At 40.0% G+C, this 72,089-nt stretch overlaps 1 protein-coding gene and 1 non-coding gene across 2 annotated transcripts; both read right to left on the bottom strand.

Moving 5' to 3' along the window:
• Positions 1–21,301: 21,301 nt before the first annotated feature.
• Positions 21,302–52,421, bottom strand: LOC130978933 (uncharacterized). The gene is made up of 2 exons (XM_057902281.1): positions 52,140–52,421; positions 21,302–21,820 (listed from the first exon to the last, which is right to left on the bottom strand). The coding sequence occupies exons 1-2, from the start codon at positions 52,419–52,421 to the stop codon at positions 21,302–21,304; spliced, it is 801 nt and encodes a 266-aa protein (XP_057758264.1).
• Positions 32,175–32,278, bottom strand: LOC130948653 (small nucleolar RNA R71). Its single transcript, XR_009073141.1, has one exon. It is a non-coding gene; the product is annotated as a small nucleolar RNA R71 (small nucleolar RNA).
• Positions 52,422–72,089: the final 19,668 nt, after the last annotated feature.

Below are 72,089 nucleotides of genomic sequence, written 5' to 3' on the forward strand. Positions count from 1 at the left end.
ACTACATGCAAAATGTTTCTACCTACTTGGTTAAAAGTAAACAAATTTTTCAAGACAAACATAAATCAGATTCCACTAATTCAAATCATACAATAAAAGACAAGTAAACTTGTAAGAAGACAGCTCATGAAAGCAGGGAACATAGAATCAAGTATTGAACCCTCACTGTTAGTGTATATGCACTCTAATCTCTCAAGTGTCTAGGGTTAATTCACTCTACTATTCTCTAGTCATGCTTTCTAAACTTTGTTCTTCATCTAACCAATCAACAAATATTTAGTATACCCATGAAAACATCATGAGGTCTTTTCAGGGTTGTAATGGGGTTGAGGTAAAGGTAAGGATACATGTATGGCCAAGTGAGCTAAAAATATGAATCTTTGGCTAACCTAAGCTTTCACCTAACATACACACACACACTCTATGTAATTCTAAAATCATACCTAGCTACCCATAATTCCCACTTTTGTATCACATACTCATGTACCAAATTTTTTATATTTCTTTACTTTTATCACATGTGCATTGATCTTTTATTAACTTAACTTTGTATTGGGTAATTTTGTCCCCTTATTTGTTTATTTATTTATTAAATATTTTTGGATTTTTAATAGAAAAATAAACATAACTTATCAATGCACATGGATTTTTAATTTTTCTGGTTTTACATGAGTAGGTTTCCAAATTTCCAATATTAAAATGAATTAGAAACATGATACATTCCCTTATTAACCCATGTTTCCACAGTTTTCCCACACTTATTTGATGCACAATCTCTATCTTAAGCTAGCCAAAGATTTAATTTGGGGTAATTAATTTGTTTTTCTGCTTAAGGCTAGTGATGTGGTAAAATATTAAACAAATGGGGATAAGAAGGCTCAAGGTGGCTAACAAGGGTGACTTAAAAGGGTAGTTATTTGGGATAAGTGAGCAAAAACAAGTAATGGCCTCAATCATATGCAAGCATGTAAATATACTAAACATTGGACATATAGAACGGAACAAAGTACAGATTACAATCATAGAGAAGAAAAACACACAAGAATAAAATATTATGGTTAAATAATGTAACCATGTAATTAAGCTCAAGTCTCACAGGTCGTGTGTTCTTTGGCTCAAAAACCATGTTCCAAATACAACTTCAAACAAATTTAACAGAAAAGTTTCGATTTAAATTAGTGAAATTCTTTTTTTCGAAAATAGGGTCTTAAAAAGAAACGCGTTACTTTAACCAAGCAGTGGTAAAATATGTACAAAATCAAGAAAATATGCAATCAAACATGTAAATGCAACAATGAACTAATAAAGAAAATAAGACATTAGTGTTGGGAAGAAAATCAGGGCTGACAGCTTTGCAGTTCCTTTAATTTCTTGTATTCCTTCCACTTTTGCATGCTTTCTTTCCATCCTCCAAGCCATTCCTGCCCTGTAATCTTTGAAATCACTTAACACACATATCACGGCATCGAATGGTAATAAGAGAGGATTAAAGTTAGCAAATATAGGGCCAAAGAAATATGTTTTCAATCATAGCACAAAATCAGAAAGGAAAATGTACAACATGCGATTAGTATGAATAAGTGTGCAAAGACTTGATAAAAACCACTCAATTGAGCACAAGATAAATCATAAAATAATGGTTTATCAATGACTGTGACGAGCTTCAAACTCGTGACTGTTGGGCGCAGTGACAGTGTGCAAAAGGATCAATGGATCTTATTCTGACACGATCGAGAACCGACAGCTGATTAGCCATGTGGGAAACCGTAGCGGATATGTTTTCACTGAGAGGACAGATGGTAGCCATTGACAACGATGATCCACTAACATACAGCTTGCCATGGAAGGGAGTACGCATGATTGGATGAGGATAATAGGAAAGCAGAAGCTCAGAGGGAACAAAGCATCTCCATACGCTTATCTGAAATTCCCACCAATGAATTGATGACCATAGCTTGCTTCAAGTCGACAATCTCCGTGGGATCGACCCTTACTCACGTAAGGTATTACTTGGACGACCTAGTGCACTTGCTGGTCAGCTGCGCAGAGTTGTGAGAAAAGTGTGAATCACAATTTCGTGTACCAAGTTTTTGGCGCCGTTGCCAAAGATTGTTCGAGTTTGGACAACTGACGGTTTATCTTGTTGCTTAGATTAGGTAATTTTTTTCTTGTTCTATTTTCAAAAATTAAAAAAAAATTTAATAAAAATCATAAAATAATTTTTTTTGTGTTTCTTGTTTGAGTCTAGAGTCAAATTTTAAGTTTGGTGTCAATTGCATGTTTTTATTTTTTTAGCATTTTTCGAAAACTCATGCATATGTTCTTCTTGATCTTCAAGTTGTTCTTGATGATTGTCTTTGCTTGATCTTGTGATTTCCTTGTTTTGTGTATTTTATTGTTTTTCATATGCATTTTTAGTTTGTTAGTATCTAAGCTTTAAAAATTTCTAAGTTTGGTGTCTTACATGTGTTTCTTTTCTTAAAATTTTTTCAAAAATGTGTTCTTGTTGTTCATCATGATCTTCAAAGTTTTCTTGGTGTTCATCTTGACATTCAAAGTGTTCTTGCATGCATCATTGGTTTTGATTCAAAATTTTTATGTTTTGAGTCATTTTTGTGTTTTTCTCTCTCCTCATTAAAAATTAAAAAAAATTATATCTTTTCCTTATTTCACTCATAAATTTTGAAATTTTGGGTTGACTTAGTAAAAAATTTTAAAAAATTTAGTTGTTTCTTATTAGTCAAGTCAAAATTTCAATTTAAAAATTCTATCTTTTCAAATCTTTTTCAAAAAAAAAAAAAATCTTTTTCATTTTTCTTCTTAATATTTTCGAAAAAATTTTAAAAATTGATTTTCAAAATCTTTTTCTTATTTTTATTTCATATTTTCAAAAACCTTGCTAACAATTAAGGATTTGATTCAAAAAAATTTCAAGTTTGTTACTTTCTTGTTAAGAAAAGTTCAATCTTTAAATTTTAGAATCATATCTTGTAATTTCTTGTTAGTCAAGTCATCAATTTTAAAATCAAATCTTTTTCAAATCATATCTTTTTCAAATTTTAATTTCAAAATCTTTTTCTAACTTCTTATCTTTTCAAAACTTACTATTTCTTATCTTTTTCAAAACCACCTAACTACTTTTTCACTTCTCATTTTCGAAAATCACCTTCCTCTTTTCAAAAATCTTTTAATTAACTAATTATTTGAAACTCTAATTTTATTTTATTCCTTTTCTTAATTTTCGAATACTAACCAATAATTAAAATAAAAACAAAAATATTTTTCTTTTCTTTTAATTAATTTTTGAATTTCTTCTCTCTCTCATCTCTTTCTATTTATTTATTTAATTACTAACACTTCTCTCCTTCTTAAAATTCGAACCCTCACTCCCTCTCTGTGTTCGAATTCTCTTTATTTTCTCTCTACCTCATTCTTCTTTTCTTCTCTTCTTCTACTCACATAAATGAATCTCTATACTGTGACATAGAGAATTTCTCTTCTTTTCTGTTATCTTCTTTTTCACATGAGCAGAAACAAGGATAAGAATATTCTTATTGAAGCCGATCTTGAATCTAAAAGGACTCTGAAGAGGAAGCTAAGAGAAGCTAAAGCACAATTCTCTGGAGAGGACTTGATAGAAATTTTTGAAAAAGAAGAAGACATGGCAGCCGAAAATAATAACAACAATGCAAGGAAGATGCTTGGTGACTATGCTGCACTAACTTCCAACTTCTATGGAAGAAGCATCTCAATTCCTGCAATTGGAGAAAACAACTTTGAGCTTAAGCCTCAATTAGTTTCTCTAATACAGAAGAACTGAAAGTTTCATGGACTTCCATCAGAAGATCCTCATCAGTTCTTATCTGAATTCTTACAGATCTATGATACTGTTAAGACCAATGGGGTTGATCCCGAGGTCTACAGACTTATACTTTTCCCCTTTGCTATGAGAGACATAGCTAGGACATGGTTGGACTCACAACCTAGAGAAAGCCTGAACTCTTAGGACAAGCTGGTCAATGCTTTCTTGACCGAATTCTTTCCACCTCAAAAGATGAGTAAGCTCAAAGTGGATGTCCAAACCTTCAGACAGAAGGAAGGTGATTCCCTCTATGAAGCTTGGGAAAGATACAAGCAATTAACCCAAAGGTGTCCTTCTGACATGTTTTCAGAATGGAGCATCATATGTATATTCTATGATGGTCTGTCTGAGTTATCTAAGATGTCATTGGACTACTCTACTGGTGGATCTCTTCATCTGAAAATGCCTGCAGAAGCTCAGAAACTCATTGAAATGGTTGCAAATAACCAGTTCATGTACACTTCTGAGAGAAATCCTGTGAATAATGGGATGACTCAGAAGAAAGGAGTTCTTGAGATTGATACTCTGAATGCCATATTGGCTCAAAACAAAATATTGACTCAGCAAGTCAATATGATTTTTCAGAGTCTGACTGGATTGCAAGTTAAAGACGCCTCCTTTGAAGGAGAAGCTTATGACCCTGAGAATCCTGCAATGGAAGAGGTGAATTACATGGGAGAATCCTATGAAAACACCTATAACCCTTCATGGAGGAATAACCCAAATTTCTTATGGAAGGATCAACAGAAGCCTCAACAAGGCTTCAATAACAATAATGGTGGGAAAAACAGGTTTGGCAATAGCAAACCTTTTCTATAATCTTCTTAGCAACAGACAGAGAATTATGAGCAGAGCCTCTCTGACTTAGCAAATATAGTCTCTGATCTATCTAAGACCACCCTCAGTTTCATGACTGAGGCACGATCATCCATAAGAAATTTGGAGGCACAAGTGGGTCAGCTGAGTAAAAGAGTTACTGAAACTCCTCCTAGCACTCTCCCAAGCAATACAGAGGAGAATCCAAAAAGAGAGTGCAAAGCCATCTACACGTCCAACATGGCCGAACATGTAGAGGAGGGAAAGGCAGTGATTCACAGTTAGGAAGACCTCATGGGACGTCCACTGGCCAACAAGGAGTTCCCTATTGAGGAACTAAAGGAGTCTAAGGCTCATCTAGAGACCATAGAGATTCCACTGAACCTCTTATTACCATTCATGAGCTTTGATGAGTATTCTTTCTCTGAAGAAGATGAAGTTATTACTGAAGAGCAAGTTGCTCAATATCTAGGAGCAATCATGAAGCTGAATGCCAAATTATTTGGTAATGAGACTTGGGAGGATGAACCTCCATTGCTCATCAATGAACTAAGTGCATTGGTTCAGCTAAAATTACCTCAAAAGAAAGAGGATCCCGGAAGGTTCTTGATACCTTGCACTATAGGTTCTTGATACCTTTGAAAAGGCTCTGTGTGACCTAGGATCAAGTATCAACCTCATGCAACTCTCTGTAATGGAGAAACTAGGGATCTTTGAGGTACAAGCTACAAAAATCTCATCAGAGATGGCAGACAAATCAGAGAAAAAGGCTTATGGACTTGTAGAGGATGTCTTGGTAAAGGTTGAAGGCCTTTACATCCCTGCTGACTTAATAATCCTAGACACTAGGAAGGATGAGGATGAATCCATCATCCTTGAAAGACCCTTCCTAGCCACATCAAAGGCTGTAATTGATATGGACAGAGGAGAGCTAGTCCTTCAGGTGAATGAAGACTACCTTGTGTTTAAGGCACAAGGATCTTCTTCTGTAAACATGGGGAAGAAGCATGAAAAGCTTCATTCCATGCAAAGTCAAGCAAAGCCTCCATATTCAAACTCTAAGTTTGGTGTTTGGAGGCCTCAGTCATGCTCTGAACATCTGTGAAGCTCTAAAAGAGCTCACTATCAAGCTATTGACATTAAAGAAACGCTTATTGGGAGGCAATCCAATTTTATTTTATTTATCTATGTTATTTTATGTTTTCTTTAGGATCATGATCATGTGAAGTCATAAAAACAACTGCAAAAAAATTAAAGAAAAATAAAAAAATATCATCAAAAATGGCACACCCTGGAGGACGAGCTTACTGGCATTTAAACGCCAGTAAGGATCAATGGATCTTATTCCGACACGATCGAGAACTGACAGCTGATTAGCCATACGGGAAATCGTAGCGGATATGTTTTCACTAAGAGGACAGATGGTAGCCATTGACAATGGTGATCCACCAACATACAGCTTGCCATGGAAGGGAGTACGCATGATTGGATGAGGACAATAGGAAAGCAGAAGCTTAGAGGGAACAATGCATCTCCATACGCTTATCTGAAATTCCCACCAATGAATTGATGACCATAGCTTGCTTCAAGCCGACAATCTCCGTGGGATCGACCCTTACTCACGTAAGGTATTACTTGGACGACCCAGTGCACTTGCTGGTCAGCTGCGCGGAGTTGTGAGAAACGTGTGAATCACGATTTTGTGTACCATTTATCTTATCTTTTGTAGGTGAGATCATATCTTCTAGCCAACCGCCTTCTAGTAGGTGGTGGTTCTCTCACTTTGGGCCTCCTTGGGCCCTTGTGGTGATTGTTCGAACTCTTTGTGGAGAGTTTGTTGTAATGGGCCAACCTTTAAAGAGGTCGGTCCCTTGTCTTCGTGCAACCCGGACCCTATAGGTCAGTCTAGGGTACGAACAGTGCCCCTGCTTGAGCTTCAACCTTCCCACGAGGTTGTGCTTCCAAGCTTCGACCTCTTTGGGAAGTTGTATTCAAGCATCAGTACGGTTGCGCCTGGTCAGCTCCTTTTTGTGCGAGTTTCGCGTCTTTAAATGTTATTTCAATAATGCGAAGCATTTTTGCCTTCGCTCCTTAATTGCGGCATTATTTTTGAGAACGTTAGTTCCTTGGGAGCATGCGAGCGTTTTTAAAGCCTTTTTAATTTGGGCTTTCATTTCTTTTGTCGTTTCGTTTCCCTCTTTAAACTTTGTTTGAAATCAAAGAAGGGGTTTTAATTCTCTTCAGTTTCCTTTGTTTTCATCTGCTTCATTTTGTCTCTCTGCGAAAAGCTTCTTCTTCTGGCTCTTTCGATTTTGCCCCAAGCTTTCTTTTTTTCTGAAGTTTCGAGGCGTTTGGTGTTCGTGTCTCTGCTGTGTGTTGCCGCTACTGTTTCTTCTTGCTACAGGTTGGTATTTTTTTACGCATTTCTCATTTTTCTTATTTGTTGATAGTTGCGATCCTTCCATGTGTTAGCTTCTGGTGATGTTGCATGCTTTTGTTTCTTGAAAAGTTTTTATCTTTTGTTTTGTTGTACCTTTGAAAAAATGCTGGCGCCTGGGTTTCTGGTTTTCTCTTTGCGCTTTTCTTTTTGTTGAAAGGGTTAGGGTTTTGATTCCTTGCATTTCTTCCTTTCTGTATTCGTATTGCCTCCAAAGGGTGCTCCTGGGTTTTGATGGTGATCCTTTTGCTTCTTGTGAACCTTGGGGCGCCCTTTGTTATCGTGTTGCTATTTGCTTGTTCGCTCTTTGATTCTGTTTGGGTTGCTTGGTAGTGATGCCTCTTTTATTTTTTTACTGTAGGTGTAGTTTCTATGTCTTCTCATAGAAATATTATTGAAATGTCCACAAAGGTCCCTCCCGGTATGGCTGACTGATTAGATTCTGTAGTGTTAGGATGCGTTTCTGTAGCAGACCCAGAATACTGTGAGAAGTTTAGGAGGTTTCATAGGGTACGTGGGAATAGAGAGGATGAGAAGAACTATGAGCTGGTGTCCTCCGACCCTGAAGAGAGGGTCAATTTCCCTCCTTTAAGTTGGGTGGAGCGTCCTTTCTTTTATGCGTATGACTGTTTCTTTACCAAGTTAGGTATTACCCTTCCCTTTACTGACTTTGATTCCGACCTCCTTTGGAACTGCAACCTTGCCTCTTCTCAACTTCATCCTAACTCTTGGGTTTTATCAAGATTTTTCAGGAGTTGGGTGTCTGACAAACCCCAATTTGACGGTTTGTTTTGTATTGAATTTAGAACACCTTGATAGCCTTTTGTCACATTTAGCCTAGGAATTAGCATGAATTTGCTATCTCTCCCGTATTTGTGCTTAAGTGTAAAAACATGCTTTTTAAGCCTTATTTTGATGAATCCTATTTCCTCTTTGATTCCATAAGATGCCTTGATATGTTTGTTAGTAATCTCAGGATGAAATAGGCTAGGCATGGATCAAAGGAAGCAAGGAAGGAAGCATACAAGTGGAGAGAAGCATAAAAAGTCAAAGAAGCAAGTCAGCCATGCACGCGCACGCGCACAAGGCGCTCGCGCGCACATTGCGAAACAGGCCAAGGACGCGCACGCATACCATGCGCGCATGCGCCGATGATGGCACATGACCTCACTAATGCAACACGTGCCTGGCGATTTGAGGGGGTTTCTGAACCCATTTTTGGCGCCAAATTGCTAAGAGAAAGGAATAAAAGGATGAAGGATTAAGGGAAAAGAATAATTGGGGGGGAGATCACTTTAGATACTTTTAATCATTAGCTTAGTTTTAGGAGTTAGAAGTAGTTTTAGAGAGAAAAGCTCTCACTTCTCTCTAGGATTAGGAATTAGGGTTAGATTAGGATCTCATAGTTCTAGGTTTAATTCAAGTCTCCTTCTACTTCTACCTTCAAGTGGTGATTGCTACACTTTGGTTCTTCTTTCTATCCCTATCCTCTTGTTGTAATTTCTCTTATCTTGTTTGTAGGTTTTATAATTGAGATATTTTTGCTCCCTTGTTTTCTTCCAATAATGCAATTTGAGGTAATTCATGATAATTGTGATTTCCTTGATTGTTGTTATTAATTCTTTGTATTCAATTGTTGTTAGAATTCTTTCTTGTTGTGATTTACTATACTTTCCTTTTGCGCCTTCCAAGTGTTTGATGAAATGCTTGGAAGAATGTTAGACTAGAATGTTATGTTCTTGGCTTGAGAAGGCAACTTAGGATTTCTTGAGTCACTAGTGTCCAATTGATTGCTAGTTGATAGCCATTAACTCTAGCCTTCATTAATCCAGTTAGTGGAAAGCTAGGACTTATGGACTAGGATTGATATAACTCACTTGACTTTCCTTTGTTAATTGATTTAAGGATGACTAAGTGGGATTAACCCTTGCAACTACCATACTTGTGGCTAGTGATAATGATGAAGATTCTTGACAACCAAATCTTGCCAAGACCATTTTGTTAATAAAGTTTTCTTACCATTTACTATTCATGTTTCTCATCTAAAACCCCAAAATAACTCACAACCAATAACAAGACACTTTATTGTAAATCCTAGGGAGAACGACCCGATGTTTAAATACTTCGGTTTATAGATTTTAGGGGTTTGTACTTGTGACAAACAAATTTTTGTATGAAAGGATTAGCGATTGGTTTAGAGACTATACTTGCAACGAGAATTCATTTGTGAAATTCTAAACCGTCAAAAATCCAATCGTCAAAATGGCGCCGTTGCCGGGGATTTGCAATGGTGTTATGTTATTGGTTATTGTACATATGTGAATATTGTGAATAGGTTTATCTTTTGTTTGTTTCTTAATTTTTGTTAGTTTTATTTTGTTCTCTCAATATGAATTCTCACTTTGGCTTTGAGTTTGGTTCTAATTATGTTGTAGGAAATGTGCACCTCAATGATGACACTCATTATGGATGGAACCATCAAAGATGGGAGGAGCCTCAAGGAATTGATCACTCCTATTGGCAACAACCTCCGGATACTTATAGGTATAATTTCCATCCTAATGCATGCCAATTTAATGGCTATTATGATTCTTTTTGTGACACTCAACAATCACCATCATATGCCTATGAATATCATCCTCAACATGAACCTCAACCATTCTCACAAGCCTTTCATTACCAAACACCGCCCTATGATCCATATCCATCATATGACCAAACCTCCATACCATACTCTTATGACCATTATGAGCAAGAACCTTTAGAACCACCACAACCCTATCAAGATTACTACCAAGAACCACCTCAATGCACTCCACCTCCACAATTTCACCAAGAAGAGCCACCTTCCTATTATGAACTCTCTATCCAAAATAATGAACCTTCCTACCCACCCCAAGCCCCAATAGACGACTCTCTCACTTTGTTACTTCAAGGACAAGAGGCCATGAAGCGGGATACACTTGAGTTTGTGACCAACTTGACCAAGATAGTGTCCACCTTAGCCTACCAATGCTTGAACACTCAAGGTACTTCCGTGACCCCATGTGCAAAGTCAAAAGAAGAGCAAAGCATGAAGGAGAAATTGGAAAATCCGGTGAAGAAGGAGGAGTCAAATTTTGTATTGGAACAATTGGAGGAGCCTATGATCATTGAAGAAAGGGAAGAAGTGGTTGAAGATTTAGGAGATGTTGAAAGTCCATGGGAATGTAGCATCATGAAGAACTCTTCCAAGAAGCTTGATATTGATGTTGAGGAGGGTGCGCAACCTCCAAGGCATATCATCGTTGGAGACTTGGAAGAGGCTTATCAAGAGATGGATTCAATCATGGATGAATTTCTCTCTATAGTGGAATCCTCTCCCATTGGACATGAAGTTGAGACTATAAAAGAGTGTGCCCAACCCCCCAAAGATAACAAAAACGGCATGGTGTACATCAAAATTGAAGAATATGAAGAGGTTGATCAAGAGATGAACTCATTCATCAATGAATTTCTATCCAAAATTGAATTGCCTCTCACTAGACAAGATGAAGTTCTTGAAGATAACACCAAGCCACGTAACAAAGAGGATGAGGTTGAAATTGAAGAAAATTTTGAAAAGGTGGAAACAATCAAAGAGGAGCACAAGGAAGTAGGCCTTGCATTGTCTAAGTGTGGGGAAGCCTCCCTTCCCAAGTCACCATCCAACACAACATTCAAGTGGGTAAAATTCTTATCCCTAAGCTTTACTTTCTCGCTTGAATATGGTTTGATTGAAAATGATGGTCAACTTAGAACTCTTTGTGGAATTAAAAGTAAGAATGAGTTGTGTAGTGGTTGGAAAGTAGGTGTTAAGCTTATCAAGGTCAAGGCCTCAAGGTATAAGGGTGATGTTGGGACAAGGATCACTTTGTATGGATCTAGAAGGAAGCATTGGTGGAGTAAAGAGAATTCTGTGTGTCCGCCACATTTATGCCATCCACCCATCCGACAAAATCATGAAACTCAACTAACGGATGGAGGCGAAAATAAGATATGGGATCCCGGTTCGCCATGTGAAGACCAACTAGAGGAACTCATATCTTGGTTAGAACTCTGCTCAAGCTTAATAAAAATGGTTGGAAATTCTGTCAACCAATTGAGAAGCAAAGATCCTTGGAGATTCAAGGATGAGTACAAGCATAAGCCACCATGACAAGGAGCTTCTCAAAAATATGTCCAACTTAAGGACTTAAACTAAAAGTGCTAGGTGGGAGACACCCCACCATGGTAAACTCTTTCCACTCTTCTAAATTTACTTAATAAGTGATTTGAGTTACCATTTTAGGTAGATGTTTCATACAAATTTGTTTGTACAACTTAATTGTTAGCTTAGTCACATGCATGTTATGTTTAGTAGTAGATGAATAATACCAAAAGAATTGTATTTTTGTGAATTGTATGATGGTTGAGTGAATAAGAGTTGTGAACACTAAGGGGAGCACCCAGCAATTTGTTTTCTGAAAAAAAAAATAAAAAAAAAATAAAAAGAGGAGGGGGTTGGACGCGCGTGCACCATATACGCGCACGCGTCCCTGTATGGACGCACCATGAGCCACTCAGCCGAGAATTGGGCCTCCCTTGGGCAAACACTATGCCTTGAGCCCAACACAATACACGCGGACACGCACAACGTGCGTGCGCGCCGTCTTTAAGCACATGGACGTTCACGCGGATGCGCACTTGCCGCGTCCGTGTCGATGTGCTGTTGCAAATTTTTGAGCCAAACCCCAGAGAGTTGAGCCGGCTCTGGGCTACCCTTAGGCCCCTAGCCCAACTCGATCTGCGCGGACGCGCACCTGCCGCGTGCGCGCCTGTATGTCAACAATAGACAAGACGCGAACGCACGCATTGCGCTAGCGCGCCATTTCATAATTCGTCAATGCACGCGGACGCGCACTTACCGCGCGCGCGTCCTTGCGTCCTGCCACCAATCTAGGCCACGAACCCGAGAGTTGGGCGTGCCTCAAGCCCATTCTAAGCCTCAGGCCCAATCTCATGTACGCGTGCGCGCACTGTACGCGCACGCGCCCTTACCTGTTCTGCCATCCTACGCTAGAGCGCACTGCACGCTCACACGTGGATCTCCATTCCTATCGATGTACGCGGACGCGTACATGCCGCGTGCGCACAGATCTGGTGGCGCGACTCCCAGGCCATTCTCCAGAGAGTTAGGCCTGAGTTGGGCCAACTCTAAGCCCCTAGCCCAACTCCATGCACGCGTGCGCGCAGTGTATGCGCACGCGCCCCTTCCCATTTTGCTCGTCCACGCTTAAGCGCGCTGTACGCGCACGCGTAGGTCCCAATTTTCCTCAAGGGACGCGGACGCGCAAGGTGCGCGTGCGCGCCGATTCAAAAATAGGGATAACCCTAATGCGCGACGCACACTGCGCAGTCGCGCATCTTCCCCCAACCTCCATTTCCGTTTCTTCTTCTTCTTCCCCCCCATAACCACCACCTCTGCTCCGCCGACCACCACCGCCGCGGCCGCCATTGTTCACCTCGTCTTCTCTCTCTCCTTCCTTCACTCACCTCGTCTTCTCTCTCTCCTCCACTCACTCTCTCTCCGCCTCCGTCTCTCACCTACACAGCGCCGGCAGCCACCACCACCGCCATTCCACCATCGCTGCCAGCAGTACCCTCGGCGACCCTTTCCCTCTCTTTTAGTCTCACACATCCTCCTCCCTTCCGTCTCTCAGCCTCATTCTTCCGATCACCACCGCCGCCACTCATCTTTCCGGCCATCGTCCACGGCGGCGCCGCTCCGGGCCCTATTGCCCCCCCCATTCTCCCTTCCATTATTAATTCCCCTGCTCCCAGGTTCCTGCTCCATTTTTGTCATTTTTCTATTTTTTCCTTTTTACTGTTCGTTTATGGTTAATTACTGTAAATTGCATGTTAGCTAGTTAGACTTAGAACATTGCATGTTAGGTTAGATAGAAATAATTGCGGTTAGGTAGCTAGGGCTGGATAGAGGATTCTAGGCCTGATAAGTGCTCCGTTAGTGCATATTTTGCTATCTGCTTATTCGGACGTTGTATGCTGATTTTGGACTGTTTTTGTGCATTTCCTGTTGCCTGAATGCTATACCACTGCCACTTTGCCTGATTGATGTTGTTTTCCATCCTAATTGTGCTAATTTGTTATCCGGGAACGTCCAATTTTAAGCCAGAATGCTGCCCGATTTTCAAGGAAATTAGTTTCATTTTAGTCTTTAATTCAATTTTGGGCAAATTTCCGTTTCTTTTTGACTTCCCGGATTTGCATTATTCACTGTGAACATGAACCACAACTCTCCTTTTCATTGCGCATAAATATCATCATATCACTAATCTACTTTTCTAACTTACTAATTTCTTTAACCATCTAACTTCCACTCACCTTTAACCATCTTTAACAATTCTTTCATTTATATGATGATATTATTGCCTTTTGAATATGAGTTGTTGACCTTAATAAAGTTTGCATTTTTCTGGTTTACTTGTTCACTTTTGCTTATTCATTGCAACATCATGATTGTTCTTTGTTCATTGTATCCTGAACATGCCTTCTTTGTTACATGCTAAATGTTTTATATATTCTATCATATTTTTCAGGATGTCAGACAAAGGCAAAGCCATAGCCACTGCCTCTAAGAAGAGAAAACACTCTACCCCCTCCATTCCTTCCATCTACAAACATTATGCTAAGAATCCGTTAAGTGAGGAAGAAAAAGAAAATCAGCAGTTGCCTTCTACCAATCCAGAAAAATTCCCCAATCTCTACTGTGAGCTTCGGTTTTCTAGATATCGGACAATTAAGCTGAACATTGAGAAGAAGTTGCTCCTACCCAATGATGTGAGACGGTCCATTACCGATCGGATCCTTGAGTTAGGCATTGACTTTGTTGACCGGGATTTGGGTGATATAAATATATCTTGGGTGAAGGAATTCTACTGCAACTTCTTCCGTCCGATCTTGGATTCAGTTCAGGTGCGGGGTAGAGAGATTATGGTCACCGAGACTGCCATTGAGGAGGCATTACATTGCCGACACATTCCGGATGACCTGTGTGCCCATCAGCAGGCTGAGATAGCCATCCACACCATGACTTTTGACTATGAGGCGCTTAGGCGTGTGATTGGGATACCGGACGCTACATGGGTTATGGATGCGGGCAACACCAAGCCTAAGGGGATGTTGTTTACTCATTTGACTAGGGAGGCCAGGACTTGGCAGATGATCTTCGCCCACTACGTCCTGCCTACCACCCACTTCTCTGAGATCCCCATGGAGATGCTCCTGCTGATTGGTTGCGTCATGGAGGGGAAGGATGTCTCCTTCCCTAGACTTATTCGACAGTGCATGTGGCGGGCGCATATTCGTGGCCTACTTCCATTTCCTACCTTGGTCACGAGTATGGCGGCCCTAGTTGAGGTCCCATGGCTGGACGATGATGTGCGACCACCACCCCCTGATGCTGATGACAGGGAGGTTACCATTCCTTGGGGTGGTTGGGTGCACGAGAGGCCACCTGCTAGACGCCGCTCTAGGGCTAGAGCTGTCGTAGGGACACCCTCACTATTAGCCCCTACAGCTGCCCCATCATCCTCTACAGCCGCAGCTCCTTCATCATCTACAGATCCACCAGCAGCACCTGCGCCTACCTATCTTCTGGTCCAGCGTCTATTCCGATTCCTCGAGCGCGAGAGACGCCATGTCAGACGCCGATTAGATCGGATGGACCAGGCTCTTATTTCTTTGGGTGCTGAGCTACCTCCGCTTCCCGACTCTTTGGCCTCTGATGAGCAGGATCATCCGGAGGAGGATGCGGAGGCACCGGTTCAGCAGGATGCCCTTGGCACTACAGAGCAGCCACAGACTCAGGAGGCGCCGGTTCCACAGCCACAGTCAGAGCCAGCACCTATCGTTGTACCTCCCACTGATCCTCCGGTTTAGCATCGAGGACGATGCTTGATTTTAAGTGTGGGGAGGGCACCGGTAGCATTATTTGGGAACCGGTGAACTTTTCAGCCTAGTTATCTTACTTTGCACATTTTGTATATATTTTGATGCATTTCTAAGTTGTTTTGGATACTTTTATTGCATATTTCGGATTTTAGGTATTTTGATGTTTGGATATTTTTAGATGTTTTCGATGGTAGATTCCGTACTTTTAGTTGGATCTTTCTTTATACATTTTTGTTTATCTTTATTTTTAGTTGTGGTTGTGATTAGAAATCATACTTTGAATTGCAAATACTTAGGCACCCTTTTTGCATAAGAAATTGGTTTTAAGTGAAAAAGGAAAGGGTGAACTAAGAAAATTTTTGAACTTTTCAATCACAACAATGCTTAGTCAAACATTGAGATTTTTCAAGAAGCTTAAATATAGGGCATTAACCCAATTGATTGAAAGAGAATTTTTGAAAACTTGCTTGAATTTCATACCTTGTGAAGCATGTATTGAACTAAGAACACAAGCTTGTGAGACTTGAGCCTATTGATGTGGTTACATTTTATAACCACTTATTTTCCATTCTTGTGTGAAATTGTTCTCTTTCTATGATTGTGATCCTTGATTTGCTTGATTCTATATATCCATTTATTTCTTGTATTTATGCATTTATATGATTGAGGCCATTATTTCATTAGCCACTTACCCAAATAGCCAACCTTTTACTCTCCATTGTTAGCCAATTTTGAGCCTATGCTTAACCAACTCATTCTCAATTTAGCTCATTACAAGCCCAAGGCGGAAAACCAATGAAAAGTCCTTGTTTGGATTCTTGATTAGCCTAGGCTAGTGAGAGTGTTTACTATTCAAGTTGGTGAGGTTTGGGAACATTGGATGGGATAAAAGGGGTAGTACACTTTCATGTTTAGGAATTGGGTACATATTCGTGTATTGATTAAATGTAGAGATCTTATGCATTGATGTTCTTGTATATAGTTTGAAAGAAGAAAAAGAAAAAAATATATAAGAAAAAAAAATGAATGAAAAAGAAAAAAAGAAAAAAAGAAGAAAAAAAAATATAAAAAGAAAAAAAAATATATAAGAAAGAGGGGACAAAATGCCCCAAAGTGAAGTCAATAAAAAGGAATCAATGCATAGGTGTTATGAATCAAATAAGAATGCATGAGTATGTAAGAAAAAGTGAAGAATGGGTAGTTAGGATAGCTTGCATTTGTATAGGTCATTATGTAGGTTAGGTGGGAAAGTCTATGCTAATCAAAGATTCAAATCCTAGCCCACTTAACCATAAATGATCCTACCTTGACCCTAACCCCATTACAACCTAAATGAAAGCCCTCATGATGAATGTATGCATGCATTGAATAAGTGTTGGGTTGTTAGAAGAAAATCAAATTTTGGAAAACATGATTAGAAGAGAATTGAGTGAGTTAACCCTTAAACACTTGAGTGAATAGAGCGGATATACATCCGGTGAGGGTTCAAAAGTTCAATTACATGTATTCACCCACATTATCTATATTCTTGCAAGTTTGGAATCTTTTTGACAATTCAATACAATTGTGGTTTGAATCTAATTCTTATTGCCTAGCTCTTGAGCCTACACATGCTCTCTTGGGAATTGATTTGTTTGAACTAAGCATTTCCAATTGCTTTAGGTAGTTGCATTTAGATAGGATTCATGTAGTTTAGTTGCATCCAAATAAATGTCATAACCCTTAGTTCCTTCTTATTTTAGCATGAGGACATGCTAAGGCTTAAGTGTGGGGAGGTTGACAAACCCCAATTTGACGGTTTGTTTTGTATTGAATTTAGAACACCTTGATAGCCTTTTGTCACATTTAGCCTAGGAATTAGCATGAATTTGCTATCTCTCCCGTATTTGTGCTTAAGTGTAAAAACATGCTTTTTAAGCCTTATTTTGATGAATCCTATTTCCTCTTTGATTCCATAAGATGCCTTGATATGTTTGTTAGTAATCTCAGGATGAAATAGGCTAGGCATGGATCAAAGGAAGCAAGGAAGGAAGCATACAAGTGGAGAGAAGCATAAAAAGTCAAAGAAGCAAGTCAGCCATGCACGCGCACGCGCACAAGGCGCTCGCGCGCACATTGCGAAACAGGCCAAGGACGCGCACGCGTACCATGCGCGCACGCGCCGATGATGGCACATGACCTCACTAATGCAACACGTGCCTGGCGATTTGAGGGGGTTTCTGAACCCATTTTTGGCGCCAAATTGCTAAGAGAAAGGAATAAAAGGATGAAGGATTAAGGGAAAAGAATAATTGGGGGGGGGGGAGATCACTTTAGATACTTTTAATCATTAGCTTAGTTTTAGGAGTTAGAAGTAGTTTTAGAGAGAGAAGCTCTCACTTCTCTCTAGGATTAGGAATTAGGGTTAGATTAGGATCTCATAGTTCTAGGTTTAATTCAAGTCTCCTTCTACTTCTACCTTCAAGTGGTGATTGCTACACTTTGGTTCTTCTTTCTATCCCTATCCTCTTGTTGTAATTTCTCTTATCTTGTTTATAGGTTTTATAATTGAGATATTTTTGCTCCCTTGTTTTCTTCCAATAATGCAATTTGAGGTAATTCATGATAATTGTGATTTCCTTGATTGTTGTTATTAATTCTTTGTATTCAATTGTTGTTAGAATTCTTTCTTGTTGTGATTTACTATACTTTCCTTTTGCGCCTTCCAAGTGTTTGATGAAATGCTTGGAAGAATGTTAGACTAGAATTTTATGTTCTTGGCTTGAGAAGGCAACTTAGGATTTCTTGAGTCACTAGTGTCCAATTGATTGCTAGTTGATAGCCATTAACTCTAGCCTTCATTAATCCAATTAGTGGAAAGCTAGGACTTATGGACTAGGATTGATATAACTCACTTGACTTTCCTTTGTTAATTGATTTAAGGATGACTAAGTGGGATTAACCCTTGCAACTACCATACTTGTGGCTAGTGATAATGATGAAGATCCTAGACAACCAAATCTTGCCAAGACCATTTTGTTAATAAAGTTTTCTTACCATTCACTATTCATGCTTCTCATCTAAAACCCCAAAATAACTCACAACCAATAACAAGACACTTTATTGTAAATCCTAGGGAGAACGACCCGAGGTTTAAATACTTCGGTTTATAGATTTTAGGGGTTTGTACTTGTGACAAACAAATTTTTGTATGAAAGGATTAGCGATTGGTTTAGAGACTATACTTGCAACGAGAATTCATTTGTGAAATTCTAAGCCGTCAAAAATCCAATCGTCAGTGTTCGACCTTCCCTTAGTTTTTTTCTTTATCTAATTGTGATGACCAAACCAGAGGTGGCCAGGAAGAAGGCTTCTTGGATCTCTTTCCGGGCTACTCGGGGAAAGAAAGTCTTTTCTATATTTGATGACTCTTTCCATGATTTTAAAAATTTTTACTTCAAAGTTCGGGCTGTGGACGACGTTCACCCTTTTTTCCTTAATGAAATAAAGAACCCATGTTTCCCCTTTGGTGGCAGGAGGAACCTGTAGTGCTTAAGTATTCGTGGGAGGTTCTAGATGAGGTAGAGAGGGCCTTTGTGGGTATTTTGGAGGAACACTAGGGTGAACGTCCTCATTTGGACACAAAGAAGTTTTTAGGAGATCCCGCTCTCCTTCACTCCGAGCTAAGTAGCGTCTGACCTTTTACAAATAATTTACTGTTGTTTGTTTATCATTTCATTCCTTATATAATTGCTCTTGTGATCTTATCTTTTTAGAAATGGTTGCCAGTTCTGATTCAATGAGAGTCCTTCGTAAGACCAAGAAAACGGTGGCTGCTCAGAACATCCAAAGGAAGACATCACGGGAGGGTTCTTCCCAGGTCTTGCCGAAGAAACCAAATTCTGGTCCTGAGGGTCCGAGGAAGATAATCCCAACCCATCAAGTTCGGGTGGCTTCCAGTGATCCACCTTTGGTAATTTCTGGTGCTTCCTCCTCCTCTTCTTCTACTAGGCCTCCACCAAAGAGGCCGAAGACTGCTAGCGCTTACAATCTTAATGACAAGGACTTTGATGGTGTGGCTTTTGCTACGAAGCACATTGTTTCGTACGAGTTCATTCCTACTGATGACATGTCTATCCTCTACCACCTTGATTTTATATCCAGCAATAGTATTCGGGTGGCCAATCTTAGTGCTGCTTTGTCTCAGGATTTCAAGAAGTCTCCTATCCATGCTATTAGTGCTTTTCTTGAGAAGGCCAAGGCTGATTATGATAGGGTGGAGGGGTTGAGGCTTGAGCTGGAGGCGAAGAATGTCGAGCTAGAGCTTGCTGCGGAAAAGGAGAAGGCCCGGGCTACTGCCACGGAGGCTACTCCTAATTTGGCTGAGGATATGGCAAAGAAGGCTAAGGAGAGCTACACGTAGACTTATGGTGAGCTTCTGGAGTTCAAGAAGAAACTCCAGTCTGCTTATGACGATTATGCTGAGCTTCAGAGCCATGTGGTGAGTGGTATGACTGCTCTGTATGAGAACTTGAAAGCCCACCGAGTTCTTGCTCCTATGCCAACCTCACCTTGTTTAGCATGAATAATGTTGTGGAGGATGACAAGATTGTATCTGCCCCTAATGATGATAAGGTTCCTGTGCTAGATCCTTCAGCCAAAGCTTCTTCTGCTGAGTCGACCCGACCTGAGGCTGATCCCGACATGGAGATTTTGAATGGCCCTGATGGTGTCGTCGGAGCTGTCCCGATCTCAGTCGTTCCTCCTACTCCTCAGGATGTGGCGACAGGAGCAAAGCTATACCCCTTATGACTCTCTCTTTTGTTCCTCTTTTTATTGTGTATTGATATGGTCCGGTTTGTAGACCTTTTGAACTCTTGGTTTTTGTAACTATTTGCATAACTCTTCTGACGCTTTATAATTGCTTCTTAGTAACTTTTGGTTTTTAATCAAAACACTTTTACTCTTGGGTTGCCGTTGGACAACGTTTGAGTCTTTAATGTTTTAATTTCTTAGAGCATTTGTGTTTGACTGTTCTGGTGGTGTGCTGGCCGACCTTGGCGAAATGCTTTCCTCTTTAGGTTGTTTTCTCAACCTTTTATTTCCTTTTTGTTTGGGGATGGCATCCCTTTGTGGGTTTCATGCTTTAGGATTAGGTGTTTGGTGCTTTCTGTGGTAGCATCCTTTGAGGTAGTGTTTGTTGTGTGAACTTCTACCTTTGCTTTTTGAACTATGCCTTTTCCTAGTTGCATTGACAACTTTTGTTTTTCCTTTGGTGATGTCTTCCTTGTAGCTTGTTGGTTGGTGTTGTAGGCTTTGATGATCTCGTGGTAGTGTTCTTTCATAACTTCTACCTTCTTTTAGCTTTGATTGAGCTTAATGTTACTCCGTTTTTGGACGTTTTAGTCCTTTGCAGCTTCGACCTTTGTAGGCTTTTAGTCAATTCCAATAACTTTTTGGGTAGTATTCTTGTTCAGAACCTTTCTTTTAGTTGAATTGGACGACTTTGGAGCCTTTTCCGATTTCGTGATTGCTTTTGATTTTTAAGTATCGTCCTTTTTGGATCGCTTACCTTTTAGCTTAGCAACTTAGGTCCCTTTTTAGTGATCCTTTAGCTGGTCCGACTTCTCTGTCGGGCCTTTTCAAGTTATTTTTAGTAACGCTGTTTTTTATCATACCTCGTCAGGTCGCTTTATACGGGTTACTTTTATAACTTCTCGCATTAATTTGAGTTTTATTGCTTTACCTTGCCAACCTTTGTGGTCGGGTAATGAATTTTGCGTTTTGTCGAGCCTAAATTAATGCGTCTTGGTAGGAAACTTTTTAAGGAATCTGTAATTTTTATTAGAAATAAAGTATAATGAGAAAATGAAAATAAGAGTATGTACATATGAGGGCTTACACTGGTAGTCGGGCAGCCTTTAGGTCTTGGCCTGGCGCCTCATTAAAAAACCCTTTAGTGGGAAAAAGAGTGCGCCTTGGCCCGAGACCTTTTTCTAGCTGTAGTACCTTCTTAGGTTACAGGCGTGCCACAACCTCGGGAGCTCCCACCCTTGGAGGTTTGCCACCCTATAGTAACCTTTTCCTAGTACTTCTGTGATCCATTAAGGGCCTTTCCAATTCGCTGCCAGCTTTCCTTCTCCTGACCGTCCTGCTCTGATGTCATTTTGGATTAGGATGAGGTCATTGGTAGCGAAGCTTCGTTGGATTACCTTCCGATTATACCTTGAGGCCATTCAACGCTTTAGGGCTTCCTCTCTGATCCAAGCTCTTTCTTCGACCTCTGGAAGCAGGTCCAGTTCTTCCTTGAGTGCTTGGGAGTTGGCATCCTCATTGTAGAAGATCACCCTAGAGGATTTTTCATTTACTTCTACGGGGATCATTGCCTCCATTCCGTAAGCAATTCGGAAGGGTGACTCCCCTGTAGTGGAGTATGGTGTTGTTCGGTACGCCCATAGGACCTGGGGGAGCTCTTCAGCCCAAGCTCCTTTTGTATCCTGCAGACGGCGTTTCAACCCGACCAATATGACCTTATTAGCGGCTTTCGCCTGTCCGTTGGCTTGTGGATGTTCCACTGAGGTGATTTGGTGCTTGATTTTTAGGTCAGCCACCATATTTCTGAAGCCCGTGTCGGTGAACTGAGTTCCGTCGTCCATGATGATGGAGTATGGAACCCCAAACCTTGTGACAATGTTCCTGTATAGGAACTTTTGACTTCTCTGGGCAGTGGCGACGGCCAGTGGCTCTGCCTCAATCTACTTTATTAAGTAATCTATTCTTACGATGAGGAATTTGACTTGTCCTTCTCCCTGGGGGAATAGTTTGAGGAGGTCAGGCCCCCACTTTGCGAATGGCCAAGGTGAGGTGATGTGGATGAGTTCTTCCTACGGGGCGGCGTGAAAATTGGCGTGCTTCTGGTATGGAGGGCATTGACGATTGGATTTTTGACGGTTTAGAATTTCTCAAATAAAATCTCGTCGAAGTATAGTTTCTAAACCAAGCAATAATCCTTTCATACAAAAAGTTGTTTGTCACTAAAACAAACCCCTAAATTTATAAACCGAAGTATTGGACCTTGGGTCGTTCTCCCTAGGAATTACAATAAAGTGTCTTGTTATTGGTTTGAGTTGTTTTGGGGTTTTGGATAAGAGACATGAAAGTAAATGACAATGAAAATAAACTAACAACTATAAAAGGCTCTTGGCAAGGTATGAGAACTAGAAGTTCTATCCTAGTTATCCTTCTCAATTGTGATGAGAATTGTTCATTGCTACCACTTAGTTAACCTTTACTAAATAAAGGAAAGTCAAGTGGATGAATTGACTTGAGCCACAAGTTCTAGCCAACTCCCAAGGAAAGACTAGCTTTAGTGCACTCCAAACCAATTAGCAATCTCTCCAATTATCAATCAACAAAGGAATTAGACAACTCAAGTGTCACTAATTACTCTACCTAGGCCAAGAGGAACAAAATCTACACTAAAACTAAAAGAGACATTTCAACAAACACATAAAGTGCAATAGAAGTAAACAACATAAATTGCAAGAATTAAAGGGAGATCTAACTACAAAGACAAGAGATCAACAATGAAAAAGCAAAGAAGAACAATTATTATGAATTGCCTCTTATTGAATTGAAAGAATGTAGAAGGAACAATACTAGATCTACAACAAAATGTAAGAACAACATAAAGGAAATTACAACAAAAGAGTAGAAGAAGAATGAATCTAACAATAAAGAATTGAAAGGTAGAAGTAGAAGAAAGCAAAGATTAAAACCTAGATCTAAGAACTAATCATAATCCTAATCCTAATTCTAGAGAGAAGTGAGAGCTTCTCTCTCTAGAAAATAACTTCTAGAACTAAAACTAAAACTAATTGGTAACTAACTTGTAGAGTATGAGAGTATGTTGATTCCCCTTCAATCCTTGGCTTAAATAGCATCAGAAATGAGTTGGATTGGGCCCACAAGGCTTCTAAAATCGCTGGCCACATGTTGCATTAAGTGGGTCATGTGCCACCATCGGCGCGTCCGCGTACCGTGCGCGTGCGTGCCCCTATGCGCGGTGCAACTATGGCAAATCTTATATCGTTTCGAAGCCCCGGATGTTAGCTTTCCAACCCAACTAGAACCGCATCATTTGGACCTCTGTAGCTCAAGTTATGGTCGTTTAAGTGCGAAGAGGTCGGCTTGACAGCTTTCCGGTTCTTTCATTTCTTCATGAGTTCTCCAACTTTTCATGCTTCTTTCTTCATTCCCTTGATCCAATCTTTGCCTTCTAATTCTGAAATCACTTAGCAAACATATCAAGGCATCTAATGGAATCAAGGAGAATTAAATTTAGCTATTTTAAGACCTAAAAAGCATGTTTTCACTCTTAAGCACAATTAAAGGAGAATATACAAAACCATGCTATTTCATTGAATAAATGTGGGTAAAAGGTGATAAAATCCCCTAAATTCAATACAAGATAAACCGTCGAATTGGGGTTTGTCAACCTCCCCACACTTAAACCAGCATGTCCTCATGCTTAAGCCAAGAGAAAGCAAAGGGATCAACATTTATTCAATGAAAACTAACTAAATGCAATCTACCTATATGCAACTATCTATATGAATGCAATTGCTTGGTCAAAATAAATTAATTCCCAAGAAGCATATATAAGCACAAGGGCAAAAGGTATTAACAACCATGCCAAACCACAATTGAATTGAGCTATTAAATATTTTTACAAACTTGCATGAAAGGAGATGATCATTGGTGGAAACATGTAATTGAGCATCAAACCCTCACCGGATGTATTTGCACTCTATTCGCTCAAGTGTTTAGGGTTGATTCACTCAATTCTCTCCTAATCATGCTTTCTAAGATTTGTTTTTCTTCTAACAATCGACATATATTTCATGCATGCATACAAGTATCATGAGGTCTTTTCTTTAGGTTGTAATGGGGCTAGGGTCAAGGTAGGATGCATATTTGGTTAAGTGAGTTTGAAATTTGAATCTTTGATAAGCTTAAACTTCCCACCTAACCTATGACATCCTATACAATTAAATTCCAACCTAACTACCCATTTTTCACTCTTTCACATACTCATGTATTCCTTTTTAATTTCACAACACCTATGCATTGATTTTATTGGACTATACTTTGATTTGGGGCATTTTGTCCCCTTTTTATTCCTTTCTTTTTTTTCTTCTTTTTCTTTCTTTTTCTATATATTTTTTTTCTTTTCCATATTATTTTTTTTCTTTTTCTTTTGTTTTTCTCATTTTTTTATATACAAGAGCATCAATGCATAAGGTCTATACATTTGATCAATACATGAGCATGTACCCAATTCCCAATATTCTCAATAAAAATACAAAACTACCCTTTTATTCACCCAATGTCCCAAGGTTCCCACACTTGAATGATACTCACACACTCTAGCCTAAGCTAATCAAAGATCCAAATAAGGACATTTATTGTTTTTCGCTTTAAGGCTTGTAATGTGCTAAAATTAAGAACAAGTGGGTTAATCGTAGGCTCAAATTGGCTAACAAAGGAATATAAAAGGTTGGCTATTTGGATAGGTGAATTGAATGAAATGATGGCCTCAATCATATAAATGCATGAATACACAAAATAATGGACATAAAGAATCAAACAAATCAAATATTACAATCATAGAAAGAGAATAATGCACACAAGAAGGAAAAATAAGTGGTTATAAGATGTAACCACACCATTAGGCTCAAATCTCACAAGCTTGTGTTCTTAGCTCAAAACATGATCCACAATATATATATGTGATTCAAGCAAGTTTAATGAAAAATTTTCACTCAAATCAATTAAGGTGCCCTATAGATAGAAATCTTGAAAATTTTCATTATTTTGACTAAGCTTATTGTGTATACATATACAAAAATTAAGAGAATGCAAGTAAAAATCCTAAAATCCTAGAATGAAATGCAAAAGTGTTGGGATTAGAAACTTGTCACCCAAAATCGTCGAACGGTCGGACGACCTCCCCACACTTAAAAGTTTGCACCGTCCTCGGTGCACTCAAAGATGAGCAAGGGGGTACGACGACTCTCCGGATTGCTACGTGTTCTTAGTCTTGCTTCCGTTATTGCTTGTGGTGCATTCACCATGAAAAACAAAAATATAACAGCATAAGGTAGGGTAATACAAAAGCAAGGAAGCATAATTGTTGGAATGAGGTAAATCACTAGAATTGAGTGAGTGAATTAGTGTGACATTAATGACAAATAAGTGTGTGAATTCTAAATTGCGCGGTTTAGAACACACATTAGCATAAAAGTTATGTCACAAAAGAAGCATGCACTTTACTCATTCTAGTATGCTTGAGATGCTTTAAGTGAACTTGTAAGGTAAAACAAGCATTAAAGAAGCATGAAAGCATTCAAGCCAAACACATATGGATGCCTCTAATCATAAAATACAATGCATTAAGGTAAATGCACAACATCATCCATCAAGAGGTTGCCTAATCACAAAATAAGGCTCAAATCACATGGTGGCCAAATCATGTAATTCAAGAAGAGTTACAAGCTCGAAGGCAATTCTCATCACTTGGTATTTTTCAAAAGATAAGCATGAAAAACTCAAGACCAAGTAGCAAAATATAACCTCAATCATAGGATCCAACAAAGATTATCTAAAAACATTAATGCTAAATTAGCATTTAGGCAATAAGGGGGAAGCAATGCATAGTAAACAAAGTCAATAATCCAACACTTGTAATGAAAAGAGAGAAAATAAAATGAAAACTAAACTAAAGCTAACTAATCAACTAACTAACTAACTAATTAACTAACTAACTAAAATAAATGGTTATCAATGGTGTTTGGAAGTTTTGGATGAGGAGTAGAAGAAGGGAAGAAGAGATGAGAAGGAAAGAAATGGAAATAGGAGAAGAAAAGAAATGTGGTGAAGGAAGGAAATCCGCGCGTACGCGCGCATGCCGCATGCGCGCATGCCGCACGCGCGCAGATGGTTTATTTCGAGAGTGGCGCGTACGCGTCATGTGCGCATACGCGTGAATTGGTTTGTGCCTCAGGCCCAATTTCCGCATGGTGCAGGCCTAACTCTCGGGTCAAGGTATGGACGGTGGAACTTCTCAATCCACGCGTACGCGTGTATGGCGCGCACGCGTGGATGGTCCAAAATGCTTGATGCACGCGTACGCACGCAGTGCGCGTACGCGTGGATGGTGCTCTGTTTTTCAAAAATTTTTTCTATGTTTTTGCACCAATCTAAGCATTCTAAACCTCCAAACGGCTACCAAAATACCATAAAACCTTATTTGACATACTAAACTACCAATTAGACCCATTAAAATAATCAAAACAAGAGTTTAAACTAATTCTACCAATATGTACAAAAAGAGAAAAATGAAAAGAAGTTACCATGGTGGGGTGTCTCCCACCTAGCACTTTTATTTATTGTCCTTAAGTTGGACTTATGGGGAGCTTCTCTCAAGGTGGCTTGTGCTTGTACTCATCTTGGAACTTCCACCAATGCTTGGACTTCCAATAAGCTCCATCATTCAAGATTAATATCTCCAAGCTTTGATGGAGTTCTTCACAAACCATGGGCTCCCAATGTTGATCCTTATGTGTTCCCGGATCCCATATTTTGTCTTCACACCCATCTCCAAGTTGATTATCATTAATCCATGTGGGTGGTGAGCAAGGTGAATTCTCAACAAAGTGACCAAACATCCTTCTAGGCCCATGTATTCTAGTTATACACCAACCTTTACAATTAAGCTTTGAGCATGCAACCATAATGAACCTAGAATGATATTTCAAACCACTAACCATTTCCTTTTTACTCTTAAAGCCACAAATATGTCTTAGTTGACCATCCGTCTCAAGCAAACCATATTCAAGGGGAATAATAAAGCTTGAGCATAAGGAATTTACCCACTTGAATGAGAGAGTGGATGGTGGTGGCTTGGGGAGAGGTATTTCCAATGTGCTAGTAAACTCCACTCCCTTGTTTGCTTCTTTGTCAATCTCCACCTCTTCATAAACTTCTTCATTCCCAATCCTTTGTTCATCAACTTCCTCTAACTCTTCTCCATCACTCAAGTCATAAATGGGAGGTTGAGAGAAATCTACCTCCATATCACTTTCAAATTCATTGGGAGAAGGTTCTTTAAATTCAAAGGATTCTTCACCAAGAAGATTGGATGCATGATCTTCATCACCAAGGAAACTCAATTCTTGCTTCATTCCTTCCAAGTCTTCATTCAAAAATTGTTTTGGAGATTGTGCACTTTCCTCCTCAACATCAAATTCAATCTTCTTGGAGGGGTTTTCTTCAATTCTAAGTTCCCAAGGGGGTTCCACATCTCCTAAGTCTTCAACCACTTCTTCCTCTTCTTCAATGGCCATAGGTTCCTCCAATTGTTCTAACACAAAGTAGCATTCCTCATTCTCCACCGGAGTTTCCAATCTCTCCTTCATGCTATGCTTTTCAATTGATTCTCCACATGTAACCATGGGAGTGCCTTGAGTACTCAAATATTGGGAGACTAAATTGCTTACTACCTTGGTCAAAGTAGCCATAAATTCTAGTGTCTCCCTTTGCATTTCTCCTTGCCCTTGAAGTATAAGGCTAAGAATTTCATCCATTGAAGATTGGAGTGGATAAGAGGGTTCATTGTCTTGGAGGAAGGGTTCATTATAGGAAGGTGGTTCTTCTTGGTAAGGTGGTGGTGTGTATTGAGGTGGTTCTTGGGAGTAGTAATCTTGGAATTGTGGTTCCATGTATGGATCATATGGTTCAAAAGGTGGTTGGTGTAGTGGATATGAATCATGGTCATATGGAGGTGTTTGGTGAAAATAGGCTTGAGAGTGTGGTTGAGGTTCATGTTGAGGATATGACTCATAGGCATATGGTGGTGGTTCTTGAAAGTCACAAGGAGATTCACCATAGCCATTGGATTGGTATGCATCATAGAATGGCTCTTCTTCATAGTGCATTGGTGGAGGTTGTTGCCATGAGGATTGATCATAAGCATATGGCTCCTCCCACCTTTGATTATCCCATCCTTGATACATTTCTTCATTGTAATCTCCACTTCCTACAACATAGTTGTAACTACACTCATAGCCAATATGAGAATTCATAGTAGCAAGAGAAAATAAGAAACAAAAACTAATAAGAAATAATGAAACAAAATACTAAGACTAGCAAAAACTAACAAGAAATCCAAAAATCAAGCTATTCACAATATTCACATATATACAATAACCAATAACACAACACCATTGCAATTCCCCGGCAACGGCGCCATTTTGACGATTGGATTTTTGACGGTTTAGAATTTCTCAAATAAAATCTCGTCGAAGTATAGTTTCTAAACCAAGCAATAATCCTTTCATACAAAAAGTTGTTTGTCACTAAAACAAACCCCTAAATTTATAAACCGAAGTATTGGACCTCGGGTCGTTCTCTGATGAGCGGATAATTTGTACGCTTTTTGGCATTGTTTTAAGTATGTTTTTAGTATGATTTAGTTAGTTTTTAGCATATTTTTATTAGTTTTTAATTAAAATTCACTTTTCTGGACTTTACTATGAGTTTGTGTGTTTTTCTGTGATTTCAGGTATTTTCTGGCTGAAATTGAGGGACCTGAGCAAAAATCTGATTCAGAGACTGAAAAGGACTGCAGATGCTGTTGGATTCTGACCTCCCTGCACTCGAAGTGGATTTTCTGGAGCTACAGAAGTCCAATTGGCGCGTTCTCAACGGCGTTGGAAAGTAGACATCCTGGGCTTTCCAGCAATATATGATAGTCCATACTTTGCCCAAGATTTGATGGCCCAAACCGGCGTTCAAAGTCACCTTCAGAATTCCCAGCGTTAAACGCCGGAACTGGCACCAAAATGGGAGTTAAACGCCCAAACTGGCATAAAAGCTGGCGTTTAACTCCAAGAAGAATCTCTACACGAAAAATGCTTCATTGCTCAGCCCAAGCACACACCAAGTGGGCCCGAAAGTGGATTTTTATGTCATTTACTCATCTTTGTAATTCTTAAAGCTACTAGTTTCCTATAAGTAGGACCTTTTACTATTGTATTTTCATCTTTTGATCACTTTAGATCTCTAGATCATCTTTGGACATCTAGTTCTTAGATCATTGGGAGGCTGGCCTCACGGCCATGCCTAGACCTTGTTCTTATGTATTTTCAACGGTGGAGTTTCTACACACCATAGATTAAGGTGTGGAGCTCTGCTGTACCTCGAGTATTAATGCAATTACTATTGTTCTTCTATTCAATTCCGCTTGTTCTTTGTCCAAGATATCACTTGTTCTTCAACTTGATGAATGTGATGATCCGTGACACTCATCATCATTCTCACCTATGAACGTGTGACTGACAACCACCTCCGTTCTACCTTAGATTGGGTGAATATCTCTTGGATTCCTGATACACGATGCATGGTTGATCGCCTGACAACCGAGTGCTCGCCTGACAAACGAGCCAGCCATTCCGTGAGATCAGAGTCTTCGTGGTATAGGCAAGAACTGATGGCGGCATTCAAGAGAATCCGGAAGGTCTAACCTTGTCTGTGGTATTCTGAGTAGGATTCAATGATTGAATGACTGTGACGTGCTTCAAACTCCTGAAGGCGGGGCGTTAGTGACAGACGCAAAAAAATCACTGGATTCTATTCCGGCCTGATTGAGAACCGACAGATGGATAGCCGTGCCGTGACAGGGTGCATTGAACATTTCCAATGAGAGGATGGGAGGTAGCCACTGACAACGGTGAAACCCTTGCATAAGCTTGCCATGGAAAGGAGTAAGCAGGATTGGATGAAGACAGTAGGAAAGCAGAGAGACGGAAGGGACAGCATCTTCATACGCTTATCTGAAGCTCTCACCAATGATATACATAAGTATCTCTATCTTTATCTTTATGTTTTATTCATCATCTACACCCATTTGAGTCTGCCTGACTAAGATTTACAAGGTGACCATAGCTTGCTTCATACCAACAATCTCCGTGGGATCGACCCTTACTCGCGTAAGGTTTATTACTTGGACGACCCAGTGCACTTGCTGGTTAGTTGTGCGAAGTTGTAGTGATCACGATTTCGCGCACCAAGTTTTTGGCGCCGTTGCCGGGGATTGTTTTGAGTATGGACAACTGACGGTTCATCTTGTTGCTTAGATTAGGTATTTTTCTTCAGAGTTCTTAAGAGTAAATTCTAGTGTTTCATGATGATCTGTTGAAGTCTGGCTGGCTGAGAAGCCATGTCTAATCTTATTGGACCGAGGTTTCAACTTATCATCACAAGAGCTTGTTGATTTCTATCAATCTTGCTGTTGGAGCAATGATCTGCTAAGGCTTGGCTGGCCATTGGCCATGTCTAGTGTTTTGGACCGAAGCTTTCTTTGAAAGCTTGGCTGGCTGTGAAGCCATGTCTAATTCCTGGACCGGAGTCTTAGACTAACATTGCAATGATTCCTGGAATCCAAATTGAGAATTCTGAAACTTTTATTCTCTATTTTCATATAATTTTCGAAAAAGCACAAAAAAAAATTATAAAAATCATAAAAACCAAAAAGATTTTATGTTTGAGTCTAGTGTCTGATTTTAAGTTTGGTGTCTTGCATGCATTGTTTAATTGATCTTGGTTCTATTTTCAAGTCAATAGTACAGGGAACTGAAGATTCAGAACAGGCAGCAGAGGAATTACACAGAAAAAGCTGGGCGTTCAAAACGCCCAGTGAAGAAGGACAGACTGGCGTTTAAACACCAGCCAGGGTACCTGGTTGGGCGTTTAACGCCCAAAAAGGTAGTGCATTGGGCGTTAAACGCCAGAATGTGCACCATTCTGGGCGTTTAACGCCAGGATGGCACAAGGGGGAGGATTTTGTTTTCAAAATCAATTTTTTTTAAGTTTTCAAAAGTTTTTCAAAATCAAATCTTTTTCAAATCATATCTTTTCAATCAAATGTTTTCAAAATCAATTTCTTTCCTTTTTCAAAGATACTTACTAACAATTAATGATTTGATTGAACATTTTAAATATGTTGCCTTTTCTGTTGAGAAAGGTTTAATGTTTGAATCATATCTTTTCTTGTTAGGCAAGTCATTAATTTTTAAAATCAAATCTTTTTAAAATTGTTTTCAAATCATATCTTTTCAATCATATCTTTTTAAAAGCATAATTTTTTTTATCATATCTTTTTAATCACATCTTTTTCAAAACACTTTTTAATCATATCTTTTTAATTTCTAATTTCAAAATCTTTTTCAAAAATTACTTGATTTCTTTCCCACTCTTGATTTTTGAAAATCAATTAAAGTTTTTCAAAAATGTTTTCAAAATATTTCACGTAATTTTCGAAAATTTCTTCCTCTCTTCCCACATCCTTCTATTTATGGAGTACCACTCCTTCTCAATGCACAATTCGAACTCTATATAATTAAGTTCGAATTCTTCTACCTCTTCTTTCTATTTTTCTGTTCCTCTGACACCTCAAGGAATCTCTATACTGTGACATAGAGGATTCCACACTTTCTTGTTCTCTTCTCTTTCATATGAGCAGGAGCAAAGACAAAAGCATTCTTGTTGAAGCTGACCCTGAACCTGAAAGGACCTTGAAGTGAAAGTTAAGAGAAGCTAAGGCACAATTCTCTGTAGAGGACCTAACCGAATTCTTCAAAGAAGAAGAACACATGGCAGCCGAAAACAACAAGAATGCAAGGAAGGTGCTGGGTGACTTTACTGCACCTACTCCCGACTTCTATGGGAGAAGCATCTCTATCCCTGCCATTGGAGCAAACAACTTTGAGTTTAAGCCTCAATTAGTTTCTCTAATGCAACAGAAATGCAAGTTCCATGGACTTCCATTGGAAGATCCTCATCAGTTCTTAGCTGAATTCTTGCAAATCTGTGACACTGTCAAGACTAATGGGGTTGACCCTGAGGTCTACAGACTTATGCTATTCCCTTTTTGCTGTAAGAGACAGAGCTAGAATATGGTTGGACTCACAACCTAAAGAAAGCCTGGACTCATGGGAAAAGCTAGTCAATGCCTTCTTGGCAAAGTTCTTTCCACCTCAAAAATTGAGTAAGCTTAGAGTGGAAGTCCAAACCTTCAGACAGAAGGATGGAGAATCCCTCTATGAAGCTTGGGAAAGATACAAACAATTGATCAGAAAATGTCCATCTGACATGCTTTCTGAATGGAGCATCATAGGTATTTTCTATGATGGTCTCTCTGAACTGTCCAAGATGTCTTTGGATAGCTTGGCTGGAAGATCTCTTCATCTGAAGAAGACGCCTATAGAAGCTCAAGAGCTAATTGAAATGGTTGCAAATAACCAATTCATGTACACTTCTGAAAGGAATCCTGTGAACAATGGGAAGAAAGGAGTTCTTGAGATTGATACTCTGAATGCCATTCTGGCTCAGAACAAAATATTGACTCAGCAAGTCAATTTGATTTCTCAAAGTCTGTCTGGAATGCAAAATGCACCAAACAGTACTAAGGATGCTTCATCTGAAGAAGAAGCTTATGATCCTGAGAACCCTTCAATGGAAGAGGTGAATTACCTAGGAGAACCCTATGGAAACACCTATAATTCTTCATGGAGAAATCATCCAAATTTCTCATGGAAGAATCAAGAGAGACCTCAACAAGGTTTCAATAACAATAATGGTGGAAGAAACAGGTTTAGCAATGGCAAGCCTTTTCCATCATCTTCTCAGCAACAGACAGAGAATTCTAAGCAGAACCCCTCTGACTTAGCAACCATGGTCTCTGATCTAATCAAAACCACTCAAAGTTTCATGACTGAAACAAGATCCTCCATTAGGAATTTGGAGGCACAAGTGGGACAGCTGAGCAAGAAAGTTACTGAACTCCCTCCTAGTACTCTCCCAAGCAACACAGAAGAAAATCCAAAAGGAGAGTGCAAGGCCATCAACATGGCCGAATTTGGAGAGGAGGGAAAGGAAGTGAACGCCATTGAGGAAGACCTCAATGGGCGTGCACTGACCTCCAATGAGTCCCCTAATGAGGAACCATGGGAATCTGAGGCTCAAAATGAGACCACAGAGATTCCATTGGACTTACTTCTGCCTTTCATGAGCTCTGATGAGTATTCTTCCTCTGAAGAGGATGAGTATGTCACTGAAGAGCAAGTTGCTAAATACCTTGGAGCAATCATGAAGCTAAATGACAAGTTATTTGGAAATGAGACTTGGGAGGATGAACCTCCTTTCCTCACCAAAGAACTAGATGACTTGTCTAGGCAGACATTACCTCAAAAGAGACAAGATCCTGGGAAGTTTTCCATACCTTGCACCATAGGCACCATGACCTTCAAGAAGGCTCTGTGTGACTTAGGGTCAAGTGTAAACCTCATGCCTCTCTCTGTAATGGAGAAGCTAGGGATCTTTGAGGTACAAGCTGCAAGAATCTCACTAGAGATGGCAGACAACTCAAGAAAATAAGCTTATGGACTTGTAGAGGATGTTTTGGTGAAGATTGAAGACCATTACATCCCTGCTGATTTCATAGTCCTAGAGATTGGGAAATGCATGGATGAATCTATCATCCTTGGCAGACCCTTCCTAGCCACAGCAAAGGCTGTGATTGATGTTGATAGAGGTGAACTGATCATTCAAGTGAATGAAGAATCCTTTGTGTTTAAGGCTCAAGGATATCCCTCTGTCACCATGGAGAGGAAGCATGAAGAGCTTCTCTCAAATCAGAGTCAAACAGAGCCCCCACAGTCAAACTCTAAGTTTGGTGTTGGGAGGCCACAACCAAACTCTAAGTTTGGTGTTGAACCCCCACATTCAAACTCTAAGTTTGGTGTTGGGAGGTTCCAACATTGCTCTGAGTATCTGTGAGGCTCCATGAGAGCCCTCTGTCAAAGACATTAAAGAAGCGCTTGTTGGGAGGCAACCCAATGTTATATTTTATCTATTTTCTTTTGTTATTTTATTTTTTTTTTGTAGGTTGATGATCATAAGAAGTCACAAAATCAATTGAAAAAGCAAAAACAGAATGAAAAACAGGAAGAAAAATAGCACACCCTGGAGGAAGAACCTACTGGCGTTTAAACGCCAGTAAGGCTAGCAGTTGGGCGTTTAACGCCCAGTCTGGCACCATTCTGGGCGTTTAATGCCAGAAAGGGGCACCAGACTGGCATTAAATGCTAGGAAAGGGCAAGAACCTGGCGTTAAACGCTAGAAATGGGCACCAGCCCGGCGTTTAACGCCAGATTTGGCACAAAACGTGTTTTTGCATGCCATTTGGTGCAGGGATGACTTTTCCTTGACACCTCAGGATCTGTGGACCCCACAGGATCCCCACCAACCCCACCACTCTCTCTCTTCTTCTTCACCCATTCACCAATCACCTCAACACCTCTTCCCCAAAAACCCTTCACCTATCAAATCCCATCTTTCTCTTCACCACTCACATCTGATGTGTGGAGAACGATCCAACACAAAACTCACCGGCAAGTGTACCGGGTCGCATCAAGTAATAATAACTCACATGAGTGAGGTCGATCCCACAGGGATTGAAGGATTGAGCAATTTTAGTTTAGTGGGTGATTTATTCAAGCGAATCAAGTTTTGATTGAGTGATTTGTGTTTAACAAGAATTAAATGACAGTACATGTAAAGGGGGAAGGGAGAAGTGCAGTAAAATAAAGAACAGGAAAGTAAAATTGCAGAAACTTAAAGAACAAGAAAGTAAATGACTGAAACTTAAAGTGCAAGAAACATAAACTGCAGTAACTTAAATGGCAAGAAAGATAAAGGGCTTGAATATAAAAGGGAATTGAGGACTGGGATTGCAGAATCTAAACCAAGAAGAAGTAAATTGCAGCAATTGATTGAGCAAAATTTAAATCAGAAGCGAATAGCATTCAAACAGAAAGAAAATAAAATGCAGCAAAGGTTCACAGAAGAACCCAAAGTGAATTGTGATCTCAGGACTCAAGAGCTTAGGTAGCAGAGCCTAAAACTCAATTTCCTTCCCAGATCTGAAGTATCAAAGCAATTGACAGAAAATTTAAAGAAGAGGCAATAGAAGAACAGAATTGAAATTGAATTATGCAGAAAACAAAGTGAAAAGAGTTTGAATGGGAATTGAGACAGAATTTCCTCAATTTCACACACCCAAAACTCAGAAACAGAAGAGTAGAATTGCCCAAGGGAAATGAGGAAGGAGATTAATCAATTCTCCCTTGATCCTCTTAGCTCTCGGTCAAGTCTCTCAAGAAAGCTCAAGAAAGTGCCAAAGCAAAAGTAAAATTCAAAAGCCAAGGTAAAAGTCTAAGTGGTAAAAGATCAAAAGAAAGGTCCTAATTACATCAAACTAGCTTCTATATATACACTTTCTATTCTTGGATTTTGGGATTTGGATGGGCTTTTGATTTGGTGAAGAATTGAATTAAAATGGGAATTTAGTTTGAATTTTCGGCCCATGAAAATTCACTCCCAGGAGGCTGCCCTGCCCTTGTGGAGGGCAGGGCAGAAAATTGGTGCTTGGTGCATGAGATTGGTGCGGCCTTGGTGCGGTTGGTGCGAGTCTGGCGCGTCCTGGTGCGGCGAGATGCTGCCCTGCCCGCGCCAAGGGCAGCGCAGAAAAAGTTGGTGCTGCCAGGGATGGTGCGTGGTGCTCGTTGGTGCTGCCCGAAAGAAAATTGGTGCGCCAGGAAGAAAATTGGTGCGCCAGATTTCAAAGTTGGTGCGCCACTCACACGATTCTGCCCTGCCCGCGCAGAGGGCAGGGCAATGTTTCCTCTTTCATGCCCCGTGTTCGAAACACGGCTGGGGCACACGCTTCTCATTTTTTCTTGGCTTCTTGGCACGGCACTCACCCTTAGTTCTTGGCTTCCTCATGGTTCCTTGTTCGAACCTTATAGCATGCATGGGTGACAATCTTTTCTTGAATTTCTTCCTTGGAGAGCCCGATTCTGCCCTCCACAAGGGCAGGGCAAGGTTCTTTTTCTCTTAGTTTCAAGGCACATTTTGTGCTCTGCCCTTGGAGTGGGCAGGGCAGAGTTGCCTTCTCTTGCTTGGTCACCTTATGTTGCCCTCCTAGAGGGCATTGTGCCCTTGTGGAGGGCAATGTTGCCTCCCCCTTGCATTGCGGCACGCTTCTCCTCCCTTAAACCACACTTCTTCTTCCTTGGGCTACACTTTTTATGCCACGCTTTTCCTTTTCTTTTCTTTTCTTCACCTATAATAAACCAAACAACCACTCAAAGTATCACTAAATTCAAGAGGCTTATAAATCAATTAAAATTCAATTAAAATGAGCTCAAACCTCATGGATTAACATTAATTTCATGGTGGTTGCTTGATTTAGAGAAGTTATGCATTTTCACTCCAAATCACTTACTTAGGACACAAGAAAGTGCATAAATGCTAACAAAACAAGTGAAATTAGCTTGAAAAATGGGTATATGATGACTTGTCATCAACATCCATCCTTCATAAAACCCCACCTACCTCACCCTTCAAATTCAAACCACATTCCCTCCCAAACCCACCCATACATGACCGAACCATGAGCCCCCCTCTCCTATATAAACCCTTCTTCACCCCTTCATTTTCACACAACCTAAACAACACTTCTCCCCCTCTTTGGCCGAACACAAAGCCATTCCCTTCTTCTTCATTTCTTCTTCTTCTACTCTCTTCTTTTTTCTTTTGCTCGAGGACGAGCAAACCTTTTAAGTTTGGTGTGGAAAAAGCATTGCTTTTTGTTTTTCCATAACCATTTATGGCATCCAAGGCCGGAGAAACCTCTAGAAAGAGGAAAGGGAAGGCAAAAGCTTCCACCTCCGAGTCATGGGAGATGGAGAGATTCATCTCAAGGGTGCATCAAGACCACTTCTATGAAGTTGTGGCCTTGAAGAAGGTGATCCCCGAGGTCCCTTTTTCACTCAAAAAGAATGAATATCCGGAGATCTGACATGAGATCCGAAGAAGAGGTTGGGAAGTTCTTACCAACCCCATTCAACAAGTCGGAATCTTAATGGTTCAAGAGTTCTATGCCAATGCATGGATCACCAAGAGCCATGATCAAAGTGTGAACCCGAACCCGAAGAATTGGCTTACTATGGTTCGGGGGAAATACTTGGATTTTAGTCCGGAAAATGTGAGGTTAGCATTCAACTTGCCTGTGATGCAAGGAGATGAACATCCTTACACTAGAAGGGTCAACTTTGATCAAAGGTTAGACCAAGTCCTCACTGATATTTGTGAAGAGGGCGCCCAATGGAAGAGAGATTCAAGAGGGAAGCCGGTTCAATTGAGAAGGCATGACCTCAAGCCCATAGCTAGAGGATGGTTGGAGTTTATCCAACGCTCAATCATTCCCACTAGCAACCGGTCTGAAGTTACTCTAGACCGGGCCATCATGATCCATAGCATCATGATTGGAGAAGAAGTAGAAGTTCATGAGGTTATAGCCCAAGAACTCTATAAGGTGGCGGACAAGTCCTCTACCTTGGCAAGGTTAGCCTTTCCTCATCTCATTTGTCACCTCTGTTATTCAGTAGGAGTTGACATAGAGGGAGACACCCCCATTGATGAGGATAAGCCCATCACTAAGAAAAGGATGGAGCAAACAAGAGACCCCTCTCATCATGAGATCCCTGAGATGCCTCAAGGGATGCACTTTCCTCCACAAGACTATTGGGAGCAAATTAACACCTCCCTAGGAGAATTGAGTGCCAACATGGGACAACTAAGGGTGGAGCACCAAGAACATTCCATCCTCCTCCATGAAATTAGAAAAGATCAAAGAATCATGAGAGAGGAGCAACAAAGACAAGGAAGAGACATTGAGGAGCTCAAGCACTCCATAGGATCTTCAAGAGGAAGAACAAGCCGCCATCACTAAGGTGGACCCGTTCTTTAATTTCCTTGTTTCTTTGTTTTTCTGTTTTTCGAATTTTAGTGCTTATGTTTATCTATGTTTGTGTCTTGTGATCATTAGTATCTTAGTGTCTATGCCTTAAAGTTATGAATGTCCTATGAATTCATCACCTCTCTTAAATAAAAAATTGTTCTTAATTGAAAAAGAAAAGAAGTGCATGAATTTTGAATTTTATAACAGTTTAATTATTTTGATGTGGTGGCAACACTTTTGTTTTCTGAATGTATGCTTAAACAGTGCATATGTCTTTTGAATTTGTGGTTCATGAATGTTGGCTCTTGAAAGAATGATGAAAAAGGAGACATGTTACTGAGGATCTGAAAAATCATAAAAATGATTCTTGAAGCAAGAAAAAGCAGTGAATACAAAAAAAAAAAAAACGAAAAAAAGGGAGAAAAAGAAAAAGAAAGAAAAAGAAAGAAATAAAGTTGTGATCCAAGGCAAAAAGAGTGTGCTTAAGAACCCTGGACACCTCTAATTGGGGACTTTAGCAAAGCTGAGTCACAATCTGAAAAGGTTCACCCAATTATGTGTCTGTGGCATGTATGTATCCGGTGGTAATACTGGAAGACAGAGTGCTTTGGGCCACAGCCAAGACTCAATAAGTAGCTGTGTTCAAGAATCATCATACTTAACTAGGAGAATCAATAACACTATCTGGATTTTGAGTTCCTAAAGAAGCCAATCATTCTGAATTTCAAAGGATAGAGTGAGATGCCAAAACTATTCAGAGGCAAAAAGCTAAAAGCCCCGCTCATCTAATTAATACTGATCTTCATAGATGTTTTTGGAGTTCATTGCATATTCTCTTCTTTTAATCTTATTTGATTTTCAGTTGCTTGGGGACAAGCAACAATTTAAGTTTGGTGTTGTGATGAGCGGATAATTTGTACGCTTTTTGGCATTGTTTTTAGTATGTTTTTAGTATGATTTAGTTAGTTTTTAGTATATTTTTATTAGTTTTTAATTAAAATTTACTTTTCTGGACTTTACTATGAGTTTGTGTGTTTTTCTGTGATTTCAGGTATTTTCTGGCTGAAATTGAGGGACCTGAGCAAAAATCTGATTCAGAGACTGAAAAGGACTGCAAATGCTGTTGGATTCTGACCTCCCTGCACTCGAAGTGGATTTTCTGGAGCTACAGAAGCCCAATTGGCGCGCTCTCAACGGCGTTGGAAAGTAGACATCCTGGGCTTTCCAGAAATATATGATAGTCCATACTTTACCCAAGATTTGATGGCCCAAACCGGCGTTCAAAGTCACCTTCAGAATTCCCAGCGTTAAACGCCGGAACTGGCACCAAAATGGGAGTTAAACGCCCAAACTGGCATAAAAGCTGGCGTTTAACTCCAAGAAGAGTCTCTACACGAAAAATGCTTCATTGCTCAGCCCAAGCACACACCAAGTGGGCCCGGAAGTGGATTTTTATGTCATTTACTCATCTTTGTAATTCTTAAAGCTACTAGTTTCCTATAAGTAGGACCTTTTACTATTGTATTTTCATCTTTTGATCACTTTAGATCTCTAGATCATCTTTGGACATCTAGTTCTTAGATCATTGGGAGGCTGGCCTCACGGCCATGCCTAGACCTTGTTCTTATGTATTTTCAACGGTGGAGTTTCTACACACCATAGATTAAGGGGTGGAGCTCTGCTGTACCTCGAGTATTAATGCAATTACTATTGTTCTTCTATTCAATTCTGCTTGTTCTTTGTCCAAGATATCACTTGTTCTTCAACTTGATGAATGTGATGATCCGTGACACTCATCATCATTCTCACCTATGAACGTGTGACTGACAACCACCTCCGTTCTACCTTAGATTGGGTGAATATCTCTTGGATTCCTGATACACGATGCATGGTTGATCACCTGACAACCGAGTGCTCGCCTGACAAACGAGCCAGTGATGAGCGGATAATTTGTACGCTTTTTGGCATTGTTTTTAGTATGTTTTTAGTAGTTTTAGTTGAGTTTTTAATATATTTTTATTAATTTTTAGTTAAAATTCACTTTTCTGGACTTTACTATGAGTTTGTGTGTTTTTCTGTGATTTCAGGTATTTTCTGACTGAAATTGAAGGTTCTGAGCAAAAATCTGATCCGGAGACTGAAAAAGACTGCAGATGCTGTTGGATTCTGACCTCCCTGCACTCGAAGTGGATTTTCTGGAGCTACAGAAGCCCAATTGGCGCGCTCTCAACGGCATTGGAAAGTAGACATCCTGGGCTTTTCAGCAATATATAATAGTCCATACTTTGCCCAAGATTTGATGGCCCAAACCTGCGTAGAAATCCGGCCTCAGAAATTCCAGCGTTAAACGCCGGAACTGGCATAAAACTTGGAGTTAAACGCCCAAACTGGCATGAAAGCTGGCGTTTAACTCCAGAAAAGGTCTCTACACGAAATTACTTCATTGCTCAGCCCAAGCACACACCAAGTGGGCCCTGAAGTGGATTTTTCTGTCATTTACTCATTTCTGTAAACCTTAGGATACTAGTTTACTATTTATAGGATCTTTTGACATTGTATCCGTACCTTAGGACCTCATAACATTTTAGACGTTTCATTGTGTACCTTCCACAGCATGAGCCTCTAAACCCCATGGTTGGGGGTGAGGAGCTCTGCTGTGTCTTGATGGATTAATGCAATTACTACTGTTTCTTATTCAATCATGCTTGCTTCCATTCTAAGATATCACTTGCTCTTAACCCGGATGAATGTGATGATCCGTGACACTCATCATATTCTCAACTATGAACGTGTGACTGACAACCACCTCCGTTCTATCTTAGATTAAGTAGATATCTCTTGGGTTCTTTAATCGGAATCTTCGTGGTATAAGCTAGAACTGATGGCGGCATTCAAGAGAATCCGGAAGGTCTAAACCTTGTCTGTGGTATTCTAAGTAGGATTCAATGACTGGATGACTGTGACGTGCTTCAAACTCCTGAGGGCGGGGCGTTAGTGACAGACGCAAAAGAATCACTGGATTCTATTCCGGCCTGATTGAGAACCGACAGATGATTAGCCTATGCTGTGACAGAGCATCAGGGACGTATTTTCACTGAGAGGATGGGAGGTAGCCACTGACAATGGTGAAACCCTACATACAGCTTGCCATGGAAGGAGCCTTGCGTGTTTGATGAAGAAGACAGTAGGAAAGCAGAGATTCGGAAGATGGAGCATCTCCAAAGCCTCAGCCTATTCTCCATTACTGCAAAACAAGTACCTTTTTTATGTTCTTTTGCTTTTTACAATCAATCCTGATAATTTCTGATATCCTGACTAAGATTTACAAGATAACCATAGCTTGCTTCAAGCCGACAATCTCCGTGGGATCGACCCTTGCTCACGCAAGGTACTACTTGGACGACCCAGTGCACTTGCTGGTTAGTTGTGCGGGATTGCAAAAGTGTTATTGCAATTTCGTGCACCAAGTTTTTGGCGCCGTTGCCGGGGATTGTTCGAGTTTGGACAACTGACGGTTTATTTTGTTGCTTAGATTAGGACTGTTTTATTTTTGTTGGTTTAGAGTCTTTTAGTTGAGTCTAGTTCATATTTTAAGTTTGGTGTCAATTGCATGCTTTTGTTTTTCTTTTAGTTTTTCGAATTTGCATGTCCTTAGTTTCTTTTTGATCTATAAAAGTTCTAAGTTTGGTGTCCTCTTTGTGTTTTTCCTTTAAAATTTTCGAAAAAATTAGTGTTTGATTTTCTAAAATTTTAAGTTTGGTGTCTTTTTGCTGTTTTTCTCTTTCCTCTTTTTAAAAATCAAATCTTTTTCATAAAAGTTTTTCAATCATATCTTTTTAATTGCTGTTTTCAAAATCTTTTTAATTAACTAATTGATTAAGTTCTCAATTTGCTTTGATTTTATTTTCTTTTTGGTTTTCGAATTTTTCTTTTAATTTCCTTTTATTTTATTTTATTTTTTTTTTCGTCTTATTCGAAAAAGAAAAAAAAAACAACACAAAATTTATCTCTTTGCAATCATTCTCATTTCCCTTTTGTCCATTATGGACTTAAGTGGAATCAATCAGTCCAAGAGGACTCTGGGGTCTTATGCTAACCCCATTACAGCTGCATATGGGAGTAGCATCTGTATACCTCCCATCAAAGCAAGCAGCTTTGAGCTAAACCCTCAACTAATTATCATAGTGCAGCAAAATTGCCAGTATTCCGGTCTTCCACAGGAAGAACCTACTGAGTTTCTGGCACAGTTCTTACAAATTGCTGACACAGTACATGATAAAGAGGTAGATCAGGATGTCTACAGACTATTACTGTTTCCATTTGCTGTAAAAGATCAAGCTAAAAGGTGGTTGAATAACCAACCTACAGCAAGCATAAAGACATGGAAACAGTTATCAGACAAATTCCTGAATCATTTTTACCCTCCAAAGAGGATGACACAGCTAAGGCTGAACATCCAAGGCTTTAAACAAGAGGATAATGAATCCCTTTATAATGCCTGGGAGAGGTATAGAGGTATGCTAAGGAAATGTCCCTCTGAAATATTTTCAGAGTGGGTACAGTTAGACATTTTCTACTATGGGCTTACAGAAAAAGCTCAGATGTCTTTAGACCACTCAGCTGGTGGATCTATACACATGAGGAAGACAATTGAAGAAGCTCAAGAGCTTATAGACACTGTTGCTAGAAACCAATATTTGTACTCTAGCAATGAGTTCTCTCCAAAAGAGGAAGTCATGACAGTAGTCAATGACCCTCATCCTCAAGAACAGATAATTGAGCTTAATCAACAATTGCTCCGGATGACTGAACAGTTAGCAGAATTTAAAGAGATGCTCTATGAAACTAAAGTTGCTAACAAGAACATGGAACTGCAGTTGAATCAAGCAAAATAGCAAATATCTAAACAGATAACAGAGGAATGTCAAGCAGTTCAACTGAGGAGTGGGAAGACACTGAATAACACTGCTCAAAGTAGTAAAAAGTCAGTAAAGGAACAATTAACAGAGGATAGTCAAACCACTATCCAAAATCCCTCTAAGGACAGTAAGAGCCCAGAGAGGAATACTAATGGCGTTCAAACGCCAGAAAGGGAGGGAAAGCTGGCGTTAAACGCCCATTCCCTGCCCAGTTCTGGCGTTCAAACGCCAGAAAAGGGAGAAAATTTGGCGTTAAATGCCCAATGGGTAGCCAAGTCTGGCGTTCAAACGCCACAAAGAGGTCAGACACTTGCAAGTGCTGATAACAACCCCCTTAAGCATGCTTCTTCAACCACTTCTGTAAGGAATAAACCTGCAGCAACTAAGGTTGAAGAATATCAAGCCAAGATGCCTTATCCTCAGAAACTCCGCAAAGCGGAACAGGATAAGCAATTTGCCCGCTTTGCAGACTATCTAAGGACTCTTGAAATAAAGATTCCGTTTGCAGAGGCACTTGAGCAAATACCTTCTTATGCTAAGTTCATGAAAGAAATCTTAAGTCATAAGAAGGATTGGAGAGAAACTGAAAAGGTGTTTCTCACTGAAGAATGCAGTGCAGTCATTCTGAAAAGCTTACCAGAAAAGCTTCAAGATCCATGAAGCTTTATGATACCATGCACATTAGAAGGTGCTTGCACCAAGACAGCCCTATGTGATCTTGGAGCAAGCATCAATCTGATACCTGCATCCACTATCAGAAAGCTTGGGTTGACTGGAGAAGTCAAATCAACCCGGATATGCCTCCAACTTGCTGATGGCTCCATTAAATATCCATCAGGCATAATAGAGGATATGATTATCAAGGTTGGGCCATTTGCCTTTCCAACTGACTTTGTAGTGCTGGAAATGGAGGAGCACAAGAGTGCAACTCTCATTCTAGGAAGACCTTTCCTAGCAACTGGACGAACTCTCATTGATGTACAAAAAGGGGAAATAACCTTGAGAGTCAATGAGGATGAGTTCAAGTTGAATGTTGTTAAAGCTATGCAACATCCAGACACATCAAATGACTGCATGAGCACTGATATTATTGACTCTTTGGTGGAGGAGGTCAATATGACTGAAAGTATTGAATCAGAGCTAGAGGACATCTTTAAAGATGTTCAGCCTTATCTTGAGGAACTAAAGGAAATAAAAGAAATTCCGAAAATTCCTCAGGAAGAAGACAAGCCTCCTAAACCAGAGCTCAAACCACTACCACCATCCCTGAAATATGCATTTCTGGGAGAAGGTGACACTTTTCCAGTGATCATAAGCTCTGCTTTAAATCCACAGGAAGAGGAAGCACAAATTCAAGTGCTAAGGACACACAAGACAGCTCTTGGGTGGTCCATAAGTGATCTTAAGGGCATTAGCCCAGCAAGATGCATGCACAAGATCCTATTGGAGGATGATGCTAAGCCAGTGGTTCAACCACAAAGGCGGCTAAATCCAGCCATGAGGGAGGTGGTGCAGAAAGAGGTCACTAAGTTACTAGAGGCTGGGATTATTTATCCTATTTTTGACAGCCCCTGGGTGAGCCCTGTCCATGTTGTCCCCAAGAAGGGAGGCATAACAGTGGTTCCTAATGAAAAGAATGAACTGGTTCCTACAAGGACAGTTACAGGGTGGCGTATGTGTATTGACTACAGAAGGCTCAATACAGTCACCAGAAAGGATCATTTTCCTTTACCATTCATAGACCAGATGCTAGAAAGACTAGCAGGTCATGAATACTACTGCTTTTTGGATGGCTATTCAGGTTACAACCAAATTGCAGTAGATCCTCAGGACCAAGAGAAAACAGCATTTACATGTCCTTCTGGAGTATTTGCCTACAGGAGGATGCCTTTTGGTCTGTGCAATGCACCTGCAACCTTTCAGAGGTGCATGCTCTCTATCTTCTCAGATATGGTAGAGAAATTTCTGGAAGTCTTCATGGATGACTTTTCAGTATTTGGAGACTCATTCAGCTCCTGCCTTAACCATCTAGCACTTGTTCTGAAAAGATGCCAAGAGACCAACCTAGTTTTAAACTGGGAAAAATGTCACTTTATGGTGACTGAAGGAGTTGTCCTTGGGCATAAAATTTCAAACAAGGGAATAGAGGTGGATCAAGCTAAAGTTGAAGTAATTGAAAAATTACCACCACCTACCAATGTTAAGGCAATCAGAAGCTTTCTGGGGCATGCAGGATTCTACAGAAGGTTCATAAAGGATTTTTCGAAAATTGCCAAACCTCTGAGTAATCTGCTAGCTGCTGACACACCATTTATCTTTGATAAGGAGTGTTTGCAGGCGTTTGAGACCCTGAAAGCTAAGCTGGTCACAGCACCAGTCATCTCTGCACCAGACTGGACATTACCATTTGAACTAATGTGTGATGCCAGTGACCATGCCATTGGTGCAGTATTGGGACAAAGGCATGGTAAGCTTCTGCACGTCATTCATTATGGCAGCCGTATTCTAAATGAGGCACAGAAGAACTACACAACCACAGAAAAAGAGTTGCTTGCAGTGGTTTATGCCATTGACAAGTTCAGATCTTATTTAGTAGGATCAAAGGTGATTGTGTACACTGACCATGCTGCTCTTAAATATCTACTCACAAAGCAGGATTCAAAACCCAGGCTCATAAGATGGGTGTTGCTTCTGCAAGAGTTTGATATAGAAATAAGAGACAGAAAAGGGACAGAGAATCAAGTAGCTGATCACCTGTCAAGGATAGAACCAGTAGCAGGAGCATCCCTCTTTCCTACTGAGATCTCTGAAACCTTTCCGGATGAGCAATTGTTTGCTATTCAGGAAGTTCCGTGGCTTGCAGACAGTGCAGACTATAAAGGTTCTCCTTCTGTAACCATGGAGAGGGAGCATGAAGAGCTTCTCTCAAAACAGAGTCAAACAGAGCCCCCACAGTCAAACTCTAAGTTTGGTGTTGGGAGGCCACCACCAACTTCTAAGTTTGGTGTTGAACCCCCACATTCAAACTCTAAGTTTGGTGTTGGGAGGTTCCAACATTGCTCTAAGCCACCGTGAGGCTCCATGAGGGCCCACTGTCAAGCTACTGACATTAAAGAAGCGCTTGTTGGGAGGCAACCCAATGTTTTATAATTAACTATTTTTTTTTGTTATTTTATGTTTTTTTTTTTGTAGGTTGATGATCATGAGAAGTCACAAAATCAATTGAAAAAGCAAAAACAGAATGGAAAACAGGAAGAAAAACAGCACACCCTGGAGGAAGAACTCACTGGCGTTTAAACGCCAGTGAGGCTAGCAGTTGGGCGTTTAACGCCCAGTCTGGCACCATTCTGGGCGTTTAACGCCAGAAAGGGGCACCAGACTGGCGTTAAACACCAGGAAAGGGCAAGAACCTGGCGTTAAACGCCAGAAATGGGCACCAGCCCGGCGTTTAACGCCAGAATTGGCTCAAAACGTGTTTTTGAGCAACATTTGGTGCAGGGATGACTTTTCCTTGACACCACAGGATCTGTGGACCCCACAGGATCCCCACCAACCCCACCACTCTCTCTCTTCTTCACTCATTCACCTATCAAATCCCTTCTTTCTCTTCACCACTCACCACCTACCTCACCATTCAAATTCAAACCACTATCCCACCCAACCCACCCATAAAGGCCGAACCACAAAGCCACCTCCATCTCCCTCATTTCTTCTTATTCTACTCTCTTCTTTCTTCTTTTGCTCGAGGACGAGCAAACCTTTTAAGTTTGGTGTGGTAAAAGCATTGCTTTTTGTTTTTCCATAACCATTTATGGCATCCAAAGCCGGTTCAACTGAGAAGGCATGACCTCAAGCCCATCACTAAGAAAAGGATGGAGCAAACAAGAGACCCCTCTCATCAAGAAATCCCTAAGATACCTCAAGGGATGCACTTTCCTCCACAAGACTATTGGGAGCAAATTAACACCTCCCTAGGAGAACTGAGTTCCAACATGGGACAACTAAGGGTGGAGCACCAAGAACATTCCATTCTCCTCCATGAAATTAGAGAAGATCAAAGAAACATGAGAGAGGAGCAACAAAGACAAGGAAGAAACATTGAGGAGCTCAAGCACTCCATAAGACCTTCAAGAGGAAGAACAAGCCGCCATCACTAAGGTGGACCCGTTCTTTAATCTCCTTGTTCTTTATTTTTCTGTTTTTCGAAAATTATGCTTTATGTTTATCCATGTTTGTGTCTTATGATCATTAGTGTCTTAGTGTCTATGCCTTAAAGTTATGAATGTCCTATGAATCCATCACCTTTCTTAAAAGAAAACTGTTTTTATTACAAAAGAACAAGAAGTACAGGATTTCAAATTCATCTTTAAAACTAGCTTAATTAGTTTGATGTGGTGGCAATGCTTTTGTTCTCTGAATGTATGCTTGAACAGTGCATATGTCTTTTGAATTTGTTGTTCATGAATGTTAAAATTGTTGGCTCTTGAAAGAATGATGAAAAAGGAGACATGTTACTGAGGATCTGAAAAATCATAAAAATGATTCTTGAAGCAAGAAAAAGCAGTGAATACAAAAAAAAAAGAGAGAAAGCAAGCGAAAAAAAAAAGAAAGAAAAAAGAAAGAAAAAGAAAGAAAAAAAGTTGTGATCCAAGGCAAAAAGAGTGTGCTTAAGAACCCTGGACACCTCTAATTGGGGACTTTAGCAAAGCTGAGTCACAATCTGAAAAGGTTCACCCAATTATGTGTCTGTGGCATGTATGTATCCGGTGGTAATACTGGAAGACAGAGTGCTTTGGGCCACGGCCAAGACTCATAGAGTAGCTGTGTTCAAGAATCATCATACTTAACTAGGAGAATCAATAACACTATCTGGATTCTGAGTTCCTAAAGAAGCCAATCAGTCTGAATTTCAAAGGATAAAGTGAGATGCCAAAACTGTTTGGAGGCAAAAAGCTACTAGTCCCGCTCATCTAATTTGGAGCTAAGTTTCATTGATAATTTGGAGTCTATAGTATATTCTCTTCTTTTTATCTTATTTGATTTTCAGTTGCTTGAGGACAAGCAACAATTTAAGTTTGGTGTTGTGATGAGCGGATAATTTGTACGCTTTTTGGCATTGTTTTTAGTATGTTTTTAGTAGTTTTAGTTGAGTTTTTAATATATTTTTATTAATTTTTAGTTAAAATTCACTTTTCTGGACTTTACTATGAGTTTGTGTGTTTTTCTGTGATTTCAGGTATTTTCTGACTGAAATTGAAGGTTCTGAGCAAAAATCTGATCCGGAGACTGAAAAGGACTGCAGATGCTGTTGGATTCTGACCTCCCTGCACTCGAAGTGGATTTTCTGGAGCTACAGAAGCCCAATTGGCGCGCTCTCAACGGCATTGGAAAGTAGACATCTTGGGCTTTCCAGAAATATATAATAGTCTATACTTTGCCCAAGATTTGATGGCCCAAACCTGCGTAGCAATCCGGCCTCAGAAATTCCAGCGTTAAACGCCGGAACTGGCATAAAACTTGGAGTTAAACGCCCAAACTGGCATGAAAGCTGGCGTTTAACTCCAGAAAAGGTCTCTACACGAAATTACTTCATTGCTCAGCCCAAGCACACACCAAGTGGGCCCTGAAGTGGATTTTTCTGTCATTTACTCATTTCTGTAAACCTTAGGATACTAGTTTACTATTTATAGGATCTTTTGACATTGTATCCGTACCTTAGGACCTCATAACATTTTAGACGTTTCATTGTGTACCTTCCACAGCATGAGCCTCTAAACCCCATGGTTGGGGGTGAGGAGCTCTGCTGTGTCTTGATGGATTAATGCAATTACTACTGTTTCTTATTCAATCATGCTTGCTTCCATTCTAAGATATCACTTGCTCTTAACCCGGATGAATGTGATGATCCGTGACACTCATCATATTCTCAACTATGAACGTGTGACTGACAACCACCTCCGTTCTATCTTAGATTAAGTAGATATCTCTTGGGTTCTTTAATCGGAATCTTCGTGGTATAAGCTAGAACTGATGGCGGCATTCAAGAGAATCCGGAAGGTCTAAACCTTGTCTGTGGTATTCTAAGTAGGATTCAATGACTGGATGACTGTGACGTGCTTCAAACTCCTGAGGGCGGGGCGTTAGTGACAGACGCAAAAGAATCACTGGATTCTATTCCGGCCTGATTGAGAACTGACAGATGATTAGCCTATGCTGTGACAGAGCATCAGGGACGTATTTTCACTGAGAGGATGGGAGGTAGCCACTGACAATGGTGAAACCCTACATACAGCTTGCCATGGAAGGAGCCTTGCGTGTTTGATGAAGAAGACAGTAGGAAAGCAGAGATTCGGAAGATGGAGCATCTCCAAAGCCTCAGCCTATTCTCCATTACTGCAAAACAAGTACCTTTTTTATGTTCTTTTGCTTTTTACAATCAATCCTGATAATTTCTGATATCCTGACTAAGATTTACAAGATAACCATAGCTTGCTTCAAGCCGACAATCTCCGTGGGATCGACCCTTGCTCACGCAAGGTACTACTTGGACGACCCAGTGCACTTGCTGGTTAGTTGTGCGGGATTGCAAAAGTGTTATTGCAATTTCGTGCACCAGCCAGCCATTCCGTGAGATCAGAGTCTTCGTGGTATAGGCAAGAACTGATGGCAGCATTCAAGAGAATCCGGAAGGTCTAACCTTGTCTGTGGTATTCTGAGTAGGATTCAATGATTGAATGACTGTGACGTGCTTCAAACTCCTGAAGGCGGGGCGTTAGTGACAGACGCAAAAAAATCACTGGATTCTATTCCGGCCTGATTGAGAACCGACAGATGGATAGCCGTGCCGTGACAGGGTGCGTTGAACATTTCCAATGAGAGGATGGGAGGTAGCCACTGACAACGGTGAAACCCTTGCATAAGCTTGCCATGGAAAGGAGTAAGCAGGATTGGATGAAGACAGTAGGAAAGCAGAGAGACGGAAGGGACAGCATCTTCATACGCTTATCTGAAGCTCTCACCAATGATATACATAAGTATCTCTATCTTTATCTTTATGTTTTATTCATCATCTACACCCATTTGAGTCTGCCTGACTAAGATTTACAAGGTGACCATAGCTTGCTTCATACCAACAATCTCCGTGGGATCGACCCTTACTCGCGTAAGGTTTATTACTTGGACGACCCAATGCACTTGCTGGTTAGTTGTGCGAAGTTGTAGTGATCACGATTTCGCACACCATTCTCTCTAGGAATTACAATAAAGTGTCTTGTTATTGGTTTGAGTTGTTTTGGGGTTTTGGATAAGAGACATGAAAGTAAATGGCAATGAAAATAAACTAACAACTATAAAAGGCTCTTGGCAAGGTATGAGAACTAGAAGTTCTATCCTAGTTATCCTTCTCAATTGTGATGAGAATTGTTCATTGCTACCACTTAGTTAACCTTTACTAAATAAAGGAAAGTCAAGTGGATGAATTGACTTGAGCCACAAGTTCTAGCCAACTCCCAAGGAAAGACTAGCTTTAGTGCACTCCAAACCAATTAGCAATCTCTCCAATTATCAATCAACAAAGGAATTAGACAACTCAAGTGTCACTAATTACTCTACCTAGGCCAAGAGGAACAAAATCTATACTAAAACTAAAAGAGACATTTCAACAAACACATAAAGTGCAATAGAAGTAAACAACATAAATTGCAAGAATTAAAGGGAGATCTAACTACAAAGACAAGAGATCAACAATGGAAAAGCAAAGAAGAACAATTATTATGAATTGCCTCTTATTGAATTGAAAGAATGTAGAAGGAACAATACTAGATCTACAACAAAATGTAAGAACAACATAAAGGAAATTACAACAAAAGAGTAGAAGAAGAATGAATCTAACAATAAAGAATTGAAAGGTAGAAGTAGAAGAAAGCAAAGATTAAAACCTAGATCTAAGAACTAATCATAATCCTAATCCTAATTCTAGAGAGAAGTGAGAGCTTCTCTCTCTAGAAAATAACTTCTAGAACTAAAACTAAAATTAATTGGTAACTAACTTGTAGAGTATGAGAGTATGTTGATTCCCCTTCAATCCTTGGCTTAAATAGCATCAGAAATGAGTTGGATTGTGCCCACAAGGCTTCTAAAATCGCTGGCCACATGTTGCATTAAGTGGGTCATGTGCCACCATCGGTGCGTCCGCGTACCGTGCGCGTGCGCGCCCTTATGAGCGGTGCAACTATGACAAATCTTATATCGTTTCGAAGCCCCGGATGTTAGCTTTCCAACCCAACTGGAACCGCATCATTTGGACCTCTGTAGCTCAAGTTATGGTCATTTAAGTGCGAAGAGGTCGGCTTGACAGCTTTCCGGTTCTTTCATTTCTTCATGAGTTCTCCAACTTTTCATGCTTCTTTCTTCATTCCCTTGATCCAATCTTTGCCTTCTAATTCTGAAATCACTTAGCAAACATATCAAGGCATCTAATGGAATCAAGGAGAATTAAATTTTGCTATTTTAAGACCTAAAAAGCATGTTTTCACTCTTAAGCACAATTAAAGGAGAATATACAAAACCATGCTATTTCATTGAATAAATGTGGGTAAAAGGTGATAAAATCCCCTAAATTCAATACAAGATAAACCGTCGAATTGGGGTTTGTCAGGCACGTTTTGACAAATTCGGTGGCTTCTTTCTGTAAAGTCAGCCAGTAGAAGCCGGCTCGGAATAACATTTTTGGATAGAGCTCGTGCCCCGAGGTGATTGCCATACATGCCGATGTGGACTTCTTCTAGGACTTCCTTTGTGGCGGAAGTCGGGACGCATTTTAGGAGGGGTGTTGAGATCCCTCTCCTGTATAGGACGTCGTGCACCATGGTGTAATATTGTGCCTCTCGTATGAGCCTTTTTGCCTTTTTTATCTGTGGGGAGTGTTTCGGACTTGAGGTAGTTGATTTTGGGGGTCATCCACCCCTGGTCCTAGTCTGATATGTTTAGGACATTCTCTTCCTCCAAGGTTGATGGATTTTGTGGGGTTTTTTGGATGAGGCTTCTATTATTGCCCCCTGGTTTGGTGCTGGCTAGTTTTGAAAGTGCGTTGGCTCGGGCATTTTGTTCCCGAGGTATATGTCGGATCTCGTATCCCATGACTTTCCCGAGCTGTTCTCTGGTTTTGTCTAGGTATTTTTTCATGGTGGGATCCTTTGCCTGGTAGCTTCCTTCTATTTGTGAGGTGACTACTTGTGAATCGCTGAAGATAGTAAGCTTTTGGGCTCCGACTTCCCTAGCCAGCTTCAAACCAGCTAGTAGGGCTTCGTACTCAGCCTGATTATTTGAGGCAGGAAACATGAACCATAAGGAGAGTTCGAGTTGGGTCCCTTGATCACTTTCCAGGATAACGCCAGCTCCACTCCCGGCTTTATTTGATGAGCCATCAACGTAGAGGTTCCAGTCAATGAGGGTTCCTGGGGTGTTGGTGTACTCTGCGATAAAGTCAGCCAGGTATTGGGACTTGATGGCCATTCGAGCTTTGTACTTGAGGTCAAATTCGGGCAACTCAACTGCCCATTGTAGGATTCTTCCAGCCAAGTCAGTTTTCTATAGGATGCCTTTTATGGGTTGATTGGTCCGTATTATGACCATGTGGGCTTGAAAGTGCGGTCGAAGCCGTTAGGAAGTAAGTATGAGGGCGTAGGAAAACTTTTATATCTTTTGGTAGTTTAGTTCAGCCCATTGTAAAGCCTTGCTGATAAAGTAGATGGGTTGTTGTCTGTTGTCGTCTTCTCTGACTAACGCTGATGCTATCGCTCGACTTCCAACGGCGAGGTATAGTTTCAGTTCTTCTTTTTGTCGAGGTCAAGTCAGGATAGGTGGTTGCCCCAGGAATGTTTTGAAGTCTTGGAAAGCTTGCTCACATTCTGGGGTCCATTCGAACCTCTTTCCTTTCCTTAAGGTTGCATAGAAAGGGAGAGATCTTAAGACCGATCCGGCTAGGAACCTAGACATGGCTGCTAGTCTTCCATTCAGCTACTGTACCCCCTTGACACAAGTCGGACTTTTCATGTTGAGTATAGCTTGGCATTTGTCTGGGTTTGCCTCAATCCCTCTCTGGGTGAGCATGAACCCTAGGAATTTGCCAGCTTCTACTGCGAAAGTACATTTGGTGGGATTTAGTCTCATCCCGTGCTTTCTTATGGTGCCGAATACTTCCGCAAGGTCAGGTAGTAGTGTTTCTTCTCTTTGTGTTTTTACCAACATATTATCTACATAGACTTCCATCAGCTTCCAGATGTGGTTGGCGAGTACTTTGTTCATCAACCTCTGATATGTAGCCTCGCGTTCTTGAGTCCGAACGGCATGACTACATAACAGTAGTTTGCTTTCAGGGTTAGGAACGAGGTCTTCTCTTGGTCGGGTTGATGCATTGGGATCTGGTTGTACCCTGAGTAGGCGTCCATGAAGGAAAGGTACTTGTATCTCGACGAGGCGTCGACTAGGGTGTTGATATTCGGGAGGGGGTAGGGGTCTTTTGGGTAAGCCTTGTTGAGATCAGTGTAGTCGACACACATTCGCCACTTTCCATTTGGCTTTTTAACCAGTACGATGTTGGCCAGCCATAGTGAGTATTTGACCTCCCTTATAAACCCTACCTCTAGTAAGGCCTGTACTTGTTCCTCCACGACTTTTAATCTCTCTGAGCCGAGCTTTCTGCGCTTTTGTTGCACTGGTTGAGATCTGGGGTACACTGCCAATTTGTGGCACATTAATATGAGGTCTATGCCGAGCATGTCCGCGACCTTCCATGCGAAGAGGTTGGAATTGTTCCTTAGGAACTTTATTAGCAGCTCCTTTAGGCCTTCTTTTAGGTTCGCACCTATGTTTGTTGTTTTGTCTTGGGTGTCTCTGATTTGGACCTCTTCTGTTTCACCTTCTGGTTGTGAACGAAGTTCTTCACGAGTCCGGGCTCCTCCGAGTTCAATGGCATTGGCTTCTTTTCCTCTGGGGTCGCCCTTTAGGTTCAGACTTTCGTTATAGCAGCGTCACGCGAGCTTTTGGTCTCCTTTGATGGTGGCTATACTTTCTTGGGTTGGGAACTTCATGCATAGGTGGGGAGTGAAGACTACCGCGGCGAGCTAATTTAAGGTCGTTCGACATATAAGGGCGTTGTATATGGAGTTCACATCAACCACGATGTAGTCTATACTCAGTGTTGTGGACCGGGTTTCCTTTTCGAAGGTCATGTGCAGTGGGATGTGCCCGAGGGGCTAGATCGGGGTGTCTCCTAGCCCGAACAGGCTGTTGGGATATGCTCTGAGCTCCTTTTCTTGTAGTCTGAGCTTGTCGAAGGCAGATTTGAATAGAATGTCCGCGGAGCTTCCCTGGTCAACCAGTGTTCAGTGGAGGTTGGCATTAGCTAGTATGATGGTAATGACCACGGGGTTATCATGCCCAAGGATGATGCTTGCGGCGTCTTCTTTGGTGAAGGCGATAGTAGGGAGGTCGGGTGACCTATCCCCTTCTCTGACATGGTATACTTTTTTAAGGTGTCTTTTGCGGGATGATTTGGAGATTCTCCCTCCTGCGAATCCTTCGTTTATCATATGAACATGCCTTCCGAGGTGTGAGGGGGACGTTCGGCTCGTCCGCCCTCTTCGTCCCTTCTTCTTTTTTTGGCTCATCTGTTCTGTTGGCTAGAAATCGATCTACTTTTCCTTCTCGGTCTAGTTTTTCTATGACATTCTTCAAGTCGTAGCACTCATTACTGGGGTATCCGTAGATCCTATGGTATTCGCAGTACTCGGCCCGGCTTCCTCCCCTTTTGTGTTTAATTGGGCGAGAAGGTGGGATCTTTTCTGTGTTGCATATTTTCCGGTAGACATCCACTAAGGATACCCAATGTTTTTAATGGCAATAAGAGAGCCCTATATAAAAAGAAAAATATATCACTAGCCCTAATTACATAATGTTCAAATATCAGCATCAAGTTGGTTTATCCTTCTTCCTAGGAGGTTTGAATCCTGGAGTAGGAACAAACATCATAAGGTCTACAAGTCTCTTGGCAGTGGCAGTGCTAGTTCCCCTAATAGTTTCAGCAAAAAGAGAAGCTATTGATGTTGCAAAAACTTAGGGGAGGCATTTTCGCTGGCTCTTCCCTTGACAACTTTCAATTTTTTTGATGGCCTTGGAACAGTTTTCTTCATAATTTCAACAAGAATTTAATCCAACATTTAAAAACAATTTCAATTACAAATATAAACAACAACATCTAATTTTTCCACGTTACAAAAGCAACCTCTTGTGAGTTTTGTGTGTGTTATGTTGATGGGTAGGCATCTGTCTGGCTAAGCACAAGCTCAATTGGAGTGATCTGCTCGGCCATGGGTTGCTCAGTAATTGGGTAAGCATCAGATGGAAGGGCAACAGTAGGTACAGCTGCAAGTTACAACTGTATTTGCCTTGTTTTTTCCCTTAGCTTCCACCTGTTTTTTCTTTTTACAAGTTATCTTATTAAGACCAACTTCACCGCAGAACATTGACTGGCGAAAAATTGCCGATTAAGAATTTATAATAGAAATAACATTGCGAGTACAGTTCTTAACCGACGAAAATTCCGCTTATCAATTTAGAAAGAGTTGTCACAAATTAAGAATAAAGTACTGGGAATAGAATTTTCAGGTCGTCTCCCAACGAGTTTCTAAGAGAGTGTTATTTATTGGTCTGGAGTTTTAACGGAAATTGAAGAGTTGGAGAGTGGAAAAAATAAAATGATTATAAATTAAAGCAGTGGAAATTAAGGAGAGATTTTATGTAATTAAATTAAAAAGCCTTGACTAGGAAAAGATTGATCGAAAGTTCTATCCTTGTTGGTTCTTCCCAAGAGTAATAGTAAGAGGTTGTTGTTTTTACTTAGTTAACCTTTACCGAATAAAGCATTAGTGATTAGAGAGCCAGCCAACAACTTCCAATTACAAGTTAACTCTTGAGTATTCCAACTCAAGGGTCTCCTATTAATCAACTCCGAAGTCAAGTTGAGAGCCTACTCCATTGACATGGATGCCATTTTTGCATGCATGTAAAGGGAGTAGAGAGAAGACATGGTAATTAAAATTGAATTGAGATAATTAAGCAAATAAAGAAATTAAATAGAAAAATACTCTTTGCATTAATAAATTCCAAAATCGAAGGTATCCATATGTAGCTCTAAACAAGATAAATGGAAAATAAAAGAGTAAGGGAATAAGAAAACAAACTATAATGATGGAGACTTCAACGGAGGTAGTAACTCTTCTCAATATCCAATCCAAAGCATAAAACTAGGAAATCTATGAATATGAAGAACCCTAGAGGAAGTGGTAAATTCTCTCCAAGATTCCCAAAACTAAAACTAAAACTAAGTGAATGTGAATGTCTCCTGAGTCTCTATTGTTCCCTGGCTCTAGTCTGTGTTTCTGGGCCAAAAACTGGGTCCAAACTCAGCCCAAAATCGCCCCCAGCGAATTCTGCAGTTGCAACATATTACGCACGTCACGCATACGCGTCAGTCACGCATACGCGTCGATGGTCTTCTGCGCGTGTCACGCGTCCGCATCAGTTACGCGTGCGCGTCACTGTGGAATGCGCCAAGTCATGCGCATGCGTGAGCTGTGCGTGCGCGTCGATCCTCACTGGTCAGCTCCTTAGTTTCTTGTGTTCCTTCCATTTTTGAAAGCTTCCTTTCTATCCCCTAAGCCATTCCTGCCCTATAAAGCCTAAAAACACTTAACACATAGATCACGGCATCGAATGGTATAAAGGGGAATTAAAGATTGACAATTTAAAGTCTTAGGAAGCAAGTTTTCAATCATAGAACAAAATTGGGAAGGATTTATAAAACCATGCAGTTTGTATGAATAAGTGTGCAAAAAACTGATAAAAACTACTCAATTTAGTACAAGATAAACCATAAAATAGTGGTTTACCAATCTCCTCACACTTACACATTAGCATGTTCTCATGCTAAGCTCAAGGGGATCAAAAGAATGAATGGGGGAAAGCAAGACTCATGCAATGCAAGCTATGTATATGAATGCAACTACATGCTAAGATGTTTCTACCTACTTGGTTAAAAATGAACAAGTTCTCCAAGACAAATAAAAATCAGATTCCACCAATTCAAATCGCACAATAAGAGGCAAGTAAACTTGCAAGAAGATAGCTCATGAAAGCCGGGAACATAGAATCAAGCATTGAACCCTCACTAGAAGTGTATATGCACTCTAATCACTCAGGTGTTTAGGATTGATCCACTCTAGTCCCCTCTAGTCATGCTTTCTAAAACTTTACTCTTCATCTAACCAACCAACAAATATCTAGTGTACAAATGCAAACATCATGAGGTCTTTTCAAGGTTGTAATAGGGCTAAGGTATGGGTGAGGATATATGTATGGCCAAGTAAGCTATAAACTGAATCTTTTACTAACCTAAGTTCTCACCTAACACACACACACACACACACACACACACACACACACTCTATATGCTTCTAAAATCATGCCTAACTACCCATAATCTCACTTTTGTATTTATCACATACTCATGTGTCTAAATTTTCTTCTATTTCACCTCATATGCAGTGATCTTTTTATTGAACTTAATATTGGGGTGATTTTGTTCCCCTTTATGATTTTTTTAAGCATAGTGAATCAAAGCATATGGTTTTCATAATTTCACATGAGTATCACTCAAATTCTCAATATTTGTCAACAAAATAATACACATTTTCATCAACCACAGTTCCCACAATTTCCCACACTTAATTGACACACAATCTCTATCTTAAGCTAACCAAAGATTCAATTAGGGTAATTACTTATTTTTCCGCTTAAGGCTAGTGATGTGGTAATATAAAGAACAATTTGGGGTTAAAAGGTTCAAAGTGGGAAACAAAGGCAGATAAAATGGTAGGCTATTTGGGATAAGTGAGCTCATAATAATTAATGGCCTCGGTCATATGTATGCACGAATATACACTAAACAATGGACATATAGAATAGAACAAACCATAGATTGTAATCACAGAGGAGAAAAAACTCACAAGAATAAAAAAATCATGGTTAAATAATGTAACTATATAATTAAGCTCAAAATCTCACAGGTTGTGTGTTCTTAGCTATAAACCATGTTCCAGATTACAATCTTCAAACAAGTTTAACACAAATTTTCAATTTGAATTAGTAAAATACACTAAAATAGGGTCTTGAAAGGAAACTCATTCACTCAACCAAGCATATCATACATGCAAGTAATTATTATTATGCAATCTATCCTATCTAACAAAATAAAAATAGCATATTGGTGTTAAGAGAGAGAGATTACCTCCGGAAGTCAGGTACTGACCTCCCCATACTTAAGGCTCGGCACAGTCCTCCGTGCCATCAGTAAGGAGCAAGGTGGGGCTAGTAGCATCATCGCCACTGTCGGGCCCGTCATGGCTCCCGGTGCTGGTAGGTGAAGCGGAGTCCGGGGTATCCTTTTCCCCTAGAGGTGGGTGAGTACTAACAATGAGCTCCTTCAGATAGGTGTATCGACGCTTGTTACGGTGCTCCATTCGCTCCATCTGTCGGTCTTATCGGTCTTGCCAGTCTAACCTCTGAAGGATCAGAAGGAACATCTGAGTAGTGGATGTTGTAGGAGGTGTGGGTGATGGTGGAGCGGAAGTAGGAGGGTTGTCTAGAGGCGGGCCTACAGACCGGCTGGAAGAAGGTACAGGGGGTCGGATATACTTCCCATTTAGGATATACTGATCAGCCCGTGGAAGCATGGCTCTGGTGTCCCCAGCCCTATAGGAGACTCCTGTCGCAGAGACAAGATCCGAAACCAGTGCGGAAAAGGGTAGGTTACCCGCAATCTGCACGTGTCCCATGGCCTGCCGGATGTGTCTTGGTAAGTTGAGGGGTTGCTTTGTAAGAATGCACCAGATGAGAACAGCCATATCCGCAGTGAAGGTAGACTCTTGAGTGCTCGGAAAGACATAGTGGGATATAATCTGTGCCCGCACGTGAGCCTCCAAGGTAAGTGCTAGAGCTGAGATGCTCTTAGGTCGAGTCCGATGTTGCCCACAGATCCATGTGTTGCCAGGTTGTGCGATAACTTTAAGGACGCTATTCCAGTCAAACTAGTATGTCTGGCGCTTGAGAGAGGCCTCTTGATAGGCATCCAATCCCTCTGGGCTAGGTGGAAGATCGTATACCCTCTGAATGGCCCCTTCGGAGACCGGTACTTGCTTTTGACAAACATAGACAGACAACAAGGTAGGCGAGTGAAAGTTGGAGTAGAATTCAGCTACCCATGACAGATTGGCCTCCCGCAGCTGTCTCCGCAAGAAACCCCACTGTCTCCTTTCAATGCGGGGCTCACAAAATCAACAAAGTGTGTTGGAAGAATGAGTAGATGCTCATTATTGTCGTTCTTCTTAGCCAGGATGGGGAACATCTGCTCGCAATAACGGTTAGTGAACCGTGCAGAGTCCCGAGCAGGGAACGCCTTTTCCGCCTTATCAACTTTGATTGTCCGCTTCACTCGCTTCGTAGGTGGCTTAACGCTTGTAGTGGGTTGCGCCTTGGCTGCCGTTCTCTTAGTGCCTTTCCTTACTGGTGTCTTATCCGTAGCCTTCCCCTTTCCTTTCTGGGTACCCATCCTAAGGAAGAAAGAAAGAGGGAAAATATTAAATATAGATAGCTAAAAACCGTTAAAAAGAAATTCCAAGTGATAATAAATGCCAAAGAGAAGAAAATAGCTTAAATACATGGTAGATACAACATGTAGGTAAGATATCAATTAAGATACAGAAGGCAATTCATAATAATAGGATGGAAGAGGGTTTATGGCATGCAAGAAAGAGGCATGAGAAGCATAGCTCAAGCATCAAATCCAACAGTAAGTCTCACATGGAAGAAAAAAAGGAGCACTTGTATGATGACAATTGGAAATGATATACTCAATGCATATGGATTGCAAGAGTTGTGAAAAAGAGGCATTAAAGTGGTAAGAATAGAATAGGAAAGAATGCAAAATGCCATGAGAGCTTTTTCATAAACACTTGGTGTGCAAGTTTAAAATAGGAATGAAAATAATTAATCCAAATATATATGAGGTCCAAAATAGAGTGTCAATTGTCAAATTACTCCTCATAATACCCACAAGCTCAAATATAATAAAATAATACCCAAATAAAGTTCCAACACCAATATAAAAATGCATGATAAAAGCATGAAAAAGAAACCACAAAGAACTAAGCTAAAAAATTGAGAAGAAAAGAAAACAAGAATTAAATGCAATAAATGAAAGAAGAATGAAAGAAGAGAGGAGAGGAAGAAAAGAAACCTGAGGAAGAAGATGAAGAAGGGAAGTAGAAAGAAGTAGGAAGTAAGAAGTAAGAAGAGGGGAAAAAAGAAGAAGAGAGAAGAAAGAATTAGGATTGAAAGAGAATTAGGATTTGGTGGGGGGGGGGAGGAATTGAAACTAGGCGGCGCGCTGAATTAGTGGTGCGACGCATGCGACACGCGCGCGTACCTTGTGCAGACGCGTGGGTTGCACAAGAATAAAAAGGGATGCGTAAGCAACTAGCATGTGTACGCATGGCCATGGTGGTGCCAATCGCGCGAGTCCAGCCTCGCGCACGCACAACTCTCGGTTCTTTTTGCACTGGGGCTAAATTGCATGTGATGCGTGCGCGTCACGACCAGGCACGCGTGGATGGCCATTGGGTGAAAATAACACATACGCGTCAAGGACGCGTACGCGTGAGTGATTTTGTGATTCTAGCACAGTGCAAGCTCCATGTCACCACAACTTACCGTCAAAATATGGAATGACTGATAAACCACTATTTTATGGTTTATATTATGCTAAATTGAGTGAATTTTATCAATCTTTCGTATACTTATTCATACTAATTGCATGAGTTTACGTTTTCCTTCCTGATTTTGTGCTATGATTGAAAACATGCTTCTTTGGCTTTTATTTTCTTTTATTTGAATCCTCTCTTATTATCATTCAATGCCTTGATATGTGTGTTAAGTGATTTCAGGGATTACAGGGCAAGAATGGCTTAGAGGATGGAAAGGAAGCATGCAAAAATGGAAGGAATACAAGAAGTTGAAGAAATTGCTAAGCTGTCCAGCCTGAACTCTTCACACTCAAACGACCATAACTTGAGCTACAGAGGTTCAAATGATACGGTTCTACTTGCGTTGGAAAGCTAACGTCCGGGGCTTTGATTTGATATATAATTTACCATAGTGGCCATATAGATAGACGATGCAAACGCGCGCTCCATGCGGACACGTTGCATCTGCCAATCTCATTCCACGCAAGCGCGTGGATGACGCCTCTACATCACTTTGCCGCAACCTGTACGGACCAAATTTCACAATCAGCGATTTCTAGGCTGTTTCTGACCCAGTTTTTGGCCCAGAAAACACATATTAGAGGCCATAAAGTGGGGGAGTCCATCCAGACAACAATCATTCAATCATTACTCACAATTTTAGGTTTTAGATGTAGTTTTTAGAGAGAGAGAGGCTCTCTCCTCTCTCTTAGGATTAGGATTTAGGATTTCTTTTAGTCATTAGGATTGTTTCTTCATATCAGGTTCAATAATTTATGTTTCTCTTCTACTTTCATTTACTCTGATGCTTTCATTTGTATCTGATCTGTGTTGCCCAATTGGCTTATGAACTTTTCATGTTAGGATTAATTTTCTTATTTAATACACATTATTGAGATGTTTTCAGATATATGATTTTAATTTAGCTTTCTACATTCTTGGCTTTGTTTGATTAATTGGTAACTCCTGAGTTGTCAAACTCAGCAGTGGTTGAAATTGGTAGATTCTAATTGATCTAGATCGCTATAAAGCTAGTCTTCCCACAAGGATTGACTAGGACTTGAGGATCAAACGAATTAGTCCACTTGACTTTCCTTTGCTTTAGAAGAGGATAACTAAGTGGGATTAAAACTCAATTCTCATCACACCTGATAAGGATAAGTAGGATAGGACTTCTAATTTCTCATATCTTGCCAAGAGTTTATTTTACAGTTATTTATTTATTTTACTTGTCATTCAACATACTCCTTCCTCACTTTCAAAACCCCCAATTTACAAGACTCATAACCAATAATAAGAGCATACCTCCCTGCAATTCCTTGAGAAGACGACCCTGATGACAAGTCATCATATACCTATTTTTCTATGCTTTTCATACAATAAATTGATGATTTGTGCTTAAATATTGAATGCTTTTGTACTTAAATGATATATTTTCTTGATCTTTTAATTTTATAAATCTTGTAGGAAATAAGAAGAAAAAGAAGCAAAGAAGCACAAAAAAAAGGAGAAAAAAAGAGCTTTGGGACACACTTTGAAGTTGGAGCACACTTTGGAGCCTTAGGCCACGCTTTTAAAAGCGTGGCCCATGACCAAATTAAAGGAGAATAGGCAATCAGCGCACACTGCCCTGCTCTTGCCAAGGGCAGGGCAATATCATGATGAAGCAAAGTGAAAATTTTCGCTAAGTTAAAATCTGGGCGCTCACAGCATGACCATGCCTTCTTCAAAGGGCTATAACTTGAGCTACAGATGTCCAATTGATGTGCTTTCAGTTGCGTTGGAAAGCTGACATTTAGAGCTTTCCAACGATATATAGCAATCCATATTTGGCATACAATTGACGCAGGAACGGAAGGCATCTTTAAGGGCAAAAAATAAGCGAAAATAAACCAATGTGCTTCCACCAAGGTTCGAAGCTGGAGCCTCACCCCAAAGCAAGTAGCGCTCATTTTTCTGCTCTGCCCTCTTGGAGAGCAGGGCAATGTCGTGCTCTTCATGAAAAATCAAGAAAAATTGCTCCCCCAAATGCTTTCACCAAGGTTCGAACACAAGACCTCCAAGGAAGCCAAGCCTTATGCGTGAATTAGGTGCCAAGGAAACCAAGGAAAAGGAGCAGCGTGTGCCTCCACCAAGTTTCAAACTTGGAATCTCACCTTTTGGCAACATTGCCCTGCCCTCCGCAAGGGCAGGGCAGCAATTCTTGGTGCATGGCACAAAAATTGGCATGGCCAGCTTGCACAATTGTCGCGCACCAAAGGAGTTTCGGCCAGCAACAAACGCGCACCATGACAAATCTGCCCTGCCCACCACAAGGGCAGGGCAGCATCCTGACGCACCAAGAACACACGCAACGAGGGCCGCACGCACCATTTCCTGCTCTGCCCTCCACAAGGGCAGGGCAGCCTCCTGGGAGCAACATGGGCCAAAATTCAACCAAAATTTCATTTAAATTCAATTCCTCTCCAAATTGAATCAAGGCCAACCAAACCCATTTCTCCCTCAAATCCAAAGCAAGCAAAGCCCACATCATCACTCAAAGGCACATGAATCAATTAAATTAGGATTTTCATTTTTGTAATTTGTTTTAATTTCATTTTCATTTTTCATTTTGTAAAGCCTATATAAAGGCATCAATAGAGCTCGATTAGAGAGGGAGGTTGGCTCTAATAGGAGCTCAATTAGAAAGAGGCTAGCTCCACTAGGGAGCATTAGGATTTGAGAGCTCTCTCTTAGTTTTCATTTTCTGTTTTGAATCTTGGGTGGAGATTGGAAGAAATTCTGTTTTCATTCTCCATCTGCAACCTCTCTTGTTCTTCTTCTGCAAACTTTCAAGTGAATTGTGATTTGAATCAAAGTTTTCTTTATTGCTTTCATCTTTAATTTTCCTGCATCTTGTTTGTTGTTGGATCAAGGAAGGGATTGAGATCTAGACTTGTTTTCTAGTCTCTTTGATTCCCTGAGATCTTCATTTGTCTCTTTAAATTTCACAATTGAGCTTAATTACATTCTGTGTTGCTTCTTCAAGCAATTTTCCATTTCTGTTTAAATCTGCTGCACTTATTTCATCTTTTACTCCTCTGCTTGATTGCTCTTTACATTTTCTTGTTGAATTTTAAATTCCCTGCACCCAATCCCCTTTACATTTAATGCAATTTACATTTCGTGCAATTTAAGTTTCATCTATTTTACTTTCTTGCACTTTAAGTTTTATGCAATTTTACTTTCTACAACTTTAAATTTCCTGTCATTTATAATTCTGTTGGTCACTTTTCACTCAAATCATCAATGTTAGCTTGACTAAACTAATCACCCACTAAAGTTGCTTGATCCATCAATCCCTGTGGGATCGACCTCACTCTAAGTGAGTTATTACTACTTGATGCGACCCGGTACACTTACCGGTTGGATTTGTGTGTTGGAAATTCATTTTTCCGCAAAAACACCATCAAGTTTTTGGCGCCGTTGCCGGGGATTGATTAGATCAACAATGATTAAGTGGGTGAGAAGTCTAGATCAAGCATTTTTTTCTTTTTTGTTCTCTGTTCTATGTTGAAACCAAGGTGTTTGTGTTTTTGCCTCACTAAGCAAAACTCATTTCTGATATGAGTAATTTCAATTTTCATTGGTGTTGTGTTTTAGAAAATTCAAATGGAGTTCAACTCATCTTGTGATCAAACAAATTTTCTGGGATATCACTCACCATCACCAATCTCTAATGGTGGCTGGGAATATCACCAAGAAAATACAAATTCTAAGCACTCCAATCCATGGAGAATTGCTTCAGAAACACAAGATGAGGTAGACAATCATATGGGATATTTCCCTCCACCACAAAATGATGCTATTCATGATTCTAATGGTGGCTGGGAAGGAAATTCTAATGCTCCATATGATATTCATTCAAAGATATCAGCACTTGACCATGCTTCAACAGAAAGCCTCTATCAAAATTCACCACCCACACAAACTTCCATGAACCAAAGCCTCTCAAAGCTTGAGACCATGTTTGAAAAATATGAGAGGGAGGCACAGATATCCTGGAACGAGCAAGAAAATTCATTCAAAAACATGGAAATAATGTTAGCTCAACTGGTGAGTGCAACAAGGAAAGAGGAAGGGCAAGATGAGGAAGCCTCTGTGTCAAGTGAAATTTCAATGAAAAAAGAGGCGGTGGAAATATTTGAACCTAAAACTGCACTTGAGATGACAAGAGAACCTGAACACTCACAACCTCCTCAAACTCCCCTGGGCCAAAAAGTCTCAACAATTGAATCTGAGATTAAAAGATATGAAGAGGAGATGAAGAAATGTTGGGAAGATCAACAAACCTCCTCAATGAAAAAGCTATTAAAGCAAATGTTGAGCGTAAAAGAGGAAGTGGAAGAACAAGCTAGTGAGGAGGATAATCAAGAACGTCCAAACTCAAGGGAAACAGAGAGGAACATGAAGGACAAGCTCATTGAACCACCAATTCAAAAGGCTCTGGATGAAGATCAAACTCCAAAAATCACACAGCAACCAATTCATGAATCCAAAGAAGTGAAGGCAACTAACAAGAGCACCAATCCTATCCCTGATCCAGCAAGCAAGATCAATCAAGCCATTTGCAAAAGGAAGCTTGCTAAGGAAAGGCCAAGACAAGGGACAGCAGCTGAATCTTCTCCTCCCTTGAGGTCATTCCTCTTAACAAACTGGAAGAAGAGGAAGAAAGTGAAGAACAATATGTCAAGCTAATGACACTAAAAGAGCGCTTGTTGGGAGGCAACCCAACCTTAGGTAACATTTCATTTCTCTGCTTGGTTTATTCTCTTTCTTTGCTGTGTTTAAATTTCAATAAATTGGCATATGATCACATTCTAAGTTTGGTGTTGCCCTGCAACAAATTGTTTTCAATTCCTTAGGATGATTGCATCAATTCTACATGAAAGTGTCACATTAAGATTCTAAGTTTGGTGTGCCACTTATTTTTCTATGCAACTCATCCAGCAACATCACTTGTCTACATAATCATATTGCCTTTGCTTTGTTATTTTTCTTTTGTTTTGACATTTTGTTTGCATTCTCTTTGTTTTAGTCACCTCTTTATTTTTAAGTTGTCTTTTATCAACTGTTTTTGTTAATACAACATCAAGAGATCCTCATTCATGACAGATTTTTAGCTTGGTGATTGTATTCAACAAATAACAGTTTCTTTTGTTTAAGTTTTATTTCAAATAAAATTGACATATGGTTGCATTCTAAGTTTGGTGTTGCTATGCAACAAAATTTGCTTCAAATCTTTACTGGATACTTGCATTAATTTCAAGTGAAAGTGTCACACTAAGTTTGGTGTGCCACTTATCTTTTATGCAATTTATTGTGCTCACCTTCTTATCTATGCAATCAAAATGTCCCTGTCTCTTGTGTCTTGATTGTTATCTTTAATTTTGCTTGCTTAAAATACATGTGCTACTAACATTTCATTGTGTAAGACATTCATGATCCATCTTAGCCCCATAGCCATTGTTTTAATTGTTGCTTGAGGATGAGCAAGCATTCTGAGTTTGGCAAGGGAAAGAGGAAGAATAGAGGAAAAAGGACAACAATAATGAAGATGAACTACAAGGTTGTAGAGTTCCTTTTATTCTCATTTGTTTCGGCACTTAAATTGCATGATTGTCTTCATCTTTTCTGTTTACATGTGTGTATGAATAAAGCATAGCTTGAATCTTGATTTGTAACATGTTGCTGTGGCATTATGACAACTAACTTGAGTTTTGTGAATTCAAAAGCAAAAAAGCATCATGATCATAAACAAACAAGGAATTAAAGAAGAATTTAGCATGTGCATACAAGTATTGGAAAGCTAGTATGATTGATTGTTGCTCAATTGCATTGGATTTTATTTAATTGAAGTTTTTCATCTAGTACATTTTGTGAAATCTTTTGAAATCATGAAAACCTTGAAGAAGCAAATACAATTAAAGCAAGAAAAGAAAAAGGGAAAGAATGAGAAAGCTGAAGGCTCTGAGTACCAATGGCAATTTATTTGTTAAGTGCTTGTGGTGTTTATGTATCAAGCCAAATGCTTGAAAAAAAAAACACTTAGAAGTCAAGGCTAGGCTCAAGTGCAAAAGCACTCCCTCAAAGCTCAAGGTTCTGAGCATCAATGATTAGAGAGTAAAAAAAAATAAAAATGATGAGCTTAATGAAGTCCTCTAATTAAATGCTTGTGGTGCTTATGTATCAAGTGGTAATACTTGAAAACAAAGCATTTAGAAGTCGTAGCTTTCTTATCAACTCATGGGGCAAAGCACCCAAAAGGAGAAGCTAAAAAAAAAAAAGCAAAAGCTTGTTTCAAGGAAGAATTATAAGAAAAAGATTTCATAAAATGAGCTAGATAGAAGCATCAATCATTTACATTTCTTTTGTGATTGAAGCATGCATAGAAAACTAGCTTACCATGAACATTGAGTTGCTATTCTTCTTACCTTGGATTGTCAATCTTTATTGCATGATTCTTTTCTTGCTTGGGGACAAGCAAGGTTTAAGTTTGGTGTTGTGATGACAAGTCATCATATACCTATTTTTCTATGCTTTTCATACAATAAATTGATGATTTGTGCTTAAATATTGAATGCTTTTGTACTTAAATGATATATTTTCTTGATCTTTTAATTTTATAAATCTTGTAGGAAATAAGAAGAAAAAGAAGCAAAGAAGCACAAAAAAAAGGAGAAAAAAAGAGCTTTGGGACACACTTTGAAGTTGGAGCACACTTTGGAGCCTTAGCCACGCTTTTAAAAGCGTGGCCCATGACCAAATTAAAGGAGAATAGGCAATCAGCGCACACTGCCCTGCTCTTGCCAAGGGCAGGGCAATATCATGATGAAGCAAAGTGAAAATTTTCGCTAAGTTAAAATCTGGGCGCTCATAGCATGACCATGCCTCATTCAAAGGGCTATAACTTGAGCTACAGATGTCCAATTGATGTGCTTCCAGTTGCGTTGGAAAGCTGACATTCAGAGCTTTCCAACGATATATAGCAATCTATATTTGGCGTACAATTGAGGCAGGAATGGAAGGCATCTTTAAGGGCCAAAAATAAGCGAAAATAAACCAATGTGCTTCCACCAAGGTTCGAAGCTGGAGCCTCACCCCAAAGCAAGTAGCGCTCATTTTTTTGCTCTGCCCTCTTGGAGAGCAGGGCAATGTCGTGCTCTTCATGAAAAATCAAGAAAAATTGCTCCCCCAAATGCTTTCACCAAGGTTCGAACACAAGACCTCCAAGGAAGCCAAGCCTTATGCGTGAATTAGGTGCCAAGGAAACCAAGGAAAAGGAGCAGCGTGTGCCTCCACCAAGTTTCAAACTTGGAACCTCACCTTTTGGCAACATTGCCCTGCCCTCCACAAGGGCAGGGCAGCAATTCTTCGTGCATGGCACAAAAATTGGCACGGCCAGCTTGCACAATTGTCGCGCACCAAAGGAGTTTCGGCCAGCAACAAACGCGCACCATGGCAATTCTGCCCTGCCCACCACAAGGGCAGGGCAGCATCCTGACGCACCAAGAACGCATGCAACGAGGGCCGCACGCACCATTTCCTGCTCTGCCCTCCACAAGGGCAGGGCAGCCTCCTGGGAGCAACATGGGCCAAAATTCAACCAAAATTTCATTTAAATTCAATTCCTTTCCAAATTGAATCAAGGCCAACCAAACCCATTTCTCCCTCAAATCCAAAGCAAGCAAAGCCCACATCATCACTCAAAGGCACATGGATCAATTAAATTAGGATTTTCATTTTTGTAATTTGTTTTAATTTCATTTTCATTTTTCATTTTGTAAAGCCTATATAAAGGCATCAATAGAGCTCGATTAGAGAGGGAGGTTGGCTCTAATAGGAGCTCAATTAGAAAGAGGCTAGCTCCACTAGGGAGCATTAGGATTTGAGAGCTCTCTCTTAGTTTTTATTTTCTGTTTTGAATCTTGGGTAGAGATTGGAAGAAATTCTGTTTTCATTCTCCATCTGCAACCTCTCTTGTTCTTCTTCTGCAAACTTTCAAGTGAATTGTGATTTGAATCAAAGTTTTCTTTATTGCTTTCATCTTTAATTTTCCTGCATCTTGTTTGCTGTTGGATCAAGGAAGGGATTGAGATCTAGACTTGTTTTCTAGTCTCTTTAATTCCCTAAGATCTTCATTTGTCTCTTTAAATTTCACAATTGAGCTTAATTACATTCTGTGTTGCTTCTTCAAGCAATTTTCCATTTCTGTTTAAATCTGCTGCACTTATTTCATCTTTTACTCCTCTGCTTGATTGCTCTTTACATTTTCTTGTTGAATTTTAAATTCCCTGCACCCAATCCCCTTTACATTTAATGCAATTTACATTTCGTGCAATTTAAGTTTCATCTATTTTACTTTCTTGCACTTTAAGTTTTATGCAATTTTACTTTCTGCAACTTTAAATTTCCTGTCATTTATAATTCTGTTGGTCACTTTTCACTCAAATCATCAATGTTAGCTTGACTAAACTAATCACCCACTAAAGTTGCTTGATCCATCAATCCCTGTGGGATCGACCTCACTCTAAGTGAGTTATTACTACTTGATGCGACCCGGTACACTTGCCGGTTGGATTTGTGTGTTGGAAATTCGTTTTTTCGTAAAAGCACCATCAGACCCGAGGATTAAATACTCGGTTATCAATTTTAAAAGGGTTTGTTACTTGTGACAACCAAAACGTTTGTAAGAAAGGACTTTTGTTGGTTTAGGAGCTATACTTGCAACGGGAATTTATTCTGAATTCTAGACCATGCAAAGGTTCTCTCTTCAAAATGGCGCCGTTACTGGGGAATTGCAAACGTGTGCCTTATTATTGGTTATTGTAAATATTTTTCAAAGAAAAAATTTCAGATTTAAAAATTTTTATCTTATCTTATCCTTTTTCAGAAATCGACATAAAAAGGGTGTATGGCTGAAATTTGAGCTAGAATTGGGCTGGACTCGTGCTAGAAGCACAAGCCCTGCCACGCGTCTGCGTGCCTCACGCGTCCGCGCCATTTTCAAATTTAGGCCATCCACGCAATCGCGTCAACCACGCGACCGCGTCACCCCAGATTTTTGGCAAAAATGCATTTAAACAGAGAGTTGTGCGTATGCAAGGCTACTCTCGCGCCACTAGCACAAATCGAGTCACGCGTCCGTGTGCCCTATGCGTCCGCGTCACTTGAATTTATCACACCCCACGCAATCGCGTGCACCACGCGTCCGTGTCCCCTGCGCCGCACAGCCTATCCATCCCAGTGCCAAATCCATCCCAGTGCCAACTATCTTATCTTTTCTTAATCTTTTTCTTTCCCCTTTCTTAATTCTTTCTTCTTCCTTCTTTACTTTCTTCTATTATCTATATTCTTCATCTTATTCATTCTTTTTCTTCTTCTCTCTTTACTCTCTTCTTTCTCTTCTTCTCCCTTTCTTTTCTATATATGCTGTTTTACATTGGTGTTACAATCTTTTTACTCATCTGTTGCATATCTCCTGCATTATTTTAGGTGCTTCTTAACTTGTTTACTATTTAGTTGACATGCCATGTGCTTCTCTTATTTTCTCACTTGCATGTTTTAGCTACCATGTAATTGAGACCCTCATTATTTGGCATTAACCTACCCAGACTTTATTTATATTCTTATTTTTATTTCTGGGTTACTTTTTCTTCTTTTTCCTCTTCTTTCAGGATGGCCACCAAGAGGGAAAAAGATGAGTTTCTAACTGGAACTGTGAACAAGTTTACCGCACAATCTTTGGAGAAAAGCATCAGTTGGAGCAATATGCACATCTCAGCATGCACCGAGGACGGTGCAATCTTTAAGTGTGGGGAGGTCAATACCGATCTCCATGGGTTAGCTATTTTCTTCTTTTCAACACCATTGTTTCATTTGTAGTTCATTGTTGCATTTGCATGTTGCATTGCATCTTTGTTTGATTTTATGCATGTAGCTATTGCTTGGTTAAAGTAATGAGTTTCTTTTTAAGACCCTATTTTTGAAAAAAAAATTTTCACTAATTTAAATCAAAATTTAAATGATAAATTTGTTTGGAAGTTGTATTTGGAACATAGTTAAAAGCTAGAACACACAACCTGTGAGATTTGAGCTTATTTACATGGTTACATTATTTAACCATAAATATTTTATTCTTGTGTGTTTTCTTCTCTATAACTGCAATCTTTGCTTTGTTCCATTCTATATGTCTATTATTTAGTGTATTTACATGCTTGCATATGATTGATGCCATATTTGATTATTAACTCACTTATCCCAAATAAAGCCTACCCTTTTATGTCACCCTTGTTAGCCACCTTGAGCTTTTTAATCCCCTTTTGTTTTATAACCACATTACTAGCCTTAAGCAGAAGAACAAACTAAAAATCCCAAGTTGAATCCTTGGTTAGCTTAAGATAGATATTGTGTATAATTTAAGTGTGGGAAAACTGTGGGAACATGGGTTAATAAGGGAATGTATCATGTTTCTAATTCTGAATATTGGGAAATTTGGGTATCTACTCATGTAAAATAGAAAATTAAAAAATTTCCATATGCATTGATATGTTATTTTAGTTTTTATGTCTCCATAAAAAAAGAAAAAAAAGAAAAGAAAAAAATATATAATATAAATAAATAAATAAGGGGACAAAATTACCCCAATGTTAAGTTAATAAAAGATCAATGCATATGTGACACAAATCAAAAGAAAAGTTGACACATGAGTATGTGATATAAAAGTGGAAATTATGGGTAGCTAGGCACGATTTTAGAAATTATATAGAATGTATGTATGTTAGGTGATAGCTCAGGTTACTCAAAGATTCAATTTATAGCTCACTTAGCCATAGATATATCCTCACCCTTGCCTTGGCCCCATTACGACCTTGAAAAAAACCTCATGATGTTTGTATGTATATATTAAATATTTGTTGATTGGTTAGATGAAAGACAAAGTTTAGAAAGCATGATTAGGGAAGAATAGAGTGATTGACCCTAGACACTTGAGAGATTAGAGTGATATACACTACTAGTGAGGGCTCAGTGCTTGATTCTATGTTCCCTGCTTTCATGAGCTATCTTCTTACAAGTTTACTTGTCTTTTATTGTGTAATTTGAATTGGTGGAATTTGATTCATATTTTTCTTGAAAAACTTGTTTACTTTTAATCAAGTAGGTAGAAACATTTTGCATGTAGTGGCATCCGCATAGATAGGTTGCATTGCATACTCTCTATCATTTCTCTTCACCCCTTTTAGTTCTCTTGAGCTTAGCATGAGGACATGCTAATGTTTAAGTG

Source organism: Arachis stenosperma, chromosome 1, assembly GCF_014773155.1.
Source record: "Arachis stenosperma cultivar V10309 chromosome 1, arast.V10309.gnm1.PFL2, whole genome shotgun sequence".
Classification (NCBI taxonomy): domain Eukaryota; kingdom Viridiplantae; phylum Streptophyta; class Magnoliopsida; order Fabales; family Fabaceae; genus Arachis; species Arachis stenosperma.

What these genes read in the sequence shown, in the direction of transcription:
- LOC130978933 (XM_057902281.1), bottom strand. Translation starts at nt 52,421, where the DNA reads ATGGCCATCAAGTCCCAATACCTGGCTGACTTTATCGCAGAGTACACC. An exon ending in CTATCTTCAGCGATTCACAA is followed by an intron (nt 21,821 to 52,139) that starts GTAGTCACCTCA and finishes TTAATAAAGTAG; the next exon opens with ATTGAGGCAGAGCCACTGGC.